At 37.5% G+C, this 55,022-nt stretch overlaps 2 protein-coding genes across 2 annotated transcripts; one reads left to right on the top strand and one right to left on the bottom strand.

Moving 5' to 3' along the window:
• Positions 1-5,168: 5,168 nt before the first annotated feature.
• LOC139122066 (sodium/potassium/calcium exchanger 5-like) lies at positions 5,169-30,219 on the top strand. Its single transcript, XM_070687442.1, has 10 exons — positions 5,169-5,797; positions 7,367-7,582; positions 19,795-19,878; positions 20,495-20,598; positions 21,032-21,132; positions 21,551-21,837; positions 22,041-22,121; positions 22,658-22,897; positions 23,403-23,504; positions 24,260-30,219. Exons 1-10 carry the CDS (start codon positions 5,605-5,607, stop codon positions 24,586-24,588), a joined length of 1,737 nt encoding a protein of 578 aa, XP_070543543.1. The 5' UTR covers positions 5,169-5,604; the 3' UTR covers positions 24,589-30,219.
• Positions 30,220-30,671: 452 nt separating this feature from the next.
• On the bottom strand, positions 30,672-46,816 carry LOC139122067 (6-pyruvoyl tetrahydrobiopterin synthase-like). The gene is made up of 5 exons (XM_070687443.1): positions 46,459-46,816; positions 38,649-38,740; positions 38,047-38,069; positions 35,500-35,559; positions 30,672-34,861 (listed from the first exon to the last, which is right to left on the bottom strand). Exons 1-5 carry the CDS (start codon positions 46,581-46,583, stop codon positions 34,676-34,678), a joined length of 486 nt encoding a protein of 161 aa, XP_070543544.1. The 5' UTR covers positions 46,584-46,816; the 3' UTR covers positions 30,672-34,675.
• Positions 46,817-55,022: the final 8,206 nt, after the last annotated feature.

Here is a 55,022-nt window from a genome sequence, read left to right as displayed (position 1 = left end):
AAGCCCGAGTACGAGGGCTCTTCTGGTATATAAAGTCCAACCCAACGATAAAATGTCGAGGCCGCGAGACATTTTATCGTTGGGTTGGACTTTATATACCAGAAGAGCCCTCGTACTCGGGCTTTATCCGACTTAAAAACTATCGCCCCTAACTGATATATTTTCGTTTTCAATGTGTTTACGTCAACCGTCCCCTTTATCAATGTAACATGTTTAGGATATGAATTAAAACTTTTATGCCTAAATGCCCTAGGGCACATTATATAAATGCCCTAGGGCACAGCAGATTTTATGTTGCAGCTGGTTTCCGCTGTGTTACCAAATTTGAATATTAAAACGTACCAGATGTCTACAGAATATGACTGTTCACTTTTGATTGGACAGTATTTACTACGGCGCTGTCATTCGTTTCTGGAATTGGGTGACCAAGGCTTTACGAGTAAATAAAACACCCTGAATTGAGCACTCTGATTGGTCAATCAACAGTAGATAGTTTTTAATTATAGATATTACCATCTGCGGCAAATGTAGACGCAAAATAAAATTTGTACATTTTGTCTTTATTTACTTTTCTGACGGGAGATTGGTCGGTAATACTGCAGCGGCATATTTGTCGGCTTCTGCCCGTTTATGACCTTTGAAATTCCCGCACTTTAGGTACGGAAGATAGTCTGTTTATCGGGCACTGGTCCCAAGCTGCCCGCTCAAGGTCAGTCAATTTCACGGACCTTATTAGGTACGGCAGATTGTCAATCGTTTTGGGGGTAAAATTTTCGTTGACTGCCCGCTGACGGCCATTCCATTCTACATTTTTTGGTACGGTAAGTGACGACCCTTTTGCGGGCACACCTGTGGTCTGCTGCCCGTTGATAGCTATTCCAATCTTTGCGCTTTTTGTATGGGAAATTTTGAATCTCTTTTCCGGCATACCTGTCCCCGGCAGCCCATTCAATACAATTCCATTTGTCGCAGTTTAAGTACGGGAAATTGGTCGCCTCTTTATTAGCACACCTGTCGTCCAATCGCCCCCATCCGACATTCAAACACCCGTACTTGTGGCACCGAAGATTGTCAATCTTCTACCGGCCACTTCTGGCTGTTTCTCTGCTCCCGCCGCTTACATTCTTATTCACGCGCTTATGTACGGAAAGTTGTCAGTTCTTTATCGGAGACACCTGTCACAAAATTCCCGCCCCCCGACTTTCTAGTCCTCGGCAATTTTAGTGGTCAGTATTGCCAAACTTTAATCGAGCACATTTGTCGCCCAATTCCTGATATTTGCAAAAAAGAACAAAGTATGCGCTGCTGCGTATTGTTAGGCTGTATTGAATTTTGCAGCGCATACTTTGTTCTTTTCTGGAAATACTATCAGCAGCAACAACAATAACAACTACAACAACAAATTTACCGAGTCCAAATATATTTTTATTTTACTCCATTTTTAAATATCTAATCATCATCATCATCATCATCATCATCATCATCATCATCATCATCATCATCATCAATATCATCGGTGACTGAGGACCCTCTGCTCAGGAGCAGTAACATGCATACTTTCTTAATCTTCTCTCAGCACGGCCGTCAACTGCCGAGGGGGAGATATGAAAACCACCGTAGAACAATGCCACACACACGAAACACAATTAGCTAAATCAGCGACAGCGATCACAGGCGGCCCAGACGTACGAGTATGAGTTTTTCTCACTGTTTTCTCTATCAGCTCCCCTCCTCTTCTTCATGCGCTGACTGATCGGACTAAATAAAATAAATGATTAATATAACCTAACCTAGTCTCTTGACACTTTATTTATTTTACACCCCATTACAAGGACGTTGTATACATTTTGTAATTAATTAGTCGACACAGCCGATTGTACTAATCAGTGGACTTATCAAGGATGTTCTAATAGGGTGGCCAAAGTTAAGCTAAAATGTTGCGACATTATACGCAACTCACGCACACTGAAAGTGAAATTTGATTTTCGTGAAATTTTAAACGCCATTTTGTCTGAAAATAAGTAGCTCAGTTACTGAAAAAATAGATATTTCCAATTAAAATCGATGTATGAGGCAGGTTTCATTAAAAAACTGAAGAAAAAACGATAGAAAAATAGTGTTTTTCCTCTCCAAAAACGCCACTTTGTACTGACCGGCCACAGCGCTCGAGCGGTCGCCGCTCATGGCACGCACTTCTGAATCCAGTCAATACCTATTTCGCAACGGAACTGCTTTCGGGCCTGTGCACGCTGTCATAGAACTGTGAAACTTGGCCAGGAAGTGGCAGACCATCCCATTTACATGTAGTGGTGAGTTTTTGTTATATTCTGGGAATTTTAGCCAGCAAACACGAGGTAAAGTGAGTACGGTGAATTCGGTGTAGATTTTTCCATTTAGGTACATATTTTTGCCATAAAACTTGTAGCATGCTCTTTTTAACATCATTCCAACATTTCTATGAAATATGACGAAAATCTGTCCACGAGCACAAGTACGAATCATAGAAACAAAATCATGTTCATTCATAGACCTCAGTACAGTGTAACTCAAGATGGCGGCGGAAGGCAGTCACACTGACACACCATTGACAGCCTGCCTGAGGCTGAAGTTAGGGACAGCTATTTCTTACAATTTCATGGCTGAAAATGAACTGCATTAAAGACAATTGGCAGTTTAAATTGATTTGTTAGAATTGAGTGTTATTAAATAACATTGTGACAAAATTTCATTGTATTGTGAGCTCTAGTTTTTAAGTTATGTGAATTCAAAATTCATAAAAACATAAAAATCCATCCATTTTTCGATGGTACGGTGCCGCCGCAATTTTGACTAAGTCAGACAAAATATTTTCAATTTTCAACACTCACAGTTTCAAAATCCAAGACTGTGCATCAGTCAAATCTTGATTTTTCCGTAATATTTGGTAAATCTGTGCACAAGACACATAGTTTAATGATTCCATGTGAAGTAAATAAAAAATTATGGGTTGCCAAACTTGAAGGAATCGGCATTCATTGAAATAATTTTAAAATTTACCGAAAACTGTCCGCGAAAAAAATGGCATTTTTTTGCTTTAAAACTTCATAACTTTTGATTGGATACAGCTATTTGCATAATTTTTTTTTATTTTTCTTCTTTTACCCATTCTTGCTAAAAATCCATTTAAACTGTGTGTATAAACAAGAGAAAAAAACGGCTTGGCCACCCTAGTTATAAGTTGGTGAACATTGTGAAAGACTTATATAAATTTACTTTTCCTATCTTTCGTGATGTTGACCGACCCATAACATCCCTGATAAGCCTACGGATTAGCATAGTTAGTTGTGTCGACTAATTAATTACAAGATGTGTATATGAGAGACAAATGTCCCTGTTATTGGGTGTGAAATAAAAAAAGATTCAAGAGGCTATGTTAAGTTATATTAATCTTTACGGCCCTGATACGACTTTTGCGGCCAGAGGTCTTACAGCGGAAGAGAGGGTCCGAGCGTCCGAGGGCCCGTACGCCATACGACCAAGGGTCGCAAAAGCCGTATCAGGGCCGTAAGGGTTTTATCATATACCTTATGGAATGATAAATATGTAGTTTACATAATATTCAACATTGTGTAGGAAATAAAAACGCATGCGATATAAAAAAATTCATCGCCATTTGTGCCTATTTTTCGATGGCCGCTTCCCGTCGCAGATTGACATACATACCGACGTCATTTGTTTACCTGCAGAATTCTAAAACGCGCAAAGCAATATGCGTAATAGTATACGTGACCAACAGAGATCAGGCTGAAATCACGGTGTAAGAAGGACAAAAGCATGATGCCAATGGAGAATACTTAGTATACATAGGATTTCACAAGAATTTAGAAATATTTAAGGGTTATTACACGAAGTTTGGGCGATACCGTGTCGTATTCGACTGATGTGTCCGTATTTTGACGTATCATAAACCTTATGTTTTCGTTGAATTGTTGCTATACCAGTTATAGTATAGGAATTCCAACATGGGTTAAAGTTTGAGTACAGTATTTTGAATGAGCTGTGAATGTACTTCACACTTTCTATGCATAACCAGATATCCGGAACTTTTGTACATAAATTTATGTCAATCACCAATATAAATGAGAGAACAACAGCAAGTCAAAAACTTCAAAGGGTAATTAGACCGTTGCTAGCAAACGCGTTAAGCGTTCTTTAACCCATGATTTGCTCAATGAAAGTCTGTTGTTCCTCTTTTGAGGGTAAAGTTTAACACTGGACATTGCAACACACCTCTTGCCTTTTTACCATCATGGTGGGGACCTCTACAGAGATGAGTGGGAGTGAAAAAGTTCAGGGAGCACAAGAGTACTGTGGTAGATATCACAAAACAAAAATAAAAGAAAGTATTGTAATGAATTGAAGGTACTCTCCTTTTAAGAAGAACTGAGACAAAACCAGTTTAACTGTGTTTTTTCTATGATAATGTATGTGTAGAAGTTTATTTTCAGTGACTATGCATTATTTCAGTTCCCTGAAACCGTACTTTAAAATTGCCCTTACAGTGTTCTACCTGCCAGGGTATTGAATATGAAGTTTTAAAACTTTGTTTTCCCTGTTACCTTTTTATGGACAGGTTCATTAGCTTTAGAAAGGAAACTAAAACTACCAACAGTAGTAGTGATAATTCAAATTGCATCATTCTATTGCAGTTTTCCACGCGCCCTGAAAACTGCAATTTAATGATGCAATCTGTGGCTGGTATGCTTTTAAAGTAATTATGAGCCCGTGTCTTAATTCAAAAACACACTGCTCCCCTATGAGCATTTCAAAAACATGTTGACCGCCCATCAACAAAGTCGTGATTGAAAACAAGCTGACCCTCCACCGATCCAAGGAACCACTGTCCAGGCTAAAGGAATTTGCCAGTCCCTCTTGTTACATTATTGAAGAAACTCTTCCCTATACAATTGCTTATCAGTAAAACTGCCCACCCAATTGCAAGGGTTTTTCCTTAAAACCAATGTGCTCCATCCGACGAGACTAGGGTCCAAGTTACGTGTGGCTTTTTCAAATTACGACAATGTTTGTTTTTGCTTGTTTTATAATACAAAATCTCGATTCAACACTAGAGGGCGCACCTATCTGGAGGTCACGCTGGCGCATGTAGACCAGCGCATGATGCTGGGGTTATAGAGAGTTCATTTGAGGTCAGGGCAATCTTCAAGTCCAACACGTACACCTCGCTTCCTCAGATCCGCGGCCGCAATGCCCTATGAAGTGTCGTGCAAAGAATAGTGACAAACTGATCATTATAAGTAGACCTGCTCCCGCTGCATTCAACCGGCGCTAAAAATCTACGCATATCACGAAGTCGAATCCGAGTCGAATCGTCCTCAAACTTCGTTCATATATGTTTCATCTTGCATCTCAACCAGGCCAGGCAGGGCAAGGACGATTGAACGTGTCTACGCATCTATTTTTAAGTTTCTAGAGTTGAATGACGCGACGCGAACCTAACTTTCAGTCTTAAGCACAAATTAAGCCTGTTGTTGCATTTGCTGATCGGTTTTCAACTGCAAGGAGAGTACACATTGCCGACGGACTCTCGCTCTATACCAGTCCATAATGGCGTCCGCGGCATGCCTTTCTACCAACCGCAAGTCTTACAGAAAGCAGACAACCCGAACAAACGGTCGATCCCCAAATTACATTTTGCTTTTCTTCGTGTATGCTTTCGTTTTTCTGTTTTGCTGGCTTGTCTCGTCGATTCTTAGGTCTCTTCTGCCAGATCCATTGCAAGGTGGAAGAGGAGTTCGCGGTAAGTATATAAGATTTGCATTCCAACTTTCTCAAGTTATTAGCTAATATTTGATTTGCATATGTGTTAGTTTAAGGGCATTTATAAGACAATTAATGACTGCAATCATCTAGGCCGGGAATCGATATTAATAATGTAAATCCATAAACTCAGCAGCTCAACGATTTGCCCTAAAAGTTGAGAAGAGCAGCCATGAAGCAGAAAAGCCTGACATGCCGCAAAGTGTCTCCGCAGTGATATTTTGTATAAAATTCAGTTATAATTCAGTTATAATGTGTGTAATATTTAGTATTCTCGTAAAAAGGCCAAACGTCTTCACACGCAGATGGTAAATGGCGATTGAGGGCATTTTGTCAGTGACTCTAAACAATTTTACTAAAAAATACGGCGGCGCTACTGTTTGACCTTTCACGGTTGCCATATCGACCGCCAAATTTGTGAAAAGACCATTGAACAAGTAGCAATGCGACGAATGCTGAAAAGTGTATCTTTTGTAGGCACAGCGTATTGTTAATTGCAAAATGTGCAGGCGGTTCAAAGGAAAAGGAAAGGCCTCGAATGTCATATGACATGTTGTGACATCAGGTCACGGATTGTTGGTTACTCCAGATATCGTTTTTGTTTTGCAAAGTATAGTCTACCGTTGTAAACATGTTTATTGCTTTTTCACTGTGCCTGTTTTCTTTCGGAGAATGCTGTCGATTCGGCAAATTTCATAATCTGCAAAAATAATAAAGATCGAGTACCAAAATGTGCCTACCAGGATCACGGGAAGGCTAATGAAAGCGCAGCTCTGGATTATAGTTTAGTCCCCATATAGTAGAACTTCCAAATGTAAGACAAAATTGGTTGTTGAACAGTGATTTGGTTCAGAATATGTTAAATGTGTAAGCTGTGTCTTTTAACATTCATGAGCTAGACATATGTACATGTAGACAACACACAATGCTTCAATTATCCTTTTCAGTATTGCAATTGCCACTAGTTTGTGGGTCAAATAGGGTCAGATGATGTGTCAATCCTTTCACTCACATGTACATAAAAACTACTTGACACAATGGGGATGTACCAAAGTCAGGTAGTGAAGGGAAATATTTTCATTTGATACATAACTGTTCATCAATTTAAGAATGAGATTGACATTGGTTAAATGTTTGGTTGTCGCCACTGCATAGTAAATATAATAAAGGAAGAAATCCTCATCAGAGATGTTGCTTATTTTTGTTTCATGTGATGATTATGTCAAATATTTTATTTATTTCAGTGCTGGCTGAATCATGCTGAGTCATTGCCAGTCATTGAGAATTGTTCTCACTCTTATCGGTGATAACTATGTGAGACCAATGTACCTTGACTGAGAGTTTCGTTATTTGGATTTAATTGATATGTGTAAAATGAGGGATTTCTTACCAGTTCAGTATAATTGAGATGACATAGAACTTTAAATAAAACACTACAATACAGATCCATGATGGTTGTGATAAATTTGCTTGTTGCACTCTTGTTTGGTTACTGTCTTCCAAATATGCTGCAGGTTTATAAAAGTCTCTTTTTGTTTTCGTTTTATAGAAATTGAGCAGGAGATCCATTTCACAAGCCGCACACTACTGCAACACAACTGCACTCCAAGATCAATAGATGAATTTCCAGGAGACTTCATGACACCGGAGCAACGTTCCCAGGGCGGAGTGGTAGTGCACATCATCATAGCAATTTACATGTTTGCTGCCCTGGCCTACATCTGTGAAATGTACTTTGTACCATCTTTGACAGTGCTGTGTCATTGTGAGTATATCTGGTGAATTTCTTAAGGCCTCTTAACCCTTGGAGTGCTGTAATTTTTACCACCAAAATTTTAGCTCAATATTCTATCAATTTTTATGAATTTTTCTTTATTTGACAATTTTGGACTAAATAGACACCACATTTTATTGGCTACAGTTTTGCATCAAAAGTCTAGCAAAAATCTGAAAAAAATTGACTGAAGTATATATATTGAAGTGACAAAAATTGACAATCAATAACAATTGAATCCTGTTGCAGTTTCCAACCTTGCAAGTGAATGCAACTATCAGGATGATACAACAAATGAACTTTCCTTCTGCACATTGTGAAATTCAATCTAGATTTTCCAGAATAATCATGCACTGGCTTCCAACATTCGCAAAACATGTTACTGCATGTTTTTATAATACTTAGTAGGTGACATCAAAACATTGTAGATAAGACAATTGTATACATATGTGATTGTAATCTAAACTTAGCCAAGCACACTTTTTACCACAAGCCTATATAGTACTTTTTGACTTTAGTCTTGGTTACCCAGACTGCACTTTGCGGCTCTCATCTGGCCAACCCTACACAGTCTAGGGTAAAAATTCCATTCAAAAATCTTGGAGAAAAGCTGGCGCAAAACAGATAAGAGCAATTGAATACATTGTGGAAGCAACTTATATTCATTAGCTATGATGTCATTATCAGGTTTTGAGACTGAGTCGAGGAAACATGGCTTCAAGGTTATATAGAAGTGGCTATCAAAGTCAATTTTCAGTAATAAGTGGGAAGTTTGACTTTAATGTCTTGGATCAGTTCATGAACAAGTATAATAAAACTGATGTAATATAGCTCACACTCATTACTAGGTACAGATTTACCAAGCCATTTCTACATACCTTGAAGATATATTTTCTGAGACTGTCTCTCAAAACACAATAATTACATCATAGGTAGTCAGTTTCTACCACAATGCATTGCTCATGTCTGCATTGTGACATTTTTGCGAGATTTTTGAGTGGGCTAATTTTCCCTGACTGTGTAGTGGTGGCAGAATGAGAGCCCCGAAGTGCAGTCTGGGTAATCAAGACTATCTTTGTACTCAAGAAATTTTACTTATCCTTTCACAAAATCAGTTACACTGGCATTATTCAAGGAAATTTAAAAATTCCTAGATTCAATTTCAGCATTTGGAAATCTAATAAGTTAAAAGGGCAGTAGTGGTAACTTTTTATGTTTGTTTGGTATGTCCTTTGAAATTTCTTGTTCTACTCCGCAAAGCGTACATGTATGTTGAAATATGTCCACTATTTTTAACTTGTCAACACAGCATCTATACACTGTCATTGAAAATGCACTGTTATTTCTTGCATTTGAATTTCAGTCTGGACTAAAATTCATTTGTCAACAATGACAATACAGTCTCCAAGTGTACAGACTGAGTTGACAAGCTCCATGAATATTGTGTAATATAGGCAAAATACAGGAATAATGTGAAAATACATTGCAATCATCAAAAATTACAGCTGTCCCAAAAAGACAGATTGGTAATTTGTACAGTCTGACGGTATCAGTGAATGAGCAGGTTCAGCCCACACTCCGAGCAGTATGTAAGATGTAATTTATAGTTTGTATAAGGATTTCTGCATTGGGTATCTCAGTATTTCGGCAAAAAGTATTTGGATTGTGGCTGTTATGTTTTGAGTGTTTTTCTATACCAGGCATGATATACAAAAGCATGTATCCGGTCAGACATAAGGTACTCATGCTTAACAGAAAACCAGTTTGTACAGAAAGCGATAAATAAAGAGTCCAGTGAAAGGCAGTAAAAAGTTATGGGTAAAGATTGTATGAATAGAGGTTAAATGATCTCAAATCCCTTTCAGAGCAGCTAGACTAGCTCTCACTCTAACAAATCTTCAAAGGCTACAAAGTCAGGCCCAGATTACACAAAAACAGTGACATAAATGTCTCAATTTTAAAGGTATATTTCTGGCAAGAACTTGCATACAGCTGTCAAGATGACCATGTGTAGAGGAATCTGGTATATGCAATATATAAGCTGATTAGGTATCTGAATTGACTAGGTACTTCAGATTCCCTCAATGGATGACTGGATCCAGAAAGTTCCCTGCTGGATGACATATACAAAAAACAACCTTGAAGTAGCATAGAAATGGCGTTTTGGTCAATTCACAAACATGCTGCTGATCCTGGCTCCTCAAAAGGACATTGTGTCAGTAAAGTTTATCGACCTGGTCCCAAATGGTGATTTCAGATGAAATGGTTTTAAGAAATTTGTGCCAGAAACTTTTAAGTACTTTATAAGGACAAGAAATCTTAGTCAGATTTCACACAGTAATTCAATGTTTCAGACAATTCCTACTGTGTAAATGTATGCATGCACAGAAATTTGTCCCCTGGCATGCTTGACACTAGCAATTAAGTCATGCACATATGGCTTAGCAACTTGAAATATGGACATTAGAAATTGGGAAAATTCCTATGAGATGGTGATTGAAACATTGTCGGATGGAAAATCCCAACATCATTGATCATGTTACAAGATTTTCCATCACTTTTGTGGAACTGCAGTTACAATGACTTTCCTAGTAAATAGTAGATCTTGAGTTGCCAACTAAATTATCTAGGCTGTATATATTTAATGTTAAAAATGAATATTTTTTGAGAATGGATCAAGTGATCTGGTGGAATTGTCAATGATAAACAAGATAAAATCAGATAAAAAGTTCTCATAAATAATGTCTTTGAATATCAAATGAATCAGTTTCAGCAGTACATGTATTTGTCACTTCATTGTGCTCTCAAAGTAATAGCTTCATTTTCCAAATCAATTTAAATTCATTGGTAGTCTCTGTGACTTCAGTCTTTACAATTATGAACCCAGTACTTCTTTCAATAAATACACTCTATGATACAATGTCAGCTAGGTCATGCATTTCACTTTGATGTTAATTTATCAAGAAATCATACATGTAGAGTACACAGTCTTTTTTCTTTCTGTGGAGTACTAGCTACCACGTAAAACTACTATTTTCATTTAAATAGTGTGTTTGACCTACAGAAGTGACATCAATGTCACATATAGCAGTGAACTTGACATTAGCTAGTATCACGACTTTCTTCTATGCTTGTAAAGTGCAAGCTAGGACATACATGTACATGCATCAGTGCGGTGTGGCATCTAGAAAAACACAATGTGCTCTATACACATCAATAAGTGGAATCTGTGTTTTATCACAGATGTGTTTTGTGATTACACCTAGCTATCTGCCTTCCTTACATCTTCACTGTCATCCCCTTAGCCAATCGGCTCTTCTACCCATGACTGTTATCAATCCTCCTTCCCAGCCAATCAGCCACGTTTGCACACGACACTACATAATCAAGCCTTTGTCTCATCGCTCCCATTCATTCATTCATTCATTCATTCAGCCGCTGGGTTCATGCCATACCAGCTCAGCCTATAACACTACGTCCGGAATCGTTTACGATCCCTTCCTTCGAACAACCATGCCGGCAAAGGACGTCCAAAGACAGCCAAGAAATCTGAGTGTCCGAATGCTCAGCCTGCTTCGAGACCCGTGCTCAGCCCTACACAAGACCGGCCACTGACCTTTGTCCCGCTCCGCTGCCTGTGTACGTTGGATCTAGCTGCGAATACGGAGCACGCCCGCGGTACTAACGTATTTACTCACAATCCTTCTGATCGGCCTCAGGCGAATGACAGTCCTGGCATTCAAACCGAGTTCAGAACCAGGTCTCCTCCTAAGTTCCATTGTCTGCAATGGTTCCTTCTGTCAGCATTTCGTCGGGCAGCGTCCCAAGCCAACATTCCAGAAGATAGTTATGTAACACTTCCATAAACATAGCTGCAAGACTCGGTCAACACGATATCCAATATCCTGCAACATCACTTCGACCAGCGGCCACTAAGTCACCTATGACGTCACTTCCCGAAGTTCCACTCCGGAACGTAAACAACACAATCCAAGATGGCGGCGCCCTACGTTCCAACAATGTCGATGTCATCCCCTCCTCATCGTCACGCGTCATCCAACACCTTGCTACAGACCCGCGGAACGCCTTCAGAAAGCCTACCACATATCGAAATGGTGTCTCCATCGATTCGTCGCGATATCCTGGCAGGAAAGGATGGGAATCTTGCCTACTCATTCCCGGCTATGGTTCAAGCGACGGACTTCTGCTGCTTATCCACACCTTCAAGCCGACGACCTGCATATTTCCATGCGTACATGAATGAACATACATGCCACTGCCAGGCAAAAGACGACGCTCACGAAGGCTCCATCGACATGGGCACGTCCTCGTGTTCAAACCATAAGTCACCGGACTCATTACTTTGCTATAAATATCTGGCATCTTCCAGCTCGTCAAGCGTTTGTACCAATTTGAAAAGTACTACCGCACGTCGGAACAAGCTGCAGGCCGACTACTGCCCAAAGACGTGGGACTTTGGCACATCTTCGAGTTCAACCATAAGGTATCGGACTCTTTTATTACTCTGCCTATTTCCGACATTTCTAGCTCGTCTGTACGTTGGACAAGTTGCAGGCTGACTACGAGTAACCATAGACTGACTTTGCTTGGCCATATACCGCCCATGGCGATGTTTTCCTGGCCTATGTCGAGCCCGGTTTTTCTGTCACGTCCGACCGCTCAATCCGACCCATCGTACCAATCCAGCGCCAGCTCCGCATCCGCAAGAATTTCATAAGCATTATTCAGATGACTGCGGATCAACAGGACACAACAGCCAGACGCCGTCAAGAAGCGAACGTAACGACGGCCAGAATGTATACCACAGTGACTCCAGACTCTGTCGACCTGCCTGTTTTGGTGGCGGGGCCAGAAACCTCATCGAACCTGATGTCATCAGTTCCTATCACGTACATCGTATCACGTCCAGCAAGAATCGACAAGAGGATCACTTGACTGACCGACGACTATATCAGTTTCCGTTTCAGATTAGTAATTAGTCGTGCGTAGCCCGTCATAAGACAGCTTGCTGCACAGGGAAAACAACGGACCTTGACCCTGTGACGTCAAACAAACTCAGTCTTAGGACCAAAGATGGCGGCGCCCATGGTGTCAAGTGGCCCATCGTCACTCAACTTTATGTCGAACAAAGATCACAGGCGACTATTTAAGTAACATCTGCATGATTTCAAGCATACTAACGAGTCCTTCCGACCGGCAGTTCACAACGATCTACACACGGCCTCACTTTCCGTTTGACTAGCATTTCCTGTTTGACTGAAAGCGAAACAAGGTACAGTTTCAATTCAAGACTCAATCGAGTCAAGACTCTGTTTACGCGGTCAACCAACAATGACTAGCATTTTCTCCGAGCATGTAAATATGCGGCAGCTTAAGGCTAGCCCTACCTGTTGAACTTTCAGACTGTTAAGCGAAGAGTTAGATGCGTATCAACATGACACTCCTGCGTTTGCGGACAATCAAGTCTGACTAGCAAATAAATTCAGAGCATACATATGCGGAAGCTGAAGGCTAACTCTCTGTAAAGCATCCTATCGGTGGCCTACTTAACAGTCGTCTCACCAATCGGACGTACCTGCTCCCAGCTACCTATTGGATTTTACAGACCAGTTTCACCTGTCAGTTAATGTGTCACCAAGCGCAGCTGCTGGATGTCACCTGATGATCTCTCCTTACTTCTACCTTGGATTACGCTGCGGTGCCACAAGAAAGAACCAACAAACTACAGCTGGAGATCGAGAACGACCGGTCATTCTATATCGCCTTTCAGACTGATGTTTGCCATCTCGTTGGCATGTTCTGTCTGCTGGGGTGGACTTGGCAATGGATCTTGCCGCCTTCGTTTTTTGTCTTATGCTACGACAAGGCCATGACTTACCTTTTACGTTGAAATTACTACTTATTAGTAGTTCAGTTTTGCTAGCATTCGCCTACTTGTCGCTCGTTTATTTACCTGTTTGCAGCTCATGTTACCTGGCTCTCTTCGGCTTGCATGCATTATCGTGCCCCCCCTTTTTTAGCATGTCGACTTAGCCATCCTGCACAAGCGTTTTCCCAGCTTTGCATGTATTGCGCAGTCTGCAGTCTGGCCTTACATGCGGCCCACGCAATTTGCTCTTCATACAGCGTAGCGATGTTTTTCACGTTTCTTTTTCCTTTCATTTTAGATGCACCGTTTCAAACTACTGTGTCACTCCCTGGAAGCCGACCCTGCAGCTGCACTTGTCGGCAATCTCACAAGCATCCCAGCGAAAACATACGAAAACAAAAACATTTGCTAGACCCATGGATACCTTACCACAAACCGCATTACGGCATCACGTCAGCAATTTGACTTTGCGGATTGTACAGTTCACATCAGTGTGACTGGAGTAACATGCTTTCTTTCAGAACACTTTCACTTTCAAAGCAAAGGACTACATACTTCATCCTTTGCCATTTAGCAGTATAACAGTTTTTTAGTAATGTCTCATAAATGCCACTTTTTTCCCACATCAGTTTCCTCATTTCGAAAGAACTGGCATTTAACGCTGTCATGGACTTCACATTTCGTTCGACCAGCAACATGCCATTGTAGAGGCTTTGCTTCGCATGCTCGGACATGTTGCCAGTTAACAGCGACGTTCCGCTTTGCCTGATCCGTTCACTGCTCTACAGGGAAATCCCAGACCACCTTTTAGGTAGATGGTCTAGCAACTGCCACCGACTTACATGTACATAAGAACATCAGAAATCTCCCTGCGTCACACTTTTCAGCGACGTTCCACTTTGCCTGATCCGTTGACTGCTGCTCTACATGGAAATCCCGGACCACCTTTTAGGTAGACGGTCTAGCAACTGCTACCGACGTACATGTACGTCAGAACATTAGAAATTCGCGCCACGCCTTTCAATGGCTAGCCTCCTTACTGTGTGAACACTCAAACACTTATCTACTGCGGTCTTGTCGTTTCTTCAAGTCTGCCTTATTTCACCGCATCAACAGACTCACACGTTTACACGTTTTGTTGTGTTCCATGTCTGCGTTTTGCCATCTGGACTCACTGGGTGCACACTCAAACACTTCTAACGGCTGCCTATTCGTCATGCAAGTCAGCCTCATTCCATTGCATTATGACTCACACGTTACATGTCTCGTCGTGTTTCACGTCTGTGTTCTGTCACCTAACGTTCCTACATGTACGTTGTTTCCACCTGGGCTCGCACAGTTTACCTGTCCCCCAGGACCCCCTCCCCCCAAGCCGTATCATCACCACGGTGATCCCTTGGGCGCGAGAACCTTGTCTTCGTTCCATGTTTCCACCCGGGCTCGCACAGTTTACCTGTCCCCCGGGACCCCCTCCCCCCAAGCCGTATCACCACCGTGGTGATCCCTTGGGCGCGAGAACCTTGTCTTGTTCCATCCATGTTTCCACCTGGGCTCGCACAGTTTACCTGTCCCCCGGGACCCCCTCCCCCAAGCCGTATCACCACCGCAGTGATCCCTTGGGTGCGAGAACCTCGTCTTGTTCAATCCACGTTTCACCTGGGCTCGTACAGTTTACCTGTCCCCCAGGACCCCCTCCCCCCAAGCCGTATCATCACCACGGTGATCCCTTGGGCGCGAGAACCTTGTCTTCGTTCCATGTTTCCACCCGGGCTCGCACAGTTTACCTGTCCCCCGGGACCCCCTCCCCCCAAGCCGTATCACCACTGCGGTGATCCCTTGGGTGCGAGAACCTCGTCTCCGTTTCATCATGTTTCCACCTGGGCTCGTACAGTTTACCTGTCCCCCAGGACCCCCTCCCCCAGGCCGTATCACCACCGCGGTGTTCCCCTGGGTGCGAGAACCCTTTACTAACATCATTCTCAATTTCTTCCCTCCTTTTGGGGGTCACTTCAGTCATACTTCCTTCGTTTGGGCTTTGGATTCCATCCTGACCCCCATTTCTCGGGAATTCCACTCCTTTCCCACATTGCGGCCTCTCAGGATGGATTCATCATCAAGGTCATTCAGACCTTGACCCCAAGGTCACCAATGACCGTTGCTCGGTTGCTTGACTGAAGGGGCCCTCTCCCATATATTTTGCTCATATTTTATTGTAGGTTAGTTTGCTACTTCTATTTTGATTGTTTTGTATTGTAAGTTTTGATAGTATTAGTTTGAGATCTGCGAGGGCACTAGTTCTATGCCCTTTACTGCTTTATATTTGCCGTTTCATCTTGTGCTTAATTATTCTATACTTTGTTGGCGTTTACGTTCTCCTTTTTGTAATAAACCCTCCTGTCTTTCCTCAACTTAGCGGTGGTGTGTTCACAAATCAGTGTTGATGTATCATGATCATCTCCTTTGAAGTATGGTGTTTGTGAAGTCAGTGACAGTTTCAAGACATTTGTAATCTTTTGATGTATCAATCTTTTGATTTTAATATTATTAATGAAAACAGCAGATATCTATATTGGAGGCACTAGAATATAGTACATGTACTGTACATGGTTAGACTAGCATGTCTTTAAATTGTCACAAGTTTGTATCATTTTGGCATTAGGTCACCCTCTGAGCGACAAATTATCATAAATCATCATTTAGTACCTTGCATGTATCCTGCACAATATTTCCTTTAAAGGCCAAATAAAAAAATAGGTGTTTCTGGTAGCCAAACCTATCCTATTTAAAACTTTCTGACCCTAAACTATATTTTTCTCATTTTCAAAATACATGTACATGATTTTGGTGAACTTTGCTGATTTTTGATGGGTTGATCACACATAAATAATGACAGACCTACCCCATTTCCTTAGGGCTTAATTGTTAGTGGAAACACAATATTTTTCTGATTAAGGCCTATATCTATGATTTTTATACAATCCAGTACAAACAACCCTACATGGAATTTGTAACATTATTTATATTTTCCACTTCCAATAATTTACTCTCCAGTACTCAATATCTGTAATTATTTTAGCCCAGGGCCAAAGTCTACTGTTCCAACGAGTTCACATAAACAGTTCAAAAAGTCATGTCACAGCATGTTATCTCCATGTTTAAAAATATCCAGTGAATGAAATGCAATATATGTTAGGTTTGATCTATACTCTGCAGTGATCTTGTACTAACTTATATTGCACCGAGGACTTGTCTACTTTAAAAGTACATTATTGATCTTTTAAGGAACAGTCGTGCATCTCTAAATATTCTACAGTTCAGCAACTGTTAGACTGGTATATCATGCTGTTATCTGATAATTGGTTTGAGTGCATCCAAGTATAACATGTTGCACAGATATCATTGCAGAGTGTGATCATTGGATTGATAGAATATGATTACTTCGCAATTCGTATGTGAGCTGACACAGATTTTTTATCACATCTGAAATATTTAAAAGTTTGACATATGAATTAAAGGTCGTGAGTTGTTGAAAACTGATAACCTTTATGGGAAGCGTTAATGACAAGCTTGTATACTTCCTTCAGATCTACACTAGTCAATGATAAGCTACAGCTATCGACACAGACGTATCATGTCACATGATTGTCAATGTTCTTACATCAAAAAGATTTAAGTTAATGGTTCTATTTGGATGATGAAATATGCATGGCGATAGAAACTAAGTTGTAAACTTTTCTGAAGTGTGGTTTGCTAATAAAAAGTATGCAGTGGTCCATATCTATTCATTTAATGATTTATAGGTTTCACATGCAGTGTTTATCATTGTATGAATCAAGCATGTCAAGGTTATTGTTCTAATAAATGCTGAATTTATAGCATACAGTCATTGTACCTGCATAACCAACAGGTACATGTGTAATATACAATTCCAATTACTGGAATATTTCATCCAAATTTACAATTAACTGAACTTATAATTTTCCAAAAGAACAAAAAAAAAAAAAAAAAAAAAAAAAAAGGAACTCAAACTCAGTAATTATAATTGTACTGAATTTACAAAATAAATATTAATCAGTTTTGTCAAGTAATGTGGCAGTGATTTTGGTATAAGTCATATATCATTGATATATAATAGATTGTAAATGTCATTGATACAATAGACCTGCAGATGACTACACTATATATCTTAGGTCTGGCTGTAAAGTCATGCAACCATCAAATTTATTTTGACCCCAAAGTAAACTAGTTTACCTGAAAATCGAAATTTTGAAGATTTGCTGGTACAGTTACTCAAGTAAGCCTACTTTACTGTCTCTCTACAAAAATTGGGGTCACTGCATGCACAAATCTTTTGGGCAGAATGGCAAACTGCTCAAATTTACTGATATTTGAAATAGAAAATGGCTGCCATAGTGTTTGTAATCAATTCAATAGAATCATTGTGCACTCTGATAATGGAAAAAAAATATTTTGCATTATTTGGAATGCAAGAACAGAAACTGTCGAACCAAATTAATTAGAATTTAAGATGCATTATATGCTGTCTAAGTTTAAGCATGGCAACCTTTTGGTAAATCTCTATCAGCTAACTGAAACCTAAAATATTTCCTGTAAGTACAAATTATTTGTTTTAACCCCTCACCACTATGGTTAGCCCAAATTCATTGTTATCCGCAGTGGTGAATATGAACCAGCTAGTTAACAGGAAATCGGGGGTATAATCAGCTTTAATCAGCGTTTTCTCTGCATGTTCATTGAAAGGGGCAATTTCTGCCCCATCACTATCAGTCAAAATTAGGGGGCAGCCTTGACATTTCAGGGGGTAGTCACTTTTGATGTTTTAGTAGGCGCTTCCCCGATATAATTTATACAATCGTTACCAGTTCAGTTGCGTCGTCTATGTCGCATGCGCATGCAGCACCCGTACTAACATCGACATCATGATAATTGTCAACTTGCGATGTGCTCAGCTGCTCTCTATCTGTCTTGTCACCCACAAGTTTCCCTGACTCAGAATTCGACGAATTTGTTCCCTTGGACACGATTCAGTCTGAATTTTGGGGTTTATATCCGATCAAACGATTGTGTTGCATTGTGATACGCGTGCCTACATAATGCTAAAGCTGGAATTTTCCCAAATTCCATCATTGATACACACAGTTCGTTACACTTAGTATATGCGTTTGGGTCACCCCCCTATATCAGTATATGTGGACATCTTTGCGTGCTGTCTTTTGTGCGCAATTTCTGCGCTGTCTGTAACTTTTTCAGGGCAAAAAATGGCTCGATATGCGCAATTTGCGCAATTGTGCAGTCGAAAGAAAACCCTGTTTAATCATATGCTTTTTCATCCCTGGCACTGTTTTGTTATACCGGTACATGCTAGCTGGCTGCAGCCCATCAAATGATTTCAGACATTTTAAAAACAGCAAGATTTTCCGTTCCAACAGTGTACAGTAGGAACTTGAACAGTTCATCGACAACAAAGATTCAAGTGCCACCCAGGATGTTGTGTGGTATTTTGTGAAGAAATTGGCACTATACTGTTACTGGTGTGACGTTAATTGCCAAGTGAATTTCTCACAATGGATTTTTGCAGTACATACATGTACATATCAAAAGCATATTAAATACAAAAACATAAAACAACATAAGCCTGTGGTGTGTAATAAAACAACTGTACCTGATCTCAGGGCTATATTTATATAGCACCCATTTATTACCCCACCTGGCTGTGCTTTAATTACCAGGAACACACACAATGCGACCCCCCCCCCCCCCCGAGTAATAAATTGGCCCTTAGTCCTCATGAACAGGTAACTGGTGTTTACTATGTGATCTGATTGACAAGGTATTACATAAAAATATAAAAACCAATGCATATAAATGTGATGTGTTCGCATCAGCAACTGAGCTGACTTCAGAACATGTTCAATGGTATAATGTACATTAAGTCTGAGCTAGCTGCAACCTAATTATTCCCTTAATTGTCTTTAAATTAATACTTGATGATGTCACAACTTTTCAAAATCCTTAATGCAATGGACAAGCTGTAATGTCTTCACATATTGGGGAGTGCTGCATCATATGTTAGATTAGATGTGTATGAAAGTCACTATGTGTATGACAGGTTTGCCTGTAAAATAGCTTGTACTGTATATTTGTTTATATAACCCCCTATTTGAGGAACATCAGTGGAAATGAAACAAGTAGGTATTGTGATGCTGTACCAAGCCCACAGTGTAGTTATAAAGCCTATACATGCAAGGATTTCTATAAAAATTAATATCTTCTTTTGCTTGTCTGATTTCAGTGCTTCATCTCCAACACGATGTTGCTGGGGCAACCTTGATGGCAGTTGGAAGCTCGGCTCCAGAATTTGCAGCCTCTGTCATTGGTAAGATTTGATTGGTTGAAATTTCATATTTGCCTTATCGATAAAATGTGATTATTGATATATTTTGTCATTGTGTGATTGATAAGATTTGATTGGTTGATGATAATTACTGTGTTATTGATATATTTGATTCGTCAATGATGCTGACAAGATAACATTTCATTACTGTCATTGGTAATATTTAATTTGATAATTTCCAAGTTTGCCAGTTAGTAAAATTTAATTGTCCGATAAATTTTACCACAATGTCAAACCTCCCATTTAAGTTAACTGCAATAAAATATGACAATTAAGTGATTGTTTTAATGATTTTAAAAAGGGAAGGTTTTAGTGCAGTTTCAGTCGAAAGTAAATGGAATTTCCCTCTGGATTTTTTTAAAGGGCAATTCAATCCCTTGTTCTTGCATTAGTGGTTGTTGACATCGGTAGTTTAAGTGATTTTAGCCCTGTGTTCTTCTTTGAAAGTTGATGTTCACAGTTAGTAGATTTGCTCAAAAATACCCCTCTAAAATACAGCAATTATAACATAAATGTAAGAAAGCATACATTATTTAAAAATGTGTCGTCAAAATGGAACAGGTTTCACCAATGTCATTTTTGTTGCTTATTTCTACAGGTGCATTCATCACAAAGACTGATATAGGCATTGGCACTGTAGTTGGTTCATTAGTTTTCAATCTCTTTATCATCATAGCTTGTTGCTGTTTTTTTGCTGGTAGAGTAAGTATTTCAATTCTATTTTATTATTGTGTATCATATTATACTATTGTCTTGGGGACAGACATTTTGACTCTCAAATTTCTACAATTCTTTTCTGATCCACCACTTGCGGGCCCAGCTCATTTTAAATCTCTCAGAGAAAGAAAAACTTTACCATCTTAATTTTTCGAAAATCTAAAATTTTATTTTTATCCCACAGAGTTAACACAGGGATGGCAGCCATTTTGAATTTCAAATATCACAAAATGTTGAGTAATTTGTGTCGCAAGTTCCAAACTGCACGGTGACCTTTATTTTTTATTGTTGATTTGATAAGAGAATGGTTGACGGTTTCATTTAGGAAAGTTTGAGCAAAAGTTTAAGTCTTTCACTTTCAAAGCACATACTACCTTAATGTCATTCACTTTCATTCTACAATGTCATTGTGTGACAGGTTGTTCCACTAACATGGTGGCCATTGGTCAGAGATTGTACTGTCTATGTGATTGGTATTATTGGTCTTATTGCAGTCATGCATGACAACCTAGCATCTTGGTAAGTTTGATACTTGTACCCCTTAGGTCTTTCAAAATTTGCATTCATACCACATGTTCTGTAATTGAGTAAAAGAATATTACACCTGTGTCATTTGATTCGCCAAAGTAATGTCAATGGCTAATTAGCATATTCAGATGACCTTGACTTGCTTGACTTGGTAGATATGAAATTATCTCATCATTGAAGATAATACATGTACAAGACCATCAAAATGTCTGTTAATTTCATACGGCAGTGTTACGTACACTTTTTGAGGTTGCAAGCTATTCGATATACTTTAAAAACTTAAAAAATTGACACAAGCTGTTTTGGGCACTAGCTGTTTTCAGAAACTGTTCTGAGAAAATTTCTTTTTTAGTTTTAATATTGCAATTTGTAATCCATCTTACTTTTTCATATTGATTTTTTTCCATAGGTATGAGAGCATGATCTTATTTACAGGTTATATATTCTACATCATCCTTCTATATTTTAATCCAAGACTTTCTAAGATGGCTAATGAATGGAGTGAGCAAAGACGTCTCAAAAAGTTACAGAAAAAAAAGGAAAAAGAAAGTGAAGGGTCTGACAAGGCTCCATTACTAGAAAAACAGACAAGTGATGGAGGATATGGTGCTCTATCTGTAGCTGATGGAGATGTTGGTGGAAATGGTAGCCAGGAAAATGATGAAGGTGGAAATGGTAGCCAGGAAAATGATGAAGGTGGTAAAGAATTTCTATCTGTTAAATAACAATTCAGATTTTGATGGACGTACATTATTGATTCATTAACTGTGAAATATTTGGAAAAAAAAATTGTATAGAAAGAGCATGAATGCATCACCAAATGACAACAGAAATGTTACACCAAGACTGCTACATTTGTAAATATTATTAAAACTGGACATTATTTTTTACTCTTCCAGAGAAAAACATAGATGAAGTTGAATCCAATTTTATGAAAGACAATGGCACAATAACAGTGGACATAAAGCAAAAGGGCTATGGTAATCTTTATTGATTTTTAGAAACTCTTATCGATGCAATTTCAGGTTTGTTTTAGCTTGATTGTAAGCTTATTAGGCAGTGATTCCATTTTGTGAAATTTCAAAAGTATATGCCAATTAAAGTCAAATTCACAATTGGCATGACTATAGAGTGTTGATAATATTTGTTCATGTTAATAATTCTCAAGCCCCAGTTCTAAACAGACAATATAATACATATTACCCTGATTTTACACTTGTTCATACTTTAAGTACAGGACTTGTCAGAATTAATCGCCAATAATATTTCTTTCAGTTTATAGTTTACCAGAATGAGTGTGAAACCTATACATATGGAACAACCATTCCTTGTCTATATTAGATTCATTGTAAAACATATCCATTATGGTACACAGAATCTAGGCTGTATACTTTGTCATTATGTTCAACAAATCATTTTTGTCTGCCTAAAAACATTGATTCATAGAAAATCACTTTTGGTATAAATATTACTTCTGTTGTTGCAGTAAATAAAACAAAATCTCTTTCTTTTACAGTTCCAAATGAAGACCCATTCTATAAGTATGAGAACTGTCGGCATGCCATGAGTCCACCCATGGGACCAATTCGTTATTCTATGTACATTCTTGGCTTGCCTTTGATTCTGCTGATGTTCCTGACAATACCTGATTGTCGTCAGAAACGTTGGAGATGGTGGTTCATGGTAACATTTTTGATGTCCACCGTGTGGATTGCTGGAGTGGCATACGTGTTGGTCTGGATGGTTGCCATTATAGGTACATTAGTTAATTATAATCAACATGTTTTTGTGCATAAATTACAGCTTGAAATATCTCTGAATCAGAGAACTTATTTGATCTCATCATGTTGTATGTTAGTCTCATATTCTAAATCTACAGCATCAAAATATTAGCACATATACATTTTATACTATGGAGATATTATGCTCATGATAGTATTGTTATGACATACTTTTCATGTGTCTGTGTTAAATTCAATACAAAAAAGCACCTTCATATTAACACAAATAGCTGTACCATATTTTGTCACAAACTTTCTTCAAATACAGGTATTGCACAGCAGTTATTGATACAAAAAATGTAAAAAATTATGTCTTGTTTCAATCACTGATAAAATTCAGCAGGATACTCACTTCAAGGTTTTTTCTTCCTGAAATATGTTAATGTACATGTACAGTGAATAACAAAACTGATCTCATCACTACCAGGAATTTTATTATTCCACACCCAATGTTGTTAATGTTTTACTTTTCCGATGTAGGTGACACATTTGGAATTCCTGACTCAGTAATGGGGATAACATTTCTAGCAGCAGGCACCAGTATACCAGATGCTATGGCCAGCTCCCTTGTGGCAGCTGATGGTAAGAATAATATGTTATGGCAGTCTTGTCTAAAGATCAATGATTAACCTAATATTTCTGTGAAATTGTCCATGATATGGTAGTTTTGAACCCTAATTTGAAATCATCCTTGTAATTGTGATTTCAAGTAATGTAGTGGCAAAAGTTAAAGTAGTTGTGCATACAATTCTGAATCAATATTTTTGTTATAATGTTTGTACATATATACACTGTGAAGCAGGGCATTAATTTCTACCTTGAAATGGACCTAGTGCAGCTAGCTACACTGCAATACTGGATGCACACATAGTGTTGATTATGTACCAATCAGGATGAATGCATTTATTAGACTAAGTGTGATTTTAAATCAACTATCTCTATAAATGTACTTTTAACATATTTTAGAGATACTGTATGTATAAACAAAACCAAATTTTTACTGAAAGTGAAAGTGACCAAGCTGTTAATTTTCACAACATGTGATATATGGGTATTTCAATCAGGAATCTTGACAATAATCCAGGAATATTGGTCATTCAAAGACATCTGATTCAGATTCAAGACAAATTTCATATGTTTATTTTCACTTTCCCTTTTTCCATCCTGGTCCAGATTGTCAAATTTCACATCTGTATGAAACTTTCAGGAAACAGTTGCAGCAATAGCTTGGTAGAATTGTTCAACTTAGAAACTCTCATAAATATTATTATATTAGGTACAGATAGTTGAAATATAATAATTCTTGACTTTTTCCTTCTTTCTGCTACTTTTCTCAGGTCTCGGTGATATGGCTATATCAAACATAATTGGCAGCAACATTTTTGAAATTTTCATCTGCCTTGGTTGTCTATGGTTCATCCGCAGTTTGATATCTGACCTAGAACCCGTATATATTTACAGCTCTGGTCTCACATTCACCTCCGCTGTTCTCCTACTCACTGTCTTCATCGCATTTGTATCCATACACCTGAATGGTTGGAAGTTGGATAAAAAGATGGGTGTAATAAGCACCATATCGTATGCCATCATTATTACTTTCTCCATTTTGTACGAATTGAATGTCTTCATGGATGTGAATCCACCGCCTTGTCCCTATGCCAGCTAAACTCAGTGATAATCAAATATAGGTCATTGTGTGGCCAAGTTGACAGAGAGAGTACTTTACGACAAATGTGCTGCAGTGCATTCATGCATGGATAAATATCCTGTGTTAATGCATTGATTTCAAGAGGGAACTGGCTGAATTTTCCAGTCCATTGTGTTGCGTGACATCGTGACTCTTACTAGTAATAAGGCAAAAAAAAAAAAAAAAAAAAAAAAAAAAAAAAAAAAAAATTGTGCTGTTTCGATAACATGGTTTTCAAAAATAGGGTCGGTAGGTCAGCAGGAATTTTTTTTCCCAAAATATTTGTATTTTTAAATATGCACTTTTCAGGGGTTCAGGATGATCACTGAAACACTGGCCAAAACATTTCCAGAAAAATGTATCATACATATTTAAGAAAAAAACATAAAAGACATCCTCATTCAAGCAAAAATCAAATGCCAAGTAATGAATGCGTGATTTTAAGGGTTTTTCTTTCTTTTTTTACTTCTGTGTTTATGTAGCTCAAAAAAGTTTAGGGTCGGCAGGTAAAAAATAGGGTAGGTCGGGTTATTGGAACAGCACAATTTTTTTTGTTCAGCCTAATACATTAAATCCTTCATTGTACTGCTTGGAGTCTTTTCAGCAAGCATACCCTCATAGCAATAATTGTTGTATAATTAACATTTTCACCCCAATTCCATGTAATCAGGTCCAAACACACTGTTGCAAAGCATTGTGGTACAAAGTCTCAATGAGTTTGCAATTCACACATACTATTAAAATCAACATAAAATTATAATTGTTTAGTTTTAAATGTAAAATAATTTCATTCTAAATTTTGGTGTGCAGCTCGTTAAGCCAACATAGGCAATTCAATGTTTAATTATGAGTAGGAGGTATTGTTTTATTACAATGCACAGAAAATTCAGCCACATACTTTTTATTTTGCAGTATTGATGATATTTGAATCAAGATTGAATGGAATTAATAGTAAACTAGAGGCTTAATTTATCTGAAAGTATCTAACTTTCTTTAGTTTTCTGACATGTAATTGTTTTTGATTTAAAGATCCCAGTCCAATAGTTTGACCTCTGACCTTCAATACCATAGAGTATAAAATTTTACTGTTTCATAAACCTGGACAAAATCTATGACTGTGAATCACTTGTCCTTACTGTTTAACACCTGGTATTATAGCCATATTGGATATTGACTGAAGCTTTTTTTTATTTTTGAGCAACTTTGTCAGCCTCAAACTTGACAATTATAGTCAACACTTACAATAAATGTTGTATGTCAGAGGTCATCTACTTAAAAACTTTGTCAGGTTATTTTCATCTACTTTTATGATCAGCTGATCTTTAATAGAAAATAGCAATTTCAGACAAATAGCTTGAGGGAAATTCCTGCAAATAGTTTGTAAATAGTGTATATTGTTAATAAAATTGGCTTTGCTGTGGAGAATGCAAACAACAGTTACTTTGATGCGAAGAAAGCAAACTTAGCTGGCTTTGCTGTCGAGAAGGTAAACCATAGTAAATATAGCTGACTTTGCTGTCGAGAAGGCAAACCATAGTAAATATAGTTGACTTTGCTGTAGAGAAGGCAAACCATAGTAAATATAGTTGACTTTGCTGTAGAGAAGGCAAACCATAGTAAATATAGTTGACTTTGCTGTAGAGAAGGTAAACCATAGTAAATATAGTTGACTTTGCTGTAGAGAAGGCAAACCATAGTAAATATAGTTGACTTTGCTGTAGAGAAGGCAAACCATAGTAAATATAGTTGACTTTGCTGTAGAGAAGGCAAACCATAGTAAATATAGTTGACTTTGCTGTAGAGAAGGCAAACCATAGTAAATATAATTGACTTTGCTGTAGAGAAGGCAAACCATAGTAAATATAGTTGACTTTGCTGTAGAGAAGGCAATTGCCATATATGGGGGTTGCCACTGTTCATCAAACAGAGCTATGCTAGAATCGTTATGTTGTGCTCTGACTGTTGTGTAGTTTGTTGCTTAATAGACCATTCGTGTTTGTTTGTCTCTCGGTGTTTGATATAGTAAATTGACTTTGCTGTGGAGAAGGCCCAAACCAATTAAGAAAGATGTTCAGCATGCAGACATCAGTACTCTGCTTTCTATTATTTTGTTACCCAAAAATGGCAGCTGTACGGTCATTCACAGTTACTCTACCCAACAGTAGGGTAGAGTATGTAACCGTGGGTCATTTGATGGCTTTCTGTTTTGTCATGTTATATGTTTCGTGTTGTTGTACCCGCGGAATTTTATATGCAAACGGGTATAGCAAATATTATTTGTTTGTGTTTACTTACAAAATGAATTTTTACTCAACCAGGCTAAGGTAAAGATATACAATATCATACATTCTTTAACAGTCTCAACCACGAAGTGGTGTTACTGGAAATTTTGTAAGTGTGCATGGTCAGTACTCATGTCATTGTCTGACATTTTTGAGCTCCAGGTGATGACATGCTTTTCTACTTGCATACTTGTCTCCAAGTGTTCTGCAGGATTACCATGCATCATGTGTATGGGGTCAAAGGTTATCTGTAGAAATCTGATATATGACTACTGCTATCTTGCAATTTTATAAAGTTGATAATTTCCGTGTTGAGTTTTTACAGATCTGTGTCATTTTGACAGGGTGACTTTTAAACAAATTTTTCAAAAACTTTGCAAATAAGATTTTAAGCAAACATGTATTCCACATTGAAAGCAATTTTCTGAATTCTACAGGGTAGTGAGATCAATTTCTTCATTAAAATTAACTTTTATTGCTGAAGTCATTGGATTAACACACATCTAACTTGTGCATAATTATCCTGTAGAAACTCAAATTGATATGTCAGTACTTTATAGCATGCCTGTGTGTGGATGCCTACAATAGCAGAAAGTACAGGGCCTATATAGGAATCATTTTCAAATTTGGAGTTTTTAGTAACAGAAGTCTGTCTTTCAACAGGAAAACTTAATGTTTTAATATTATAATGTTTATAGTTTAATGTCAGTACTTATCTACATGTAACTTGTACAGAATCTTATATAGCATCGTGAACTCTGTTTCGTATATATTTGTGTTTTTCAATGCTGAATAGATAATGTAATTGTAATCCTTTGTTTTGTATTTTTAAGGAGAAGTTATCACAAACACATATGATACATACTCCTGTAATCAACAGTAATCAGAGTATATGTATTTACATGCATATTCATCAACATTCATTTCACAATATCATAATTTTGTATTTCACAAACATCATTGTTAAATATTAATATAAGCCTCTGATTGCTTTTTTAGCATTAACATATATTGGGCAATGAATTCCCTGTAATACCAGTGTATTTCACTGATATCAATTTATAGTCAGAAATCATATGTGTCTTTCATGTACAAGTTTGACCTATAGAGTTATACCATGACAAAAAGATAACAGATCTTTGACAAAGAGGCCGACATGTTTCAGGATATTATTATCACCAGCCTTGGTGATATTGGTCAAGGTCTTAATGTATATCCTGTCAAGGAACATTATAGCATGACCTTTTGTGCTTTTCCCAAATATGGCTGTTCTGATCCATGTACACAGGAAAATTCTCCAACAGCCAACACTGTTATAAAGATTCTAATTGTGATATTTGTACAAGCAGTGGGGAAAATTATTTTAGCCATGGCTGTTTCTGTGGCTCTATGACTTAAAGGTGTTCGCCTGCATGGCAAAATGTATCATTCAATTTTTAGAATGAATTATTGACTTGAATTTGATCCACTGATCAACAGAATGACTTCATTCACATCAACTGTTTTGAATGAGGCTGACTTTTTATCCAGTGATATGAACTGAAATCATACTTATGAAATTATTGTGCTGCCTAAAATGTAAATGCTATCAATTACTGATATAATGATAGGTACAAATTAATTGTTATATAATTCTATTCATTATTACCAATCAAGTTTTTTGTAGTTGTGTGGAAACAAAATCTTACAATTTTAAGAGTGGGATTTATTAACTTCATGTGAAGCCAGTATACCGTAGTATTTTTCATAGTAAAATCTTACTATATGCATAATACAAATACCGGTATGAACTGTGTACTTAGGTAATTATGCAAACAGCTTGATTGGTGTAGAAATTGTGTAATTTGCATATCAATTGTGATTTTGAATAAGAAGTTAACACTTTGGTAATTTACTTGCATGGAATTGTAATTTTGGACCATGAATAATGTGTTACTGATGAGGTCAATAGTGAACCCTGACTCAGTGACATCAAGTGACATTCAATTGGGTCAAAGTGCAACAAGCTTAGCAAATAAAGTGCATGTACAGTAAAACCACAACATGTACTGAACGTTGTAAACCTGACCATTGCCATACAAACAGAATCATACTTTAACAGGAGGAAAATACTTGCAGTGGTGCTCTAACAGATTTTATGTTTTTACTTCAGATTTTTGAGTTTTGAAGATGTTGTCTGTTTTGGTCATAGGAAAACCTACCAAACTATTTATATTATTCAAACTTAAGCGCAAGACAAATCAAAAGGCAATGCATAAAAGACTTGATATTTTTTATTCGGTAAAAACAGATTTGTTATGTTCAAAGAACATTCAAGTCTGATCTCAACATAATACTTTGTCAGTGTAACAGAAACTTTCAAAGCTGGAATTCTTTAAGAGTTAGCATTTCTGTGAATCTGTAACTGTGTCATTTGATGATTTTTTATGCGCTGACCGACTGAAAATTGTCAATAGCTTTTTACTTCAAGGACAGGAAACGAGATTACCCTGTTCAAAAACAAAGAGATAAGATTTCGTATGTAGATAACATCACCTAAACTGCCAAATAAAGTTGACTATATTCTTGTATTATAAAAAGACTGCTAAAGATATATGAAATCATATAAAAAGGAGCATCTCATGTTTTATTTGCAATGTGCAAACCACTCTTACCAATAGTTCATTTTACCTGTCAACAGAAAAACTAAATTTCAACATCAGTATTCAGTAGAATATTGAAAAAAAACAAGATTATCCCTTTGAAGTATGAGGCTGCATGCATCAGGAATTGATTTCTTTTTTAAGTTTTCTTGGATTGTTATTTGACTTTTATGAAACAAATATTAATTTCTTTATTTGATGAAATGTTCATCTAGGCTGTGAAATAATAGAGTTGTGTGTCAAGATAAGTTTTCAATGAGGGACCATGTTTTGAGGTTTGATGTATTCCTCTGTAGTATTTCAATGAAATGAGAGTCTGTTTGCTAATTTTGCAATACAGTGTACAAACACTATTTCCCTTCTGGCCTTCAAGCTCATTCAGAATAGTTTTCAAGTTTCAAAAATTTCAAAACCTCATCAAAATTAGACTATAAATCACTTCTTTTAGTCAACTCATGTAATGCTGACCTTGATAGGAAACCAGACATGTGGTGCTTGAGGAATTAAATATGATGTCTGTGTTAGCTGAAAGCAAAGGACTACATTTTGTGAAAATTTTGTGTGATTGTTATTTTCTTGATGAGATTTAGCTGTAAATGTACAGTCACAAAGTGATTTGTAGAAAAAGTGTGGTTAATTAGATTGATGGTAAATAAAGTACACTTTAAATGCCATTGCATTTTAAATATCATGTAATTACTGTCTGGTGATGTGTTGAGAAATTGAACCCACTAGGAAGGAACCACTTGATTTCTTGGTTGGTGGTGTTGAAGATTTTTAGGGGAAAAATTGTCTGCAGGTGAACAATAAAAATGGTTTGATCCTGTTAGATTGAGAAATAGAACTGTTCCAAGAGTCTAATGTAAAGTACAATTGTTGCCAATGTGCTGAAATCAGCAAAGTAGGAAATCTGATTCTCTGTATTTGTGAGCCAGTCTTATGTTTTTTTGCCAGTATTTAAGATACAAAAATCTCATGTGAAAGTAATTACACACAATGTTTTGATTGCAAAGAAAGATTGTGGAAAACATATTTCCAGGTTTATTTGCAATAAGCATTGAAACAATCAGTATTTAAATGAAAGGGGACTATTTGAATTGCTGTGTAAGTAATGAAAATGTGAAAATACATGACAGGATGTAAAACTAGTTTTAAATGCAAGGTAAATTATTCTCGATATGCATAGTTTGTATTTAGGAAAATAATGTTTCAAAAGTTTATGTGATACATTGCTTCAAATTCAGGGTATGACTATTCATCTTGGAATTCAGCTTCTATTTGGATAATAACAGGTGTATCCTATAACATGCTTTGAAAGACAAAATAAACCATAAATTTTGGATATAACTTGGAACTAATTTGGGATAATTGGATGTGAAGTAATGCCGATTTAATCTACAAATGTAATCTCATCTGCTTTTCTTTTTAAGTTACTTGTTTTTATGAGTAATTTGTATTATTGCAACATTCAACTATCTGGCACCTAAAACTTTTGAGAAATTTAAAAAATATGAAAATCCAATTATCCCAAATTAGTTCCAATCTTGTTATATTATTAAGACATTCACAATTATGTCTACCATATTTTATGGCAAATGCTTCCACCCTTGTCCAACCCTTGTCACATTGCATCGCAAAATGTGGTTGCAGTTATTAGAAAATAAAAAGGGGAACTGAATTCTAGAAAAATTCAATAGGAGTTAGTGTGAGAACAACTTTATTTACAACAAATACTTTTGTTGACAAGTCATAATTAATAAGCCTGGCACATCATTGAACAACAATGGACACACGAGGTAACTAGACATGCTGAATTGAGTATCACAATGTTGATAGGTTTAAGGATAAGGAACTGTAGCAGAAACACTACAAATCAATAATGCTACTTAATGATTCAAATTGAAAAATTGGGTACATGTACAACAATAGCAAAAGTGTGAGTTAAAATATCAATCAAATCAGGGCATTAATGAGATGAAATGTAATAAATTAAGATGTTATGACAATATCGTGACCAAAGGGCGCACTGAAAATGAAAGATGTTATGAGGGTGCCTCAGGCTGAAGGGAACAGTGACATTGAAAAATATTTTTAAAATGGTGTGCTCAAAATGCAGGCCGAAAATTAAAAATGTCATAAAACGGGCTCTCCGAAAATGAAAAGTAAAGACTTATGGTAAAGGTCCGTGCATTATTTTTTATTTCATATCTGCTGGTCATCTTTTTTATTTTTTTCTGCTATCTTTTTTTTCAAAGGAAAACTCTCGGAGCCACCCCCCCATCTTCCGAGCCCCTCCGCCGGAATATCAAATGGTTCATTCCTTACTGCTTAACACTGTAGACTTGCTTGCACTATTCCAGATTCTTACCAGTGAGGGCGCTGCATGGAATAGCTGTTATCGATCAGGCGTTGTCATCGATCTTCCAGTGTCATCCAATGACACATTGGTCTCATTGGTCTTATGGTCGGACCTACAGAGTCGTCACGTATCAAACGGGTACAGGATAAACTGAGTTGTCATTTACCAGAAATCGTACCGCGCAGTTATTTTTATTGCAATCAGTCAACATTTTACGGAGATCGAAAACAACATTAATTAATAATGGAAAGATACACAATATAATGAATTATATCATACCAGTATATTGATGGTGCAAATACAGCGATCTGATTGGTCGAGACGCGAAAAGAACCGTGGTATATTAGCGATATACCACAGCTGGCATATGCGCAGGCTCTCAGCTTAAGCAAAACTCCGTTTTTTGACATTTCACGGCAGAATTTCAATACTGTTATGATATATTAATCACACCCAGGGACGGTATACCACTCGATTTTGACCAGTTCACTCCATATATGCACTCGCTATCGCTCGTGCATATATGTCGTGAACTGGTCAAAATCTCGTGGTATACCATCGCTGAGTGTGCTTTATTGCTTATCGTCGCGTGCAGTCACACGGCCGGCCGCTGTGTGGTATGCATTTTCTAATGCATACCACAGAGTGGCCGCCGTGTATCGAACCACACGTGACTGTGATTGGCACATATAATGCAGAATTCATCTGAAAATACAGTAATTGTGATTAAAACAATGATGTTTAGAAACCCGCAAGAATAATGAATTGCAAAGATCCACATGTGTCTAATATTGCATTCAATCGACTTACAACTTATTAATCGCTGACAGCTTGTGCTTTGCAAAAAACTGTATATTTCCCAGTGAATCAAAGGCAGCGATAAGACGACACGGCAATGCTCTAATCAAACAGTCACGGAGTGATCATGCATATGCCCAGAAGAAAGGGAATTTCCGTCAAAGTGAGGGCTGAACTGTACAACAGGAATGCTTTTCACATTCAAAGGCAAAACACATCAATAGTTGAAGTAAAAGTGTTTTAATCATCTCTGAATACTTTTCAATGCAAACTGTAGGTTGGAAAGTAAAAAGTACCAATAGCAGTGTGATTGCAGAAAGAGAAAATCGACGCCACAAAGTAGATATAAGCGGTTTTTTTCAAGTCTTACTTGTACAAAAAAGTTTTGTGTATAGCGTATTGCATTATCTCAAATCGTAGTTTTTAAATTATGTCTAAGTTGTGGCGATGACTTACACTTTCAAACATTCACACTCGACTGGGACTGCACATTCGTAATTATAACAAGATGCTTAAAATTAACAGTAAATTATTTATGACAAAACCAGCTATTTTCCGGTGAGAAAGTAATACAATTCTGGATAACTGCTACGTCACTATGAAACCAAAACCTTTGTCATGTTTTCTGAAGTATGACTGTATGTATGTATATGACAAACGACTCGGGGTTGTCTCCTCTATTAATAACACATGTCATAGTGCCTTCCCAAACTGTGATATATTGCCAGTTTTACTGGTTTCTACCATGAAAATCTCCGAGCTTTATATTGCACAATGTGTCTTCACTTTCAGTTCGGTGTGGCATCATTAGCAAACTACGATAATTTTTCGTAAACCCAACAGTAGAAACAAAATGTTCCTCGTATACGCCTTCCGGAAATGAGCAAGCTCGATGGCCGTGTTGGCTAAGGTAAAATGGAAATTAGTGAACAAAATCACTTTTTATTTTTGAAAATATAGCTTACAAAGTAAGCGTACAATTCGATGGGTCTGAGGCCAAAATTCAAGCGTTTTATGAAGCTATTTCCTCTATAAGACTCGCCATGCTCACACTTGACCTGACCTATTTTGACGCTTGATTCGACTGACATTTAAACATTCGGTTTAGATTGGTGCATGATGACAGCTATAATAATAAAATTACGCGTAGAAAAGAGGAAACACTGTTGATATGTATATCGTGATTCGAATTCCGATCATATACACTGTCACCGTGTATTAAAACAGTCTGTGTCGTCACACTCTTTGTACACAATAAGGAGACGAAAAAGAGCTCACTTTATCGAATCAAATTTTCAAGAAAGCCAGTGCAGAATGTACAGATATTACCTTCCGTCACAAAGCTGTCAATATTACATGTTCTCAATGTGGCAAATTTCAAAATTGACATTATTCTTTTGTTACGGCATTGTAATATTTAACTGAAAATAAATGGTGGACGTATTTAATATTGCTTATTTCCATGAAAAGTGGCGAGTCAGCAACTGGTCTGTGGGCTGATATATTACTCACACATAATTCGCTACAATACCTAAGTTACATGTAATTTTTGCAACAACTGCAGCTGTGTCAATTCCTCATATCAGCCAATTTTGAATCGGTCTACGAGTTAATACCCCCTAACACTCTTTCTATACCTGATGACTGAGTTAAAACTGGCTTTCTGATAGGATTAACGAGTCATATTAGTACAGTCCTAAATAGCAAATATTAACTTTCAGTCTTAAATAAATAAATAAATAAATAAATAAATAAATAAATAAATAAATAAATAAATAAATAAATAAGTATGTAAATAAGTCAATAAATAAATATATAGTATCCATCAAAGAAGAAGAGAGTTCGTTTCAAAACGTCACTTTATTTATGGAAACTTATAATCTATGATGGTTTTACTTGTTTCTTACATTTACATTTGTTAAATGATTAAAGGCACAATAAATATTTATCTGTCCACTTTTATTGCAAATTTAATGTTCTCATTTTCATCCACGATAACATACCACATTTTTCGAGTCTGAAACCATGACTTCGTAGAGCGTACCATCAGGGAGCAACGACTCCATTCTTTGCCAGATGAATGTGGCCACGTTTTCCAGAGTACTAACAACGGCATCGCAGTATGGCGGAGATCCATCACTGGCTTGTTCTTGTGGTTCGACAAACGCCCTCTAGTGGAAAAAACACATCAGGAATACGTCAACATGATGCCAACAAAACATCGAGATATTTACCGTTATTTGATGGATAGCCCAAACTGTATCTATTTGGTAAAGGTACCATACGCATATCAAAGAAACGTTGGTTTACATTTCGTCACTGTTGTCGTGTAAATGTTAAACCAATTATAGATGATATTTATGAGAGATTCTCCCCATGCGACAACCTCTACGTTGAAACATATGTTGACTGGCACATGCATGACAAAGCCTGATTTTATCGATGTTATATTTTAGCATATATCCAACCCGGTAAAGATGATATCACTTGCCGCGAGAAGCAGAATATCCCACCGACTTATACTCTCAGCAAAGATAGTTCAGATCTTGAATTGCGAAAGTGTGTAAAGTGTACAAACCTTTGAGGCAAAACTCGATGATATTTGCTCGTTTCCCTTTTTTATAAATTTTGCTGTGGACGTTCGATATAAAATGATTTTATTGTTGTGAAGTTTTCTTATAGAGGGTATCAGTCATATGACCTTCACAAACTGGAAAACAACATATGTCATGGTGTTTCTTTATACACTACGTAAATGGAAACCCGTTACCCTGACAATGACTACACTGCTCATTATTGCGTTTCCTACCTTCATACATTTTTGTAACTCTGAATTATCCAAAGAAACTCCTCCACGACTGGTGTCAAACTGAAATAGGCAATATGAGAGACAAGTTAAAAATACAGCCGCCCAGGATATACAGATCGACTGACAGAAAGAAAAAAACCCCAAGACATTAAACAAGATTTTCTCGTCTTTAATCCTTACCAAGCCTTCAAAGTTTATGCTAAAAATAACAATTTTTGACCAACGTTGGACATTATTTCATTTTGACCAGACATTGGTACGTTGTGACGTGCGCAATGCGTCAGCGTTTACGGGTCACATTACGCCATCGGGAATACAGCTCGCTCTTTCGTTTCTCAAAACAACCAAGAGGGTTTGTTGCGAACTTCTTATTTCATAATATAGAGGTGTATATGACCAGAAGAAACAAGACTATGTGTTTAAGAGTCGACATTCAATATACGACATGTGTATGGTTTGCACGATAATCACGAACCATCCTAGGACACAAGAGGTGACGTCAGAAACATAAGCACCATGACTGGCAAATATAAACATCGCAAGTAAGCCCTCTTTGTTAGTTCCTATATAAGTAATCGTTCTGGTCTTTTCGTTATCTTTACCTTCGTTGACTAGATTTTCCGATTCTATCATATCTAGGATCAGCAAAATTCTCCATGACAAGATATATCGTATTTACTGCGACACATCCCCGTTGCCAAGCTTTTATTCTCATTTCCCATTGGTGTCATCTATTTAACTGCGACTTGACATAATCTCATTGTCGGCCCATTCCTTTGTTTCAAATGACCAAAAAAGTATGTCACAACAGCATGATTGGACGCTACAAAGCCCTTCAACTCGGTACGTGAGTAAAACGAGCGGGAGAACTCTCAGTATATCAGGCACTCAGCAAACTCATGAATTTCCCTGGTTTCGTTCGACACTAATTCGGTCAGAGTGGGCCCCGGTTTACGTCCTTTGTTGGCAGTTTCACGTCAGAGATCCAACGTTTCCAGCATCTTTACCATCGACACGGACAGAACAACTTAAGGTTCGTAAAAAGCGTTGTCATATTATTCACAAGGGATCAGGGCTGTGTACCGGTCTGCATATATATTCACATCCCACACCCATGTATCAAGTACGTATGGAGGGTCGAAGGTTTCATAAACTCCTGTCCATTCTCAGTGCATTTTGATGTATATCGCGGTTAGAAATCTGTATTGCTGAAAAACATATACAAAATATCATGTACGTTTAATTAAAACGAACGAGGCCAGTATCCGGAAATTTATCAAGGATTCACGGCTTTTAATCTTATGAAGTATTGTTCATTGGATTATTGCAACCATTGCGAATACAACAATTTAAAATAAATGCACGCATACATGTATATTTATACTTAGTTGAGAGAATCACGCAAATTGTGTCTGGTGTCGTAAAACATCTTCCTACACGCAACAACTCACAATTGCAGTGTTGTTTTAAGATCGTGGTAGATAAAATCATTTTGTTGTGTGCGTGTCTAAATGTTATTCTAAGGGCATTTTACATAATTTCTCACGAATCTTTTGTTTCCCGATTTAAAAATCTTTTGTTTAGTCACATGGATTTGCACTTGTACCCACGCATACGACCCAGGGTCGTAACCTGCATGGATTGCAGGGGCAGAGCACCCCCTGTTGCCATGGCAGTAGGGACGTGGTAGTTCAGTGAATAGATTTCCCAGCAGTCTACAAACACATATACGCTGATATGTTTGCCTCAGTGGGAGAGAGCGACGGGATGGAAACTTCACAAAAAATTTAGAAGTAGTTTATATGTCTGCAAACTTGAGTGGATGCAGCCGCATTTCAACGTGTTAATAATAACTTCAAGTAATTTCTCCACTTTGTTACTCATTTATCATTTATTTTTTTAGATAATTAAATTTCTAGGAGGCAATGGCTCCTTATGGCGGTGGCTCCCCTATCAGGTGGTTGTCGCACTGACCAAATAACTCGTTAGCAGCTCATAAGGTAAAAGACGGACCTTATGAGCTGTTAACGAGTCAAGGTGATAAGCCCTGCGTTAGTGATCGGTAGAACAAATTAATGAAGCAGATTAGGGAGGGTAATTACTGTTTTCTTTGAAATACTATACACAGATAGCTAGGGTAAAGTAATAGGCACACACTCGACACAGATAAGGCTTGTAAAATGTAAACAAGGTTTAATACATGACATTTATTGATCATATTCATTACTTCTAGACAAGCATGCCAACAGTATCTTGTGTTCTACTCTCAAAGGTCAATTGACGACAAATCTGCTGATTTCAGTACAATACGTATCGTACCAGTATACCGTACGCGTCCGCGGCGTATTTTCCAGTTTTACGCTTGGGACCGCGGCTTTGGGTTGTAGTATGTATTGTACACGTTTGTATGGGTTTTTAGAGGACAATGAATCTAGATCCTACAGAGCAACCAGCATTTATTTAATAATTGAAGTTTGCTGGTTTTGACGATAGCGTGCATCGTGACTGGATGAAATGTCATCGAAAGAATAAGGGTAGGTAACTCACCTGGCTTCTGACTACCACTTCAACTGGAAAAAAATATGGACAGAACAAACTTTAGCATCATTGAAACAACAGACATGTCAGAAATAGATAAAACTGACTATTATTTAGTGCAGAGAGTGAACGTAATACAAGGTCAGTACATATTCAATATACATGGAACATATTTCGTACTAAAAACCCTGACACATACAATCCCCAACTTGAATTCCCGCGCAAATTAAAGCAAAGAGAGAGAGAGAGAGAGAGAGAGAGAGAGAGAGAGAGAGAGAGAGAGAGAGAGAGAGAGAGAGAGAGAGAGAGAGAGAGAGAGAGAGAGAGAGAGAGAGAGAGAGCAGTCTAGCAATGTTCTTGTTAGTGAAGAAGGAAGGGTTTTCAGAAAAATTAAAGCATACATCCGTATCACGACATCGGGCCATGACAGCGTTACAATAGAGGAGGAAGCTCTCCACAACTCAGAATAAACATCAAATAACGTCACTACTTTCTCAATTTGTTGTCACGAGACTGATTTTGATGATATGCATGACTCTGGTTTAGGTCATGGCAGACGTCAGAGCACAGTTATGGGCAAAGTAACGAAAGTTCTTGCAGTTTGGTCTCACCTCTAATATCAGGACCAAAGTCGGACGGGTTTTCGCATGTGCTGTACGACCCTTTTGGTAAATCAACTTCATTTCGGTCGATTGACTGTGTTCTGTTGAAAGTTACGAGAAATTCATTTTTGAAATGATGCATACGGACCACCTGTTGCGTTGTACGCACGGCTCATGTTACAGAACAATGCGTTACCTTTGAGGTATTCTGTTTGGCTTGTGTAACTGATGAGATGACTAATGTAAAGCATGATTTGAATGTAAAACACGCAACTGTTCTGGTATTGTTAGAAGGAATATTTTAGTTACATAGGCTTTAAGGATACAGAACTAAATTCCTTGTTCTTGCATTAGTGAGGTCGCCTCACATGTAAATAAAAGTTTGGTTGAAATTTTATTTTTGATTTGCAATTAATTTGATATGAAAACCCATCGATCGCAAACGCTTTGGCGATAAACAAAGCTCCAATGTGAACATAGCTTACAAATGACCGGTAGCACATGTTGTGTGTTCTCGCTACACTTTGCAGTACTTGTAAAAGAAGTCTACTAACGTCTGTCTGTGAGCTCCTGGCATACTTTGGAAGAGTAACAGTGAATCCTTACTCTTTGTTTGGCGGAACTTTATACATGAAAGATCCGGTAAAATTTCATTGCCCAAAACATACTCCGTAGGGGGACTTTTTCCAAAAGTAGTGTAGCGCTTCGATACCTAACATATTTGTGTGCATGAGTTAGACTTTGCGATCGAAAAATAAAAGCAGGCGAAACCCACATTTTCGGAAGTTTGTCTTCGCGTGTTACCCCTTAAATGAGTGTAAATATTACATACATCGCCCTCTATTTGTGGCCGACTCGGTCTTAGTGGTAACAGTAATGAAAGTTATAACAGTACAAACCATAACACTTCATACTTTTTCTTACGATTCATTTACAACGTGTCTCTAGTTTACATCTCTCTATAGCAATTTAATAGTCGAGGTGATATCTTGTTTGTTCACCTCTCATATAATTCGATTATCGTGATTGGCTTAGACTTAGTCACGTGGCATATTTAAAAAAAAGTGACTGAACATGGTTTAGGAGACTTGCGCCCAGTCGGTAAGGTGATATTGACCGCTGAGGACGTACCTAAGCTTTGTGCGTATCGTTTCTGCGTCCGATAAGGTGATATGACCATTGCAGACGTATCTGAGTTCAGTGTGCATCTTTTCTACCCATAACAAATTTTCATGTACTGACTGTGGTAGCGCAGTAGAATAGCACGCGTGTGATTCACAGAGAAACGAGTCAACATGTAACTTCACTTGAATATTACACGACACAATAGTTATTAAAGTGTGAGTTCTTACAACTAGCTACAGACAATGCTGTGTCTGTTTTAAGATATTATTTGAAAGCAATTTCATATATGCCCTTCGGGAAATGGAGCCGTTCTAAGAGGCGACTCTTTATGCTGTGACCACGATTTCTATACATTGATTTTGACAAAGAAGTTTTGTAATAAAATTAATAACAAATGAATTGTGATCATGTGTTAATATTAATTGATGAAAATGCATTGCGACTGATGGTATCCTATCAGTTGTGACGGAGTTAACATGTCTCCATAGGAAATGTTCAGTGGTTCATGATTCACAAATACTCTGAACCGGAAAATTGTCCGCGCAGTCTTATTTTCACGCAATTTCGCGCTCGTTCACAAGAAATAATTTGCCGGTTCACAGTATTCTCTTTATGATCGAAACGTCGAGACAAATCCGACATTTTGAAGCATAGTCAGATAAATGCAATTACTATGAAAATTCCGATATAGTTCCATACTTGAAATTACAGTCACTAAACCTTCATTAGATGTACGATGGAAATATGCAATACATTTCATGCTGTACATCTTGTAAGAGGGATATTTTGGTAGATAGGTCATCTTTTTGTGAAAAAATATCGAGGAATAACAAATGAGATGAAGAAAATTAGGAAATCAAGCACCGCAACGAAACACAAAATAACAGCACAACCATCAACATGTGTTCTCTACAACATTATGTGTATTGCACTTTATGGAATATTCTGGTGATTTAGTAATGATTATATGGTCATTATTTGATGAACTTTGATTTGATTCAGACTCATAAATTACATCTTGCTTTTGTTTTTTTTTCACTTTCTATCATAGCTTCTAGGTATTGAATTCTTTTTGAAGAAGCAGGTCACATAATTTTGATTAAAGCATGAAACTCAGAAGCTGTAACATGTAATTGTGTGAGGCTCAGAATGAATAGCCATTGTGGCTCCAGTCGTCGCTACTTTGCAATTTTATGGATGTTCATAAAAGTGTATAGGTTTGGAATAACTCTTTCCGTAGATTAATCATATTTTCCTGAACAATAAAGACAAAATAAAATTTTCACTGCAGACGCCAACAGAAACGAGATAATGAAGCCTTGCCATTATTGGTGCCATATTAACTTTTATTACCCGTACTTGATTAGAATACGTAGGCTATCTGTTCCCTCACGTAATCAACTCAGCACGAAAGCTGTCATAGGTGCGGGTATCACGTGCTGAGTGGAGTAAAGATACATTTCGTAGTTTTTTGAAGTTTTATCTATTTGCTCCTGAGGTAGCGTTTCCCAGTGCACATTGGAACATAATTTTCATGTGGCATTTATACAAAGATTGGCTTTTCTTTTTCTGTATATATTCCCAAGAAACCTCTTATCAGTTTGGTAATGTCGGTGATAGATCAGCCTATAAATACTGCCGCTGAACTCGAGACCCGGTAAGATTCATGATGAAAGGCAATCAGACTGCCATATTGCATCTTTTGCGATAAGTAATGAGGAAGTGACACACTTATGACAACGCTGGCTGCTTAGATTATCCAATTACTATACTGTAATAGCTTCTCCATTAAATGCGACACCCGTATCTTGTTATCAGTACACAGCGCAGTTTTTATGATTTGAACACTAGCCGTTGAAAAATAAATTAACTATTCATGGTAATTTCGTTTCATAATCATGTATATGAAAAAAGTAATAAAAATCTGATCATTTAATTGTTTTAGCAGTTTACTATTAAATACATTTTATTCAACTTAACCGTTCGATATTTTTCTTTATTTTCTGACAAAATAAGACAAAAAAGGCACCATTTAAAGCCTTAAAGGAGAAATATAGTGGCTACGATGTCATTATGTGAGAAAATTTCGCTACGATTACTAAAAATCCGCCTTTGCAAAAATCCAGGTTTGCACCAAGAAATAGAATCTTTAATTGGAGGCAGAATTCCAGAAGAAGTGTGTTCTGATTGAAAACAGTGAGCAGTTGGCCTTCTGACTAGGCCCTGGTAAAAATTACATATTTTCGATACACAAAGAGAAATATGCCAACGGTAGTTTTGACAAATTTACATTTTTTTTCATTTATAGAGAACCATGTGGAAAAAGGAATAAAAGTCAGTAAATTTTTCGATCAGATTCGAATCCACAAGGTACGGCAATCAGTCACCAAGTCCTCAATTAGACGATGTTCTCCCGAAGCAGCGAGTCGTAATGTTATAGGCGACATGCATAATTTTCTTTTGTGTCTCAAAACTATAACTAACCCAAAATATTTCTGATCAGAAAACGCCATGTACATACTTTTGGTAAAAAGTAAAAGTAAATCATGTGGGAATTATAACCAAAATGACAAAGATTATCTATCAACAACATGCAGCAGCTGGTGAAAGTTTATAAATGTTATATCGAAGACAGCGAAGCCTCAACATTCTTGTTTGAGCATAAACAGACAAAATGAGAAGTCCACAGGTTGAACCGAGCACTGGCACTGTACATACACGATGACCCGAGCTAGACGGTATGCGTTGTCATGTTCCATCTGTCATCCTATTGCAGTGTACTTTTGACATGAAATAGCAACCCTACGGCTCAAGACAATCTCATAAATTATATAAATTTACAGTCGTACTACGTGAATGTAGGCATTTGATTTATATGTTATCAAGCGTGATAATACAAAATGTCACAAGAGACAACCTGATTGCCTCGATTATTTCGATGCCATCCACAGGCACTCTGAGATACTTACATTTGATTCCACAATATCTTTCTTTAAAAGCTGTATTGTTGTGATCATGACAAATGACTGAAATGTGACATGGCAACACTAAAGTTGCCCTGGGCGACGTGACCCTTTCTCGATCAAAGCGTGATCGGGTGATGGTGCGTGACACATGCAAAGCAACACTTAGACTCTGTATCCGGGATGCACTGTAGCCTTTTTGTGCTCATTTGAGATTTGTAATAAATAAATAAATTAATGATCAATTGTGAAAACTACTCAATAGAGTAATAGAATAGAGATGTATTCTTCGTAAGAAAACTTATTATTCGAACATTTGAAGAAATCTTCGAGCAGAAAATAGCATTAAATAGGGTCGAAGTCAAATAAATATTCAGATTGTCCTGACGTAGTGTTGTGCCTACAGACAAGTATAAACTCCTGGCGCTGTTTGCGCGTCACCCTAGTTATTCGGGAAATGTCAAGCGACGCTGAATGGGAAAAACTTTCCTATCATGAATGAAGACAATCGCTGTGGTTATCTTCAGTTTCGTCTAGACGCCGTAACCATGTTGACCCATTCAGATGAGAGCAAATCTCAACCTTGTGAATAGAATAGCGATCATGAAGAACGTGCCGCTTGTGGGAACCGTGATTAATTTCGCCATATTGATTTGTATACCTATGCATCATAAAATCAGAATTAAATTGGATTTTCTCTCCCATATTGTTTTGCTTTATGCAGCATTTTGCGCCCCGATGAACATATGTACAGTGGTTAATGACCGCCCTCGAAGTAATTAGCCCACCTCAGGCAAACTATCTGCCCGCATCGGCATTGTCCATAGGGGCTGCTCGATCAACGGAGGCATCGACAGTGTTTCCATTCCCTGAAGATCACTCAAAACGAGAATCACAAGCAAATCAATAAAATACAGACGTCTGAATCCAAATATAAAAGCAGAGGATGAAAATTTGAGAGAAAAGTAGGGACGAGAAAACCTGTACGTTTAAATATCTACAATAGTATTTACTTTACTACTACAGAATAATGAAATTGATGGAAACGTTATACAAATATTAAATTAAATCCGCTCTGATTGTATCATTCAATCATGTCAAAATGATAAAGCTAGACCAGTTTTCAATCACCATATTTTACTACTATCCAAGTTCATTAATGAAACAAGAATGAACATCGTCAACAACAGGTATGCAACACGCAATCACTTTTCTTATTAAAAAAATGCAAAACTTTTTAGAAATTTTGCGACTGCCCATGACTCTCAAACACTGTAAAAAACGACTTTCACGTATGCAAAAGCTACTAGCATGGTGTTTGAATGCAGGCCTCTCTACGGTATTGTGTGCGCACGACAAAGAGAGACAAGTAGTTGACCAGCATGCATGTCGTGGAGTAAAGGGGACGGCTGTTCCCCTCCTTGAGTTAGAACAATTTTTAAATTAAACACATTTGTGGGCAATGCCATGCATTATTATAGCTTGAAAATTTGGAAAGACATCGTTTACATGTGATGATGATGATAGCCAAAGAGATACACGACATGACTTTCCACATAGGTTGAAAGAATAGAAAGTGCAGGAGACTAAAATAATTTTGTACTTCAGTCTAAATGTTGTGTATGGGTTTACAGAACCGGAAAACACGAACGACATGCTAGACAAGATATCTGGGCATTTTTTTCAGGATGTCGTGCTTTTCAGGCATTCGCAAAACCGGGAGTTCGTACACGAATAGCTGTAAAATCTTGTACTTTTCCCTAAACTCAGCATCTTTGACAAGTCTAATGGGAAATCAGCCCCGGACTATCGTAGCTCGTATTGAATTCCATATTTGAATCATCCTTATCGTTTCTGACTTTCCTTATTGGTTTCAAAGATTACAATCACCGAGTTATGAATGTCCCTGTATATCGGTTGTTCCATGAATCGGCGGAATTAATAAGTAACTCAATAAAAAATCAGCCTGTTATGTTGAACCAAATTGTTTGTACCTGTCTCAGCAAGCAACATTTTTGTAAAATTTATTTAAAGGCCGGTTTTCTCATTTCCACTTACAGAATAAAAAGAAGTTAGCGCAGTGCTGAAATGTACTTTATGATATTTGTATCAATATAATGAACAGAATTATCTACACAATGTTAAAAATTTAAGACAGCAGACTTTCTTGGTCCAAACCAAAAGCCTCGGAGCAATTTACGAACGACGTACAATTACTCACTTGAATAATAAACGGAAAACATGCACGGCGCTTCTTCTACTTAGATTTAGCTGATACCTTATTTGGTATCAATGGTTTTGGTTAATGAGAACGAAACAAAACCGTGCAACGAAATTTGAAAAATTGAATGGAACATATGTAGTCTGAACCAAAGTTTTACATTATTTTAGTTACATAATTCTTAATGAAACTTTTAAAACTAAAAATTGTAATTTTTCTAATGTTATGTTGTACTGCATGATTGCTCGCCGTCTGACAGGTCTGTTTCCGTTATGGAGTCAGAATTCCCGCCAACTTCAAACTAAATGCCAGAGTTTACGTGGTAGTGCAATCCAGGAATTAAGTATGTGCTTTGGCGAAATAATTGTGTAATTCCAACATGTTTTAACTCCAACAAAGTTTTGATATAGGTTGATAACATTTTCAAGCAAATTACAGCTGAATTAAAACGAAAACTGAAGTAAAACCCTGGTACGACTCATAGGGAAATGATTTATAAAGTCAATGATTCCGTCGTTTTTATACAGAAAAAGGCTAATGAACGATTTTAAAGAAGAGAGGGAAGAAAAATTAATTTAAACAAAAACAAAATCTTATGAATTGTATTCCCTCCTAGTTGTTAAAACAAAATTAGTCTTCTGAATCTGTTTCATCATTACGATCTGAAATCGAGAGTGTTTTCTAAGGTTTGGTATTACGGCACTTCTAAGAGATATCGCTCCAAATCAAGCAAGACAGCATAAAAATGATTTGCATGCACCGACGTTTCATCTCTCGCCTCCCTTTTTAATTTCTGTGTCACCAGAAAGTCAAAATATGCTAATGTAAACCACCCAGCACACAAATTCTCTGTGTTGTTTCCATCTGGTACTAGATATAATATATATTTTTATACTCATCAAAGAAAGATTTATTGTTATGAAATCATCACTGACGAATATTTGACACATTTCACTTCATGATTAGACTAGCTACATTTCGCATACTCGCTTTCCTATGTTAGTGAATATTTTCTTGCGATTGTTTTCACTTGTTCACAACCTGAAGACTTTACCTATCCTACAGATATAACATGATCGACAAGTTACAGATACTGTGTTAGGATATGTCATTCTATAGTAACAAGCCTGGCTTTTTTAAAATCTTGAAACTAACATCATCGATCAGCAGTAACCATATCATTCGTTACTTAACGACCAGACGCTATCAATGTTTACTCCTAATTCCATCCTGAAACCCTAGTAATAGATGTCTGTGCAACATGTACCATATAAATCGGCGTTCATTGCGGACGCTGTTCACAGTACCCAGGCATTATATTTTTATAGTATCACAAGTTGATAAAGTAATGTGTACATCGCACGCAACCTAAGAAACTTTACATAGTTTCTTCAATTATTTTACTCAAAGTGTGATACAAGCGTTGTTTAGATTTAAAAACTGCTCATGAAATGAGAATTTGTCGCGTATATTGAACTTTGTCAACTTGAATACCCACTTTGTTTCTTACCTCAAGGAACTCGGAATTAATAGGTTGTCAAGCGATGCGCATGTTTCCACCGTTGAAACGCTGTCAGCGGCCACACTACCGTTGTTTTCTCCGAATTCCATGATTTTCATTACCCGAAGCGACATCAAACGACGTTTCTGGGAAGTTGTGCGGTGAATTAGGTACGATTTCGGAATAATTAACTACCCAAAGGAAGGTAGGGTAGAGATGCAAAATATCGCAAGCACCGGTAAGTCTGCTGAAAAGTGATGCACACAGTTATCTCCAGTTCGAACTCTCAGATTTCATTCCGGGCGACCCGTATGCATGGTAATCATTCAGCAGACAATGTTATTCCCATTGGTGAGCTTGTTGTTAATGTCATTCCGTCTGGTCGTTGGAAGTTTTATTGTGTTGTGTGCACGACACTGTAGTCGTTTGATTTAATTCACATGACCATGGAATTTGTGCAGCGCCCCCTTATAGGCAACATGACAAGGGACAATTGTCACGCAACACCGGATCTTTTCACTGGGTATAAATAGGTCCAAACTATTTTCAATGATATAGCAATTTAAGTTAGCAAGGCATGACTGAGCCGAACATGCGTCATTCTAAATCACAAAATACGACTGATTTGATTGCCTTGTAATTTACTACGAGAAGATTACAAAATTGTATTGTGACAACATACACTGTACCCATGGCACAAAAATAGTGTACATCTTCAGGCAATACTATGTGAGCTCAGAGCTGTACATGATGGAGTTCTGATGAGTTGTGTGATCGTTGTCGTCGCTATCAGTTTGCGACAGTATATGAGAAAGCAATACATTGATAAACTGACATAGTTTACAAGGACAAAAAACGACAAGATATTATTCGTTCTCATTGATGCAACTATTTTCCTTCCTGTGAAAGGTTTTCAAATAAAGGTGCTTTTAATATGAGTAAAATGGTAGTTAACAAAAGGCAGTTTTTATAATTATATTTATGGTTTCAACCATAAAAGAAAAAGTCCTCCCAGACATTGTACACATCCGATTTGGCTACACTTATAAAACTAGCTCTCCAAGGCTTCTCAAACATGACATATACGTACAGTATACACATTATCATACACAAAACGCAAACAACCAAGATATGAACGATGTGTGGAATTGCTTTCCCTCTTTTAAAGAGATTCACTCTCAGTAATTCTCTGTCTGTCTGTCTCTGTCTCTCCCTCTTCCTCTCTGTCTCTGTCTGTCTCTGTCTATCTGTCTGTCTGTCTGTCTGTCTCTGTCTGTCTGTCTCTGTCTGTCTGTCTCTGTCTCTGTCTCTGTCTCTCTGTATCTCTCTCTCCACTTTGCCATGGTTCCATATACAGCATCTTGGTTTTTTTTCTAAAAGCATTTTATATACATATATTTTAAATCTTAAAATCTTTGTTATGGGACGTTACATATAGAATACATCGTTTTTGTAAAATGTTAAGCTTATTCTCACAAGAGAGAGACATCTGTTATTCTCTTATTAAAAGTTATTTCAACAGCATTAGTAGGTGCTATGTGTTGAAGGTCCTTTACTTGCTCTGCTATTGATGCATCATTCACAGTTGATACAATTATGCTATGAATATGTTTTACACGACTGATTCAGACTACTTTGCATTTATCATAAACTTAGCGTTGTAAACTATGACCCTCCCCAAGGCTAATTTTGTAAAATATGACTCTCGCCCAAAATTCCTCCGTCCCACTCTCTTCATAATAACTGAAGGCTCCCTTAAGGCAGAACGCGCCTTGGTGACAGATATTCGGACTCTCAAATTTCTACAATTCTTTTCTGATATACCACTCGTGGGGGTTCAAAGCTCTTGGTGTAAGAAAATTTTTTACCGGCTTAGGTTTTCGAAATTTGAAAATTTATTTTTCTCCTTGGAGTTAACACAGGCATGGCGGCCATTTTGAATTTTAAATCTCGGTAAATCTTGAGTTATTTGTTCCTCTTGTACCAAAATTTGCACGGTAACCCCCTATTTCAGTTTTATTCTTGATTTTGAAAGAGAATGGTTGAAAGGTTTATTGTGGAAAGTTTGAGCAAAGATTTGTCATTCACTTTCGAGGCGCATACCACCTTAAAGGTATACAGTCACCTGTAATCTAAATATACCATATATGGTCAATGGGGCGTTCCTTGGTATTCAAAATTCCCATGTGAGGGCGCTGTTTTTTAAAAAGCGGCCACCCGCTTAAAATCTGTGATTGGTTAGATTTTCTTTTTTCATGGTAACTGTGGCAAAATTGGAACAGGTGACAGTATACCTTTAAACGAATCGAATCTGGATTTAAAAATATCCTGTCTACAACTTGAATCTAGTATTGTTTTAAAGCAGAATACCCCAAGGGGATAGATATTCGGCCTCTCAAACTTTTCATTACTTTTGCCATTTGATACTTATGTGGGCGAATTTTGCAGCTCTTGTAGTAAATAAAAATTTCACCGTTTATATTAGTGAAAATCGAACATTTTTGTACCATTTTGTTAACTCTGAGATGGCAGCAATTTTTTTTGAATTTCAAATTTGGATAAATTTAAGAAAGTTTGTTGCTCTGGTACCAGAATTTGCCCAGTGAGGCCTGGCTTTTATTATTGATTTTAATGAAAATGTTTGAAAGTTTTCTAAGCGAAAGTTTGTGCAAAAGTTTAAATCTTTCGAGGCGCATACTACTTGAAATTAAAAATGTGAATTTAATGGCCCAGAAGGTAACAAGGAAAATCTGCATGCACATGATAATATCTTGCCGCATATTCGAAACACGCAGAACACTGGAATGTGCCCTGTAGGAGAGTCTACAACCTAGAGCTTTCTGATTACCGTTCATTCCATATGCATAGATCAACATTTGTTCCGTATGCATACGATTTATGTTTGAAAGTCATGTCCAAAACTATCGTCTATGTAAAGTCGAAATTTTGATGCCCAAGACTGAGTCCTAAATTTTATTTTCATTGACTGTATGCTTTATTTTCTTCCGTTAACTCCCCTCTGTATGTGATCCGGACTTCCTCTCACCTGGTACATTCAAGATAATCTTGAGTCAGCAATGTTTCCATAATCGAATGATAAGCCTTACATTGCTATGGCCAAAGACAACTTTGTGACGTTACCGCTTTCTCCAGCAAGGACATCAGCGACCAAGGTGATGAAGAGCGTCCCCATGAAGCCATGATGGCTCAGGCTTGAACTATATATGAGTACACGATCTAATGGAGCCGTCATTATTTACGACCTCGGGAGTCGTAGGAATTTCGTTGGAAATTGTGGAATTTCGAGGACGCCCTGCCAATCATGATGAATTTAAGGAACCCCCTCTCTATTACAGAAATTTTGACTGACCCTGTAGAGCAGTAATTTGCAATACTTTCGTAATTTGTAATACTGCAGTAAATTGTTATAAACTTTGGAGTATTGAACTAGCGCAATTTGTAATTATATTTGGAGTAATTTGTTATAACAATCACTGCATTGATTTGTAATAAAATTTGGAGTAAATTGTAATAAAGCCTTTTTGATGAACCAATCTCTAATTTGAATGGTGGTACTAGTCAGTGAGCAGACGCTGATTACATATCATTTTATTTCGAGCAAACATGTTTTCTTTTTATCATGTTTTAGCACAGTTTTAACATGTAAAAGGCAGAGATGGATTTTCAGGTAACAGACGGCCTTCTATCTATCTAGCTATCGTACGGGGCGTTCTGCTATCCTTCCCTGAGAACCGAGTCATCAACTAGCACTGTTAAAGCGTTTTCACTAAACTTAAATTGACACCATTCTGAAGCAATGACGATGGCGTGATCAACTACATACTTTAACGATGTACGAGCGGTACGCGCGCGTGGAATTTGTCTCTTCCCGTAGGATTACATTGAAATTTGCTGGAAAATCAATTTCTACTATTGTCATTTTCATGAAAATTTGCACAAAGCTCAGTCTAGAGAAATAAATAATAGTGATCAAATAAAATGATATGGTCACCGCGCTAACTTTTGAGATAAACAGCATTGAATTATTTCGTCCATAGAAAATGCATTGGTGAAAAAATGCTGACTCACCATTTTTTCTCATAAATGGCAAAATTAATGGTCATGTATCTCAAAAACGAGCGCGGTGACCCCTATATTTTATCACACATTTTCATAATACTTACAAAGGAGAATTCAAAAATTGACAATTTAGAGAAATGACATTACTTTTAATTTTACTTATCGTACATCCTTAATTACATTCGTAAGTGACTTACTGGGAAGAGCCAACCTAAACATAACCCAGCTTCAGATTGACTACATCATTAGCGTTTGGTCAATAGCCTAGATTTTGTTAATATGGGTAAGAAGTGTCACCATTTTAAGACGAATATTTCAAAAGCTTCCATAGCAGGAGGGGCAACCCCCTCTGACCTTCCCCTGCCTGTAACTCTCTCAAGGGTCATTTGTCTTTAGTAGTCTCATAACTCTCTTTAGTACTTTCATAACAATCCAACTTTTATTTCGTTGACATGGCGATAATATTGAAATTTTCAGTAAATTGAATCATTATAACATTAATGTGAGTGTCCTTTCCATCTAGTGGCCATGATAATATCTGTTATTCACGAGTGGTAAGAATTATATTATTGGTTTAAAAAATATGCTGTAAGATATACACTACACTGTTGAAAAATAATATGCAAGTTCTTGTTATACTGATCACATCATTCAGTGATAGAGCAAATTCTTTGTAGCTCAAGTTTAAGTTACTAAGGGTGTGTCATTGAATTTCCAAAAATTAGTAATTTTTTTGTCACACTGAAAAGACTAAAATAAATTCAACTACTATTTGTTTAAATTAGGGGAAATGTTTGCAAACAAAACATTTCAAATCAGTTTTTCGTCAGTTTAGAAGCAAACACATACGGAAGGTCGAGGTGCGGCAGGGGGGGGGGAGCTAATTGAAAACGTTTGAGCTAAGGCAGGGGCGTACTTAAAAAAAAATTGGGTTTGAAAAAAATCACCCCCTAGCAAGTTTTTGTGAAAACAGCCTAAAACCTATTTATTTTAGTAATTGTCATTAATATTAGTCTTACAGGCAAGTAATATTTATTGAATTTGAATAGATACAAACGAAACTATAGTGTGCTATATTCAAAAGTTTCAGTTCTCAGGGAAAGATGGCAGGGCGCCCCCTACCGTGGATAGATAGATAGAAGGCCGTTCGTTACAAAAAATCCATCTATGCCTTTTACATGTTAAAACTGAGCTAAAACATTATTAAAAGAAAACATGTTTGCTCGAAATAAAAGGATATCTAATTAGCGTCTGCTCACTGACTAGTACCACCATTCAAATTAGAGATTGGTTCATCAAAAAAGCTTTATTACAATTTACTCCAAATTTTATTACAAATCACTGCAGTGATTGTTATTACAAATTACTCCAAATTTTATTACAAATTGCGCTAGTTCAATTATTACAAACTACTCCAAAGTTTATTACAATTTACTGCAGTATTACAGATTTCCGCAAAATTTAATTACAATTTACTGCATGGAGTGTTACAAATTACGAAAGTATTACAAATTACTTCTCTACAGGCCGTATAACGCCAGGACCGCACAGACCTGTACGCAGGGCTTGGCCGTTGCCCGCGCCGAATTGGTCGGCCTCAGCGTTTCTGCACATCGCGAGTCAAGCGTACGATCTAGAGGTACAATTGGCAGCAATGACGACGGCGTTGATCGTTGGATGAATAACGTTTTTATAGGTTATGGTTTGACGGGAGTAAATCGTAGGTTTAATGGAAAGCAAAACAAGATGTACCACACTATGCGGCATGCGGCCGATGTCATCTTGTAGTTAGCTTTGAAGCAAGGAAGGAAGTTTGCAAACATCACGCTCGTGAATGATATTGGCATTGCTTTCACATTGTAACTTTGGCGAGACCTAGAAAATAGAAGAACACTGTAGTCTCATCATATAGACTATGCTCCCACTGGCCGAGCTCGTAACTGGCCGAGGTCTCGGAATCATGTATCCCCCTGTCCGAGCTCACTTCTATTCAAAAATTTGCTCTCGCCCCAAACCGTTAACGTTCAGAAATCTGGGCAACAGAAATTAAAATTACTGGTAATTGCCTTGAAGCTCTGTGTATGTCTTATTACAGATTTATCTTGGGAGTGAGTAAACGTACTCCACGTAAGAGCAGAATTGGGCAGATTTCCATTTAAGATCAATCTTTATATGTCTGTCATTAAATATTGGTGTAGGTTAAATGGTTTACCAGGAAATCATATTCTGAAACAGGCACTTCAAGAAAACATAGATATAAATTCTCCTTGGGCAAATTTTATTCTTTGTAATTTGGGATGTTACAATCATGTGAATGTCTTCAACTCCTTAAGAGTGACATCATATGCCCAGTTAAACAAGACATTAAAAAGGAAGATACCAAGCGAGTATTGTACTGTGTCCAATCTTGGAATGTACCATACCACACTCTCTGAATAGTTGAATAGTTTACCAGAGATTCACAGTCGGTCAGTTGTCCAGGAACCGGCCATATCATGAAGATCGTATCTAATGGCGTTATCTAATGAGTTATTCGGCCGAGGGTAGTCAGAATAGGTAGCTTTTCGTGTGCGATCCAGATCAGGACCGATAAATCGCCGTGTATTCTTGGAGAGAGAACACGTCAAACGATACAAGAAAAAATGGGGATGGTAATAAATTGTGTACATATAGAACTTTCAAATCCAGATTTTTATTTTGAAAAATGCTTAAACGATTTGTCAAATTTTACTCTTCGCAGAGTTTTATCGAAATTTAGATTGAGTGATAATAGTTTAAATATTGAATTGGGTAGGAAAAGTAAGCCGAAATTGCCTTTGAAAGATAGACTTTGTCTCAGATGTGATAGCAACGAAATAGATTCTCATGTAAACAGTTTATCACTGAACGAGTTTTATTGTTACAGGAAATTGGAATAGATTGCTCCACTTTTTCCGGTGTCACACAAAAAGAAACGGCCATTAAAAGGATTATGGAGTTTAATTTTCTAGATCTTGCAATATTCTTGAAGAACACTGATTTGTGCTGACCCTCCAGTAGCCTTCCAACTGTTAAACAGTTTGCTTATTGTACAACTTGGATACTTTGTTGTCCTTTTGAAAGTATTCAGTTTTGTACTGTGTCCAATTTTGGAATGTACCATACCACACTCTCTGAATAGTTGAATAGTTTACCAGAGATTCACAGTCGGTCAGTTGTCCAGGAACCGGCCATATCATGAAGATCGTATCTAATGGCGTTATCTAATGAGTTATTCGGCCGAAGGTAGTCAGAATAGGTAGCTTTTCGTGTGCGATCCAGATCAGGACCGATAAATCGCCGTGTATTCGTATGAGAGTCGGCAGGGCTGTAGGCCTAGTTGGAGGCCGTATATTACACAGGGAACAGGCCCGGTCTCAAAGTTTGTCCACATGTTTTCCGTTTGCACAGTTATTAATAAAAGGCATGTTTCAACATTAAAATTACAGACAGGTGATTTTAAAATTCGCCGTGCGCCAGTGTTTACAACTGGGTGGATGGCTCGGTTTGCCATTTTGATTTTCATGATATGCATGCTTGCGAGTCGAGTCATACCTATTGTTCTCTGTAAGGCGCCTTTTGATAGGTCGGCTGTTCTGGCCAAAGCGCGAGATTTGAACGCGACCTTCTATGGGAGTTGGTCAGATGTAGTGAGAGGCGACAGCAAGAGAATACCGCGTACGCTAAGTAGACGTCGCCGTACTCTACATCTGATTTTAATCAGATCGTTGTGCAGCATGGTTATAATAGTCTTATGGTTAAAGGGAAAGTTCACCCTAAGTGAGTTTTAGTATCTGCTAGCTTTAAGTCTGGTTTATATAGAATTTTTTTTTCACCAAAGTTACTTGTGCAGCATGGTTATAATCGTCTTATGGTTAAGGGAAAGTTCACCCTAAGTGATTTTTAGTATACACGTACTAGCTTTAGGTCTGGTTATATAGAAATGGTGCTGCGGATCCGTAGCCCTACCCACTCCCTTTGCTGGTTGTGTTGGGGGAGCTGAATTTGGCTTATAAACAAAGTATATCGACCAAGAAAACCCGTTTATGTTGAGATCCCGATGTTAAAATGTGACGTCATAGGTCAACGGTTTAACATCCATGATGGCGGAATTTTTCAAGTCACCTGCTCGCTGAAACACAAAAAAGTGACTAAACGGAGAGCAAAATGGACATCCACGTAGGTATATCCTTCTATATGTAGGCGCTCGATGCACTCCGACTCCGGATTATGATGTTTTTTGTTGTTTTTCTGGAGAATTGCAAGAAAAAGGCTCACTTTCTCGCCGCATTTTTCAAAATGCGCACGACTTGTGCACTTTTTACAGTGTCTGAACCGTAGCTCCCACTCCCCAACACAACCAGCAAAGGGAGTAGTAGGGCTACAGATCCGCAGCAAATAGAAATGTTGTTTTCACAAAAGTCACTTGTGCAGCATGGTTATAATAGTCTTTTATGGTTAAAGGGAAAGTTCAC

The sequence above is a fragment of the Ptychodera flava genome, chromosome 21 (assembly GCF_041260155.1).
Source record: "Ptychodera flava strain L36383 chromosome 21, AS_Pfla_20210202, whole genome shotgun sequence".
In the NCBI taxonomy this organism is placed as follows: domain Eukaryota; kingdom Metazoa; phylum Hemichordata; class Enteropneusta; family Ptychoderidae; genus Ptychodera; species Ptychodera flava.
Note: the sequence above shows the minus strand (reverse complement) of the source record. Positions and strands in the feature narration are given on the sequence as shown.

What these genes read in the sequence shown, in the direction of transcription:
- LOC139122067 (XM_070687443.1), bottom strand. Translation starts at nt 46,583, where the DNA reads ATGTCGCTTCGGGTAATGAAAATCATGGAATTCGGAGAAAACAACGGT. An exon ending in CTTTGGTCCTGATATTAGAG is followed by an intron (nt 38,070 to 38,648) that starts GTGAGACCAAAC and finishes ATTTTTTTCCAG; the next exon opens with TTGAAGTGGTAGTCAGAAGC. An exon ending in AAGTGGTAGTCAGAAGCCAG is followed by an intron (nt 35,560 to 38,046) that starts GTGAGTTACCTA and finishes TGCCTATTTCAG; the next exon opens with TTTGACACCAGTCGTGGAGG.
- LOC139122066 (XM_070687442.1), top strand. Translation starts at nt 5,605, where the DNA reads ATGGCGTCCGCGGCATGCCTTTCTACCAACCGCAAGTCTTACAGAAAG. An exon ending in AGGTGGAAGAGGAGTTCGCG is followed by an intron (nt 5,798 to 7,366) that starts GTAAGTATATAA and finishes TTCGTTTTATAG; the next exon opens with AAATTGAGCAGGAGATCCAT. An exon ending in TAGCCAGGAAAATGATGAAG is followed by an intron (nt 21,838 to 22,040) that starts GTGGTAAAGAAT and finishes TTACTCTTCCAG; the next exon opens with AGAAAAACATAGATGAAGTT.